We start from the raw sequence: 60,948 nt of genomic DNA on the forward strand, positions 1-60,948 counted from the left end.
CTACAGCTCAGCAGCAGACACCCACCACTGTGCTCTCAGCCACTGCCTCCACTGAGAAAAGATGTACTGCCTGGACCTCATTTCCCTCTCTGCCCCCCCCACCCCCCCTTCTCTCTCTCTTTCTCGCTCTCTCTCTCGATCTCTCAAACTGTCAAGTAGTGCTTGTGTTAACCTCCAGCCTGCCGAGACACAAAGGGCCGCTAAAGTGTTTAAGAATGCTTTATGGATGCATGACAGGGGGAGGCTGTCACTGCTGGGGGTCAGAAAGTATACAGGATGTGAATGAGATACATTTAGTTTTACTTTCAATTTTGAGCTGAGTCACACTTGATTTAAACTGTATGACGGACTTCAAAAGTCGACTGAAAGAACAATAACTTTAAATTGGCTGTAACAGGTACTTTGGTTAAGCCGGCGTGAGTGGGGCTTGCATGTGTATACTACTACCAGCTTTAGATTACATTCATGGATACAAATGTAACCTCATATGCTGTGATGTGTTTTTCCTCAATTAATGAAAAGTTTGTATTAATCGTCACAATAACTGTACACAGTAAATGCTGTACAAGTACTGAGACAACATACACACAGCGTGTTTATGTGGTACTTGCTGTGCTTACGACAAATATTGTGAATTTCACTTTACTGTATCATTCACAATCTAGTAAAGGAAGTACATTTGAGTACTGAACTCTTTGTTTTGACCAATTTTCAAGTACAATTAAGCAGTACACTAGAGCATAATCATAACTTTTTAGTTCTAAACTAAATCATTGGCGTTAAAGTTGCATGACCAAAACATCTCAGAGTATCATATATTTAAATAGGGTGTAAAATAACAAATGGGAGTACAAATGTCAAATTATAATACAAAAGGTTTAGCTTGTATCATTGTTATTTTCACTTTGGTGTCCTGTTTGACCTCTTGTATACTTTGATTGACTGTGATGAGACTGCCACCTGTAGGCCAAAACGTAACTTTAGTCACTGAAAAGAAAAAATGGAAAATAGGAAGATTTTATATAAATATTTACCAAAAAACAAGTGCAGTTCTGCCTATGAAATGAAAAAAGAGAAAATATTTTAGGTCAATTTAACTTTATTTGGGTGATAACTAAAACTGGTTGCTGTCTAATTACTGCTAGCCCTTTAAATACATCTAATGTCCTCCTGAAGCCATTGCAAGGAACATTTGCAGGGAGGACAGGAGAGACTAAACCCCGAAAGAACCTGGCTGCAGACAAAATGGCAGATGCCAACCACATGGTCATCCATACACAGGAAGTCGCGTGACATCAACAGCACGACGTGGTAGCTTTTTTTTGCTTTTAATAAAACTTTCAATAGCAGAATTTTAACATTTTTTCCCCCCATATTTGCAAAGTTTTTAAAAATAATTTGTTTAATAATAATAACATTAACTGAAGCCATGGTTTTTTTTCTGCCTTTCCTATCATAGGTTTGTTTTGTTATTTTTAACAATAAACGTTAGTTTTTTATTTATTTATTTGAATTTGTTTGAACTTGTCTCTTTTGTACCCACGTATTGTAACAGATGGAAGGTTTGCATAACCTGAGCCTTTTTTCTAACGACTTTGTTTAATGTTGGTGTGTAACATTGAGTTAATGTGTCATGAGAAAATCATCCACCATGTAACTAACATGACCTACAGTAAGACTGTTGTTTATCCGGATTGAAGCTCAACATACACTTCATGGCTCAAAGTATGTGGACACCTGAATTTCCAACTAATATTTGATAATTGAACATGTAAACCGTGCATGGGCTTTACCAAAAGTTGTTGTGATATGTTATGTTGTTAAAGTAGGCTACACTAAGTACAGTATGTTGACAGGAAAGTTAATTACTTTTAGCAATGTAGTTTAATGATACCATTAACAAACACCTTTGACATTATCGGCCACATAAAATGTTTGCTACATAGAAAATTCCTGTTACAGTAAGATATGTAACAAGCACAGTCTATGGTAACAAGCCGTTATAATACCTGCTCGATTTATCTGCGATCTTCTATCAATGCCTTAAACACCGCGATCGCTTCTCGCCACTAGCTTGGTCTCATTTAAGATGGCTGCCTAGTGCTCAGAAGAAACGAGGTTATTACATGTCAACATGTCACTTCTCAGAGTGTGTGCCTTTGCTAAATGTCTGAATCGTCGCAGTTTATTTGGAGAGTGTGCTGTTCGCGTGTCTCTTGCGGACCGCTGTCAGCTGTGTGCGTCGATAAGAGGCGGCGCAGTCAGACGTATTTCAGGTGAGCCGAAGCAGTCTGTCCCAGCTAGTACAGTTCTAGTTACAGTATGATGGACAAGTTGGTCCATTTTCGTCGAGGACTCTTGTGTTAAATGTCATTGTACATGTGAATCTAACCTGGGGTTTCCCGAATAGTTCTTGTAATGTAGGACGAGCACATAAACACATGTAACAGTTTAAAATGATGTGTTATTGAGTCCAGCCTGAGGATAATGGTTTGTGACCACGAGCTCAGTTAACAGTTAACGGTTTTAGCAAGGAGTGAGTACATTTCTTACAAGTGGTGTCTTCTGTAGTTTGTACATTTGTTAATTGAAAGAACTTCCGACGGTATAACTGTCACTGGTATCATTTGGGACTCTGGGAAAACGTGCTTGACTGAGGTCTGCCAAAAGGTTGATGGTTCGGTGCCCAGCTCCTTCTGGTCCTTGAGGGGGACTCTGAACCCCCAAATGCTCCCGTCTGTATGTGGAGGAAAAATGTAACAAAATGAATGCAATGCTAGTAGGGCTGGGCGGTATGGATAAAATCAAATATCAAAATATTTTTGACCAAATACCTCGATATCGATACCGCAACGAAATTGTAGTGTTGACTATTGGTGCTTTCACAAAATATTTACACCATGAGATTTTTTTTATAAATAATCATCAGTAATGTGGCTATAATGACTAAGTGGGTAAAGGCAAATAATAGAACAGTCTGGTAAGTTCAGAAAATGACATCAGTTTACTGTAATGCAGCCTTTAAAACCAGTAAAATACAACACTTATGCCATATTACGATATCCAAAATCTAAGACGATATCTAGTCTCCTATCACGATATCGATATAATATTGGTATATTGCCTAGCTCAAGCCCCAAGTGGTAGAAGTAGTTGTTTATTAACTGCAAGCAGTAAGCACAACTGCTTTTAGTGGTTGAATACTTGTCTTATTGGTTAGGAAGTGGAGGCATATATATCTATATTAATTATTATCTCAACTGTTTGTATTTCAACTTTTTTTCAGAGACACCATTGCTGTGTCAAAGAAGAAATGTTTCATTTGTAATCCCAAAGAGAGAAGATGCAAAGAAACGTGTACTGGAACAGTCTCAGTTGTTAGACGGTAGGTTGATTTACACAGCAGTTTGTCATGTTGCCACATCTCTAACCTCCACTACCACTAATTAACATGTTATTTAATAATTATTTAATTATCTAATAAATGTGATTTGATACCAAATACTGTTATATCAGAGTTCTCTGGCTGCTTTTTCCCCCTCTGTATGCTGCCAGTCCAAACTGCATTTGTTTACTGTTAAAGACTTGCCTGGCCTAATAAGTGATTGGAGCCTGTAGTTCTGTCTGCCTATTACTCTGAAACAAGCTGGTCGGTCATTTTGTTAACTCCCTTTTCTCTCTCTGTCAGTGCTTGAGGCCAGGATCCAGCAACTCCAATCCGACATCTTTTTAGATGTCCAGCATGCAAAGGTGCAATTTGTTAAAACCCCCTCTTCTGGAAGAGGGGTTTTACCTACTAAGAGTCCCAAAAGCACACCTAAGGAGAAAAGTAGCATTTCTAAATCAGGACAGACTGTTGCTAAAGGAGCTTCTGAATCTCAGCCCAGCCGCTGGATGGAAAAATTAACTCAGGAGAAGAACAACAAACTCACAAAACAGCAGCACCTCCATCAGAAAGTCCAGAAGAATGTGAAGGAGAAACCTACAGCCAAATCTAAAGGTAGCAAAAGCAGCTCAGTTCTCCCCGGTACATCACATAAAACCATATCTACCACAAAAAAAACGACTGTGCCCTTGATAAAGAACCGAAAAGGACGCATGAAATTGTCCGATGAGATCCGTGCTGCAGTTTCTTCACCAGTTGCCTCCGCTGCTTCTGCAGCAGCAGCAGGAACAGCAGCTATGGCACATAAAGTATCAAAAGGGAAACAGAAGGGCTCTAAAAATCAGGTTCCCGGTAAAGAGGGCCAAAAGCAGACTGTTGCAGATCCCCAGGGCAGGGTCAAAGAGCTGGCTGAGGTGGAGGAGCTGGAGAGGAGGCTCAGTCAACAAGTAAGCCAGTGGACATCTTCAAGTAACCCGGAGCGCCTACAGGAGTACAGTGAGGGAGCCGCATGTGGGGACATCCAGCTGAGCATCCGCTCTTACCTGGAGGCGTGTGTGTTTGCCGGGGACGTTGAGAGGGCGCACCGTTTCCTGCTCAGCCAGCACAGAGTTATGAGTCGACGTAAACATCTGAACACAGGCGTCTACAACATAATAATGAGGGTGTGGGCCAAGAAAGTGAGTTCAACAACCGAAGACGCTGTGTTTTAAACCTGAGACTATGCAGATTTGGCTGTGTAATTGTGTGTCCCATGAAAAAGAATTCAAAGTTTTTTTTTGTTTTTTTTTTTTAAATTGATTGAAACTAGCACTTGTTTAGGTACAGCTCTTTTCTCCTTTTTTTGTGTGTGGTGGTTAACCAATCCAAACATTAAGATATATGAGGCTGAAGAACTGATGGCAAACTTCCTCAGAATAGTGATATTTTTTTTTTTTCCTTGTGAATCCAATAATGTGCGAGTGTTTTCATTGTAAATACTTGCACATTCTCTGATTCTCCGGTAGCTGACAGTCTTTCTATTGCACTTTTATAAGTGGACAACGTAACTAAAATGAAGTGTCATCTTTAGTCAGTAATTTAATTGTCACATGTTTCCGTAGTGTCAATAAACATTTGTTTTGAGTAAACATTGGTATAAAATGTACGTGGAAGCAAAGTTTAATGGAGCTCCCATATGTCTCTCTGTCTGTTTGTAGGGCACATTAAATCAGATCGGCCGCATGTTTATTCTGTTAGAAGAGGCTGGTCTGAAGCCAAATCTGGGATCCTACTGTACTGCCCTGGAGTGTATGGGCCGCAATCCCAACTGCTCCCCAAAGGTCATCACAAGGTATGTATGTACACACACACACACACACACACACACACACACACACACACACACACACACACACACACACACACACACACGACTTCTAAACATCTGTGTTTGTGATAACACGCTTTTATAAGTTAACACATCTCTTTAGTCTTTCTTCCTCATTAGATATTTTACAAGAGGGGTATTTAGCGGGGTTTATGCTTCTGCGTCAGCTCTACGCAGAGCTTTCACAGTAGCCTAAGTAAGTGGCCTGAGGTCTATACTTGTGCGCTGGTGTCTGCGTCATTCTATCATATTTCTTTAAGAGAATAGCAGGGGCGACTTGTGTGTATGCTGGGTAGTGTGTGGTGGAGCGCGTGAGAGAGTGACAGGGATAGCTTCGGAGCGAGGACAGACTCTGGAGGCGTAGTGGGAGAAACAAAGTGTCTCCCCACTGCTTTTTTGACCACGGTCAGAGATCTGTAGCAGGAAAAGTGAACCCTCCCCTTGATTTAATGTTGTTTATGGAGAAGGAGAACCCGACATGAGTGGGGGGGAAATGCAACGCTACCAAGCCACGGCCAGGCGTACCAATCACAGTGGTTGCGACGTGTAGTTACATTTTTTTGAGAGGTGCACGTCAGGCTACGCCGTAGGGTCTGGCGTAGGGTCCGTATCTCCACGTGCCTACGTATGTACAAACAGTGTTGCTTGAACGCAGGACCATATGTTGGCCTTTACTGTGAAGCCAGGAGACAATGATTTGAGTTTTACACGAGAGCAGTGGTAATACAGAGCCTTACCAACAGGGGTCAGGCTGTGCTCATGGTTTACACTTCTGCACATCCTTTTCTGCTTTCTAGCATACTGGTATACTATTTGTTTATGATTGTAGTCATGATTGTCAGTATTTATGACAAATTTTTTACCTAAAAAAAATAATGGCGTCAGAGAAGTAGCAAAGTGTAGGAAATAACCCCAAAGTTGTTTATTTTCCTTTTCATTGCCTCATGTTTTTCATTGTTGGGTTATTGTTGATTTAGCTCAGGGTTGCAGGATAGCAGTGTTTTTACCACTTTTGTCATATTTTATAATAGTCAATTAAATCCGTTTGCTTTTGTTGCTGTAACAATATGATCTCAACTGGGATGGTCAAAGCTTCCCGTTGCCTTTAGGGTCCAGTTGTAAAAACCGAGTTGTGTATGAATTGTAAATTAAGGAATGCTTAATTTTGAGTGCCTGTCAGTGTTCGAGGTCTCCCCTGTATTAAGCTGACAGAATCAATGGTTTCTCATACTTTGCACCTATTTTGCTGTTCCTTTCCCTCATCACTAATGTTTCCATGGCAACCCAGCATCACACCTTTTTTTTTTTTTTATTTATTCTTTTTATTTTGTCGATTTGTGGAGGTTTCTGTAATAATTATTGTAGCTTTTCACGAGGCAAATTTAAATTGTTTTTGAAGCATGCTGACACAGTGTTTATAAGATTGGCTTAGAGTAATTAAATTGTTACAATACAGCAGAACTCTGCTGTCATACACTGTGGTGTATGTAATTGCTTTTTGCTCAGACAACCTGGCAAGTTATTACGTTTTTCATCAAGTACAACATTGACAGCCAGTAGCCCAGTTGTGGCCCAGCGGTGACTTGGTGATCCTGACAAATGAAGTTGTTACGTCACTGACTGCGTGTCAGCCGCTCACTTAGATTTATTACATGACATGTAGCACACATACACCTACTGGACACAGCTCACAGCTTCAGCAGAACACTACATGTGTCACAGTGTGTGTGTGTGTGTGTGTCTGTTTGATGACAGCCAATACAATCATCTGGCCAGCTGCCTGGGCAGTGGCAGGGCTCATATAGACCTTTTTTTTTTTTTTTTTTTTTTAGGGGCCCAACTTTAGTCTGGAGTTATTATAGCACGGAAAACCACACGGCAAAAGCAGTATTTGTTTAATTTAGCCTAATGCTTGTTGATACATTGATCCTATTGAATAATGCACTTTCATGCCCTCTTTGAAATGGGTTACCTAAGCCATGTCTCAGTTCAGGAGTCTCCTCCTTCACAGTCTGCATTTCAAGAATACATCATAACATGTTGGTAACTTTGAAGACAACTTCCTCTTGGTAGATTATTTTTTTGAAAGATGCTCTAAGCGATGTCACGCGTTTTTTTTTAGGCTACACATTTTTTTTGTCACATACAGCAAACATCTCCTCACTATCCGCAAGCTGCTTGTCCCCTGAACACACTGTTAAAAAAAAACCGCGGTCCCTGTAGACAGCCCAGGCTCCACAAACGCCAACAAAAACAAACCGTGCCAACCTGCACCACCAAACATAACAGTCTTCCAGCGTTCCAGCCAATAACCGCCAAGAAGGAGTTGGGGGGGTTAGTGCCCGGAAGGGAGGGGGAGGGGACGGCAGGAGGAGGAGGAGGAGGGAGGGGCGAGCTAGCCTCGTTTTGTTTGAAAATACTTAGAACCTCAACAAGAAGTGCCGTCACCCAACATCGCTTAGAGCACCTTTTTAAAAGAGTTTCTTGAATTTACATTTTGACTAGATGTGCCAGAATGTTCCATATGTTTTGGTCTTTCTGACATAAGACTCCCTCATTTGGAAAGGGAGTGCAGGTTCAGCCCGTTTATCGGTGTTTTAAGCCCCCAACGTCACTAGGATTAGGCAATGGTTACTCTTAGGGCAAAGAGTATAGAAGTACCAAGAGGCGAAACGCAATAGAATGTTGTGTTGCGTTCAGTCCAAGATGGCGGAGCTGCACTCTTTAGAACTTAACGCACCCATGACTGAGCTGCAGCTTGCAATGGAACGTTCTAAAGAGTGCAGCTCCGCCATCTTGCTTAAGGTTACGCCGCGTTCACACTGGCAGTTGAAATCAGCTCCGATACGGCTTCGAAACGACCGGAAGTCATTCATTTCCTATGGAGATTCGCAGACCGCATGCAAATGGGTCCGAACCGGGTCCGAACAAGTGCGGTGCGAAAACAATCGTGTCAGTTGGTCATTCGGATGCGTTAAAAAGATTGAACTCTTGCGAAAGGCTACGGACGGTTCCTATCCGACAGTTCCTATCCGACAGTTCCAGCATTCAGACACTTATCAGTCATTCTAGTTGTTCTGCCATTTTTGTGAGTTGCTTCTGAAGCTTTTCAACGGTGTAGTACGGCGTCCGCTGGGGGCGTATTGCGTATTACGTAGCTGATATCAACTGCCAGTGTGAAGGCGGCGTTAGGGTTAGGTGCCTTGAAGTCAACGGTCGCAGCGCTGCCTGGAAGGCAACGTCGGGGGCTTAAAACACCATCAAGCTCCCACAACCTTCGGTCTTCTCAAGGTGTTACCGTCAAAAGCTACTGTGTGTCCTTTTAAAGAAGGCACCTTGTGAACTGGTACTGTAGTTTCTGATCACACCATGCAAAGTAGCCCCCAACATTTGCATCGAAATGATGAAATATCATCACTCCGGCATGTCTCTGCTTGCTTGATTAGTTGTTTTGAGAGCTTTATTCTCAGTCACGTTGAGTGCTGTTGCACATACCACTCACAGAGGGACACGCATACTTTCCCCCTGGACCCGGGGGACATCACCCTATGTGGCATGGTCCAATAGCAGGACAGGTGGCAGGGCAGTAGGGTTGTGGGTAGGTATCTGGTTGGTCCATCGATCACTGTAAACTGATGCTTGTATGACATTGTTGTTCTGCAGTGGTGCACTCCTGCTCAGTCTCGGGCCAAACAGCCTCTCTTTTCTCTTAAAGTCCTCACCATCCTCCTTTTCTCTGTCACTCAATGTGTTTGTAGTCTGCCTGTTATTCCCCCTTTATTATGGCCACACTGCTGTACCCTCCTAATATCATTCTCTCCTCTGAAGTCTCCCCCGCAGAATCCTTGCCCTCAATGTACCAATCTGTTCCCCTCTGCCCTGTCTCTCTCTCACACACACACACACACACACACACACACACACACACACACACACACACACACACACACATACATATATAATATATATATATATATGTGTGTGTATGTATATATTATATATATATATATATATATATATATATATATATATATATATATATATATATATATATATATATATATATATATATATATATCTGTATGTATATATATATATATATATTTTATATACTTTATTTGATTCCACATTATATGCCAAATTTCATTAGGAATCAAATTTCCTGAATGATCCAACAGATTAAAACCGATTAGTTTAGATTAACAGTTCTAAGGGTGCAGGAAACATTGCCTTTTCCAAATAAACATGCTTCCTATAGTTGCTGAGATTGAACACTACTTTGCCAACTGTTTGGCCCCTGTTTTAGATAGCCCCCCATTGCAAAGTCCACGGATCGCCAGCCTATGTACATGACCTAGACTACCAAACACTAGCACAATGAGCTTGCATTTGTACCCAAGGTTCTCAGTGGTAGATAGCAATGACAATGACTGATATTTTAGAGTCTTAGAACAGTAAGAGTCCTCCATAAACAAGTCAAATGCACATGACACACACACACACACACACACACACACACACACACACACACACACACACACACAGTATCCCTTTAAGTTTTCCCTTTTGTAAGTGCTGTGTCCTCCAGAGTTCTTTGCTCCCTAGGGTGCAGCCGAGCAGTCACCAGGCTGATTATGCTCTATCTTTCAACCTCTCTGCTCTCTTTGTTCCCCTGGACCACAGTGCCAGCACTCAGACTAATCCTCTCTTTGTTCGAGCCTCTCAAATTTACTTGGACCAAAATTGCACATTGCATCACAAGAGACTGGGAGTACAAAATCCTAAAAAAAATTTGACCTCTTTGCCTTGCCTTAGAAATATAACACTTCATAACTTCAAACACCAGATGTATGACAGAATATTGTAATACAATTCATTCTTCATTGTATGCATTCAATGTGCAGAAACCTGCTCACTACTGATTAGATTAAGTAGGTGGAAGTTGCTGAGTCAAGGTTTCCTCCAGATGGTAATTGGCGTGCCATTATTTATAATTGTCTTGAGGAAAAAGGTGTGCAGGGTGAAGCAGAGCTCTCTCATCCTCTGGCACTTCTGTCTCTCTCTCGCTCAGTCCTGTAGTTCTGTTGTTAACCTCTAGGGAGCAGTGCAACCAAACATCTTCTGGCTCCTCAATCGTTGTTGGCCTGGGGCTTTATACCTCAAAGTGTGCATGGCACTAACAGTGTTTTAGCCCTGTAGACATACAACATCTATAATTAAACATACAAAAAAAAAATAGTGTACACTGTAGGTCATACAAATCGCATATGACACTTGGATGACATTCAGTCAATGTAATAAAATATTGCATTGGCCCAATTCATGGAATAGAAAAATCCATCAGTGTACAGCTTAATAACATTATATACCAACATCCATAAATCATTTATACAATCAAAATGTGTATCACTTCAGCCCATGAATCTCACTAATCACAGAAGAATAACGATCCACCATGCTGGCCATATTAATTCCCAGACCTTCTTAGGTAACAGATCAAATTAAGTTATGCAATAATTACGTTATTACAGCTCTCATTTGTATTCCAGGGACTGGTTGCACATTGGTATTATCTGCATTCTGCAGTCCGGTCATGGAGACTGTGCTCTCTCTAGGAGACCTCTAGGAGATTCTATTTAAATAAACATTTTGCTGATGTCGTCAGTGCCCATCTCGATCAAACTCATACTTTTGAGTCTGACCGAAAGGCCTGTGAATGCAAATACTTAAATTGATATTCTGCAACTGTCGATCAGATCAGGGTAGGCGTGACATATACGATGATCCCACATACAAAGGAGTTTTTAAGAACGCAGAATTAATCGTTAGCCCAGTAAGTTATGCGATTATCTTACTCCCATTCCCACATCAACAGCCAGGTCAGAAGGTTGTGAACTCTGAACTAGTGATCAGACTCCAAAGTCTGTTCCATCATAACAACCATAATCTCCCACATGAATGAAAATGTACTTCTTGTGTCATCTGATGGGCTGGTTCTCTGGCTAAATGCTAAATCTAAACTAACACTGAGCTAACCTGATGAAAGGAAAAGTATTGGAAGCATTTTCTGCAACAGAGTTGTACGGAGGTCATGTTTTCTTAATATGGTTATGTATGTATGTATGTATGTATGTCTCTTGTTTGCAAGATATTAAAAAAAAAAGACATTTGGTGGACTGATACCCTCGCACAGGTATTAGAGAATGATATTTTAATAGTTATTATATTCCAGTTGTTTAAGCCATAGTTATTACATTCCAGTTGTTTAAGCCATAGTTATTACATTCCAGTTGTTTAAGCCATAGTTATTACAAACTGTGCTGGTCAGACAGGCCAGTATCTGGGACTCCCAATTTGGCTGCTAAACAGTATTTGTAAGCTATTGTGTGGAAAAGAATGAACTTGAAAGGTGATCAAAAAACAAACAAAACCCCCAAATTTTATATATATATATATATATATCTATCTATCTCCTAATTGTTTATTATATGTGTCTGTATCCCTGTATATCCAGGTGCCTAAGCCAGATGGAGGAGGATGGCCTTTCTGTGGACGACCTGTTCAGCCAGTGTGTGTTCCGGCAAGATGAGAGGGACATGGTGCTAAAGGCCGTGCACGTTGTCCAGCCCGACTACCAGCCCAGCCTCAACACAAACGCAAACCAGTGCTCCTCATCGCTGGTTAAGGACTTCTACACACAGGTATCGCAGGCTAGCTTTGACCTGTACCACATGTTTGCTATTGTGATACACTATACACTGATATACTATTAGTTGACCTCAAGGCACTGACAGCCTTTTTTTTTCTCAATCACCTGCCGACTGTGAGTGATGGTCTCCTACGTGAACACACAGTTTTCTGTCCAAGTTTGAACAGTTAAGGTTATTTTACATTATTGTATTTGTGTTTTTTGCCCTTGCTTTTCCCACTGGCTGCTAGTGGGTTGGGGGTCGGTTACAAAAAAAGATGTATATGTATTTCTGTGCACCCATCACAGTTTAGCAATATTTATTTTTCAGTCAATGGGTTGCTCATTGATGCTGCTAGACCACTGTCAATCAAATCTGATCAAACCACTCCCACATAGCGGGTATGTGGCAGATTAGTTGTTGACTCTTAAACTTTTAATAAATAAAAAGAATTATGTAATAAATGTTGCTCATTTAGTCATGAATAATTTATGTTAAATACTTTAGGTTCAAATTCAAGTATTTAGGGGCTTTAATATATATTGCGTATCATCAGTGTAAATTGGAATAAAAATGTGGGATGTATGATTAGCAGATAAATATCAATGGGCCTGGCAGTGAGCATCGGTTTTTCCAAAGTTAACTTCAAGTTGAGCATTCAGAGATGCATGGGCTTTAGCATGCATCATTATATAGACAACCCACTTACCAGGTGCTTGACTAAATAGAGACGGTTGAATCACTAAAGTCATCATAACCAGTGTAATGTACATCTAAGTGTTGGCTGCTGGTCTTCATGCTTCAGTGGATGTAAAATTGACTATTACATGCTAATCTTGGGATGGCAGGTGGTTGTCGTAATCTTCAATTTTATACCCCAGTTTGTGTTACTTTAAAAAGATGAGATGTAGAATTAGCATCTATGCCATGACATGCATTTCACAAAGAATGGCTTTTCAATGTAAAAGCATTAAAGAAATGAGTTAAATGTATTTAGAAACCGCATGGGGCTTCATGTTAAAACGTGATAATGTATGGCTATAAATACAGATCAGAAGTTATTTTTTCAGTAGCACCAGAGAGCTGGGAAAGCTGTCAGAAGGCTCCAACGTGACTACGAAAGATTTTATCGTCACCCCTTCACAACCAGACAGGCCCTGGCCTATTTATAGTGAGCCAACTCTGCTTTCTAATGACTCCGCTGCTTTTCTGGCCTCTCGTCCTCTCACCTCTCCCTTCCCCTCCTGATTCTCACTTGATTCATTAACAGCTCTTTGTTCAATAGCAGTATTTTTAGCCTTAATACTTTCGCCACATTTGTCTTCTTTCTGAGTGACATTTATATACTTTTGGTCTACTTAATCTCATTGTGCGTGTATGTATGTGTGCAATCAGCAAGTCATGTATATTTATGTTAAGAGTATATGTGCAACTATGCCACTTTGTGAAATGTGAAATAGGCCAAATGTGAGTGCTCCATTACTGTTGCCTCTGATTGCATTTGTAAGGCTGGTTATCCGACTGTGATTCTATGGCAGGTTGATTTAATGACTGAAAGGCTGTCCAAATAACTGGTCCACAAGATAACAGAGAAGCACACTGGATGGTCTCCGGGGGGATTTTGAATCAGTTTTAGCAGCAGACACACAATCTAATTAGAATATTGTTTTTTTTAGTAGTGAGATGGAATTTTGATTAAGCTGATGCTCGTACAACATGCAGTTTGATCTAGTTTCAACTTGTCATCAGAGATTGTGTGGTTTTCTTTCATTTGATTCTTATTTTCATCTGGAAACTGGTATGTGTGCCTATTTTATCCTCCTCAGTCTCCTGGTCAAATCGTGTCAATCCATCCAGTGAATTCATTGTGGGTTTGACACAGTAGGGACAAGGAAAAACATTATAAGTTTGGAAATTTGAGTTCATTCCGTTTTACAAAGTATTCAAATACAATCGCACAGCTGTACTTTAACAATACTGCAGCACGGTCCTTTCTGTAGACCTTGCTTTTCTTTGTACACCAGAGGCTTCAAGTTTGTACTTTTAAAACTATCGTGTCATCCAGCACATTTTAGCCTGGTCAACTGATAATGTGGTGTTAGCTTCTTAGCTCATTTCTGAAGTTGTAATATTGTACAAGAGCTGTCTGGTGAGTAATTCATGTGGTACGCTACCTTAGGCTTTGCTCTGGCTGCTGTCCATGCTTCATCTCTCTGTGGCCTGATTTACAGTCTATCTTGTCGGCTGTCTACGAGCTAATAAATGTTGTTACTGCAGTACTTGATCTCCTGCCTTGACAAGGTCACAAACAATAATTGACTTTTTCAACTTTTTGATTTCTTCAAGTAAGAAATTTGGCAGTGTCGTACAAGTCTGTCGCTTAGTTGGTAACCTTGTCGGTGCAAACCACTTTGATCTGGCGAGATGTTAGTAGCAGCGGGTTAGAGGTCTGTTAGCAAGGCGTTTTGATTTACCCAGCGATTAGGTTCTGGAGCTGCGCGTCTGCCAACCTGCCATCGAATGTTCAAGTCGAATCTTGAAAATAATGAACAGAGTAAAGAACTCTTTGTTTGCTCTCTTGCAATACTGAACCAAACCTTGTGAGATTGAAACTGGGTTGTATGCAGACTGAGATGTCTTTTTTTTTTTATGACTTGGCCTTTGCTCGCTGGCCCGAAAAGGCTCTCTTTACGGTACTACTGCCCTGAATTGATCCTCTCAGGGAAAGCTTATTCTCAGGTAGGGCTGCACGATATGAGGAAAATCTCTAATTGCCATTATTTTGACTGATATTGCGATTGCGATATGATTCACTGTATTGGAGGCAATGATCATTTTTGTATCATTATTTCTATTTACATTGAAAAGTATAAAAAAATATATTTTTTTAAATGATTATAGTGTGATTTTTGTGAGGATCTGTACCAAACAATTTTGTTTTTCTCTTAGTCTTCTTGTGTGTGTGTGTGTGTGTGTGTGTGTGTGTGTGTGTGTGTGTGTGTGTGTGTGTGTGTGTGTGTGTGTGTGTGTGTGTGTGTGTGTGTGTGTGTGTGTGTGTGTGTGTGTGTGGATTGCGACCCATGCATTACAGTAGGATCCCAGATTTGGCTTCAGACCAGCTTCTTCTTCTTCTTCTAACAGAATAAACATGCGGGCGATCTGATTTAATGTGCCCTACAAACAGACCGAGAGACATATGGGCGCTCCATTAAACTTTGCTTTCACGTACACTTTATACCAATGTTACTTAAGAAATGTTTATTGACACCATGGAAACATGTGACCATTAAATCACTCTTTGTGGGCATGTTTTTTAGAGGTCAGACCACCAGTACCCCAAACTGGACTTCACTCAGGAGGATCTCCAGGAGCGTTTCAAACGTCAGCTCCGCATTGAACAGGCCTGCACTATCACCATCGACTCTGTGGAGGCTGCCAAGCCCCTCACTGAAAACATGGCCAAAATGGTAAACAAACCCACCTGTTGCATCTCTTCATCATCACACTCTCAATACACTAAACTAGTAGAAATGTGGATTTATTGTTGTGATGCTGAACATCTGCAAATACTGTCAAAAATGGTGTATTATTGATAATAGGTGGTTAGGTTTTAAAAATCTTTACCCAACCTAAAATCCTAAAACATACTAGAGGTACAACTTATGGAATTTCAAAATCTTATTGTCAGATTAAGTGTGACAGACTGGTTGAAATAATTGGTAACCTGTATCTACAATAGTGTTGTTGCTGTAATATGTTTTATTTATTTTTTTAAAGGGATAGTTCGGATCTTTTTAAATATGTGTTGCCGCTGCCCCCGTCCACAGCAGTACGTTGCTTAGCTTCCGTGTCGGTACTCCTGCCTGCTTCTCCAAACTGGGGGCGTGCCGACCACCATCTACTATACACTGACCATAGATAAGTACCTCATACAACCCCACCTAAAACCAATCAAAACTGTCACTTTTAAACTGCAAACAATCCCGTAGATTTCCTGCAAAACCCAACACTAGCTCACAATACAGACAGTTGGCAGTTGTCTTTTCGATTATACAAATATAACCCCATTAACGTAGTGATGATGTGTTCACATTTATTTAAATGTATTTAAATTTGTATTGTTTCCTGTGAGTGAAGTTTCTATTTTTCTCTGGTATAAACTTTTAAATTATATGCATTTAGGACGGACAGGTTAGAGGAAAAAACATATTCCTGTGGTGTGCCTTCTTTCCAACTCTGGCATTTACAGTGCAGTCTGGCTCGTCTGCCTCTGCAGATGGGCTACGTGGGAAGCGGGCAGGCTGAGAGTCCCTGGTGGTCAGGAAGCATTTACAGACGGGCAGGGCAGAATAATAATGTATTGTAATGGAAGCCTCTGGAGAGAATGCAGAGTCACCTCTCCAGACTGTGCCTCTGCTTCAGTCAGACTGGGTAAAAACTCTTCACCTTAAGAGTGTACACATACACACACACAGTTGTGCACAGAGCATACGTATAACCACAATACCTCCACAGGCTCATGTACATGCATGAACAAACCTGCTTACCCATCTTCAGAATTCCATTTTCCATTGTTCAGTCAATCGTTTCATGTCAATCATAAAATTCAAGAAGGTAGAAATGTGATTATAGTGCACCGGATAAATGCAAGTAAAGTGCTTGTTCTGGCCACAGGCTTAAATAACAGGATTTCTCCCACATTTAAAACACATTAGATCATATTTAACCCAATGTGAGAGCTCAGAACAGTGTTGGTTTAAATGGATGTCTAATTTAAAATGAAAAAGAAAGATAATTAACACAAATTAAAGATATTAAGGTCTCTTCCTTCTGACTGTTTTTTCTTTGTGAAGGAAATTAAGACCATACTATATATGTCTACCAAATGATGTAGTCTGTCTTTGTGAAATAAAATATAATAAAATGCAAATGTAATTGCCACAGTACAGAAAAATCATCATATCAAATCTTCAGCCACATCATATTTTTTATGCTATTAGCAAAGCTAAAAGACCCAAATTTAAGGTTCCTAATTTTGTTGTTAAGGAATAAGTTGGCATTTTTGGAAATGCACTTTCTTGCCAAGAGTTAGATTAGAAAGTCAAGACCAAAATTGTCTGTGTGCTAAATATGAAGCTAAAGCCAGCAGGCGATATGCTTAGCATAGAATATGGAAGCAGCTTTGTCTACGTAAATATCCGTAAAACCACAGCTTGTCTTTTTTTACATTTTGTTTTTGTACCCATGACGCAAACAAGAGAGAACATGTTAAATAGTGAGCATAAGATGGGCTGGTCGGCAGATTCTCCTTTTTACCTTTGGAGCGAGACTAGCTGTTTGCCCTTGTTTCCAGTCTTTGTGCTAAGCTAACCGCATAATGGCTCTATCTTCATACTTGAGTGGCGTCGCTCTTCTCATCTAACACTTGGCAAGAAATTGAATATTAAGCGTACAGTATTTCCCAAATTGTCAAACTATTCCTATAAATGAAATCTGCTGGAATGTGAATGACGATTGATGATTTATCATTGATAAATTGTAGTTCTAATAGCCAGTTTTAGTCTTAGATGAATCCGTCTGTGGCCCAGTTGTATTCCTCTCTGAAGGATCGTCTTCTTCTTTTTTTTTTTTTTTTTTTTTTTGTCCAAGTCATCTGGAGGTTTCTGGGCCAAACAAGCCTAACCATCAAATAGAATGCTTCACAATACCTTGTGTGGCCATCAAGAGGCGGTCCATCTACTGCTTCACAACGTATAATGATTTGGTTCATGCAGTATGTGATAAAAGAGCATTGGTGCAGGATTGTTCATTTTATTTGACACATTCGTTCAGGGTTTCCCGGGCGGCCCCCGCGCGGAAAAAAAAGAACCACCAAATATGCCCTCCTCTCAGAAAACGGGCGGCAAACGCATTTTCGCGGTGAGAAAGGGGGGGGGGGGGGGCACAGTGGCAGAAGATCCTCCTCCATGCCCTGAGGGAGAGTAAGATGATCCTGGCCAACACCAACACCAAGGACTACAGGCTTAACCTTTATCCCTACCTCTGTGTGCTGGAGGATAGGGAGTATGTTGACATCATGATACAGGTAATACAAAACCACCTAACCCAGTCTACCGCTCGATGAAATGCCTTGAAGTCTGGGATTGTTGAGTCTTGGATTGAGCAAAGACTTGTCAGCGTTTGAGTCAGAGAGATTTGATTGACGACGACTTTACTACAACATTATAAAAACAAGATTTGTAGTGATGTCACACCACAAAACACAAATCAAGTGGCTGACAGTGACACCAGCTGCAAACGCAAACGCGTTAGGCTTTATCTTTGGCAGCAAAGGAGAGCATGCTTTGATCAGATACATTTTGCTTCCAACACAGGCAAACACACATGATGTGATTTTAATTCTGAAAAGACCATTTTCACTTTGATTTCCCCCTCTAACTGAAGGAGTCCTTTTTCATTAAAAGTGAATCCGATCTGGCAAAAAGATGTGCTTTTTGGGACAGATTTTTCATGAATTGTTTTCTTCTGTTTGACGTTCTGAACTGTGTCCTCCTCCTTTCAGAGTGTTGCCAGCCTGCCTCCCAGTGGAGAGTCACTGAAGATTTTAGCCAGTGATCTGGGCAACAGGGTCTACACAAAGTACTCCGTGCGGCAGAAGCACCAGAATCAGATGGTGGAAAAGCTGGGCAACATTTACAAAGGTTACACAGAGCTGCTGGCCAAAGATACAAAGGTAGAGAAACCATCATGCTCCACATGTCTTCTCGTATATGGACTTCTTCTTATGGGTGTTAGTTTTTGCAAAGAGAATGTAGCTCCTGTTAGTTTATCGGAGCAAGATTTCTTTTGCATGCACTATGGTGCAACACAGTAGAAATCTTTCTTTATTTGGGTGTATGTCATACATAATCAAATAGTTATGTTTTTAAATTATAAAAAATAAAAACAAAGCACATAAACAAATGATTTGAATGTAGTTGTCAATCCGGACTGAGATTTTTTTGATGCCACAATGAAAGATATAGACTATAATATATCTACTGTACTGCAAAGCCTACAAAGGTGCCAACTGAAGGACGTTGCCGTTCATTGCTTCAGCTCGAGTTATATGTGATAACACAACGCATGGCTCTCCAATCTGATTAGCAAAATAAAATAAATCACAACTTGTTTTGTTTAAAATCTGTTGTGATGAGATGATATCTTCTGGTTTTCTTTAATTGCAAAGCGCTGCTTTTGTTTTCTGTACTAGGAAGCATACTGAATGACTCGATTGTTTCTTTTTGAGGTCTCCGAAATTATGCTTTTCTAAAGTTCCATGTTGCCGTGTATTGAAAATGAAATTTACATTCATTTGTCCTTAGAGCTGGAACAATTCCAAACTTTGCTCTACAATTTATTGTCTCAGAAATAATGCGATTAACAATTATTTTTATATATATATATATATATATATATATATATATATATATATATATATATATATATATATAATATATATATATATATATATATATATATATATATATATATATATATATACACACACACACACACACACACATTTAAAAATATTTATTCATTTATTACTTTTTTCAAATCAAACTTTTGTATGAATTCCAGGATACATAGTTATTTTGGTTATATCACTGTTGTGTGACGCAGATAATGTAATGACACAAATACATAGCCTATAGCCCCTTTCCGACCGGAGGGATTTTTGCAGTTCCTAGAACCCTTTTTTTTTCTCCTGTTCCGACTGGACCAATTTGGGGATTATTAAGTTCCTCTGACCGCAGTTCCTGTAACTCTTTCAGCTCCTACTTCAGGGCAGGGTCTTTTCCCTTTTCCACATAGGAACCCTTAGTGACCTAGCAACGTCTGAAACACAAACAGTACATATTCTTCTCTGTCTGTTGCAATTCACCTACGTATGCTAACTCGTAAGACAAACCTCACGCATTCAACCAGCTAATTATAAATGCCAGTGAAACTTACCCATTGTTTCATTTGCCTGTGGTGCTCTGCTCTTCTATCTCCTTCCATCATATTAATTAGGATCATATTACGCTGGAGCCTTCGTCTTCTGTTTTCTCTGCTAAGTACTCCAGCCTAGTCTTTAAACACCGCCGTTCAAACTCTGTTTATTCTTTATTGTAGCGCTAAAGTCAAGTGACGATGCCATGACCGTACTCCCTTACCCCTCCTACCAGTCCCTATGGCCACTTGGCCAGTGTGAATGCAAATGGGAAAACCGGTTTTGGGGGAGAGTAGTTAGTAGAACAGTTTAGAAGTGAACTGTTTTTAGAACTACGTTCCTGTAACTACTTCGGTCGGAAAGCGGCTTATGAAGTAAACCACGCCTCTTTATCACTAACTGTATCCCCCCTTTTCGTTTTTGTTGCCGTGAACGTGTATAGGGTCAAGTGCCTAACCATTGAAATAATAATACAAATATATAGTCCATCCAATAATCACTTATAATTACAATTTGGCATATCTAAACAAAATTTAACAATTACCAGTCATAAGCCTTAAGACCTTAGCTAATGTTAGCAATTAATTGCGGTTAAACAAAGAAACCGCAATTATGTAAAAGAATTGACAATTAGACAATTATGTAATAGTTGTTACAGGCCTAGTTGTCATGCACTCTTTATTTAGTGCTTTGTAGAAACGTTTTGGGGTCACAACACCACAGCCGGTATCGCTGACTCCACCAGTGTTTTGATGATTCTGGTACATTGGGGAAAAAGACTGTAGACTGTAATGAGCAACAGCTCATTACACTCCAGTAGGTAGGTACACTAGAAGTTAGTTAAGGTGTTTGTTTACATGCAGCCTTTGTAGTTAAAAGTATGCCTTTTTATTGTTTTTTGGTTGTTGTTGTTGTTATGACATAAAACATGAATCCAACTTCTTACTCATTTGAGGACCAAATCATCTTTTTATTCTTTTGGATCATTTCCTTTCTTGAAGGCTCCCTAGCTGGGGGTTCTTGTTTTTGGTTGACATTTAGTTTTTTAATACATCAAGCTTTCACAGAATTTATCACATTTTCTTAAAACATGAAAGCTATCTTTTGATTAGATCGCAAAAACAACAGTGCCTGTTTTGACAAAATCTTTTTAGATCTGAATATCCAAACTGAGATCTTTGGTTCTCTCACGCATGTCAACATGCCTTCTAAACACTGTAGCTCATTGTGATGAGTGACAACTCCCATCATCCCTAAATGAAAACAACCCACTTCCATTCTTCTCTCCCACCAGGAGTATGACATCCTTCCCAGGGAGCATTGGTGTAAGCTGGAGACGGACCAGAGTACGGGGCCCACGCTGCAGGGAGGAGAGACCCACTGGCCATACATAGTAACCCTGGAGCTGGGCACCTACATGGTGGATATGATGGTCAAGAACCTCAAAATTAACAGCGACATCCTGAACCCGGCTTTCGACAGGAAGCTCATCCCTATCCTCTACCACATGTACACCTTTCGTAGCACGCGGCAGGTACAGTGGATGTGCAGGCCTTTCTCACAGGGGGTGTCAAAGGAGTCCGCTAACCTGGAGTTGGTAGCGATTGTACTAAAGTGGTCTTGCCAAATAGAAAGGGCTTCGGTAACCTGGTAACAGGATCCCTGAGCATTAGACCAGACCAAAAAGAAAATCCTTTCATCTGAGATTTATGTGGAAAAATGGTCAAGGATTATACTTAAAGGGATTTCCTGGGAAATTACCATTGAGCAAAATATTCAAAAGATTTAAAAATAAAACCCAATGAGCCGTTCATCACGAGCACATTCCATCAGTCGAATCAAATTATCATATTCATTGTGACTTTCTGAAAACGACACACAATTAGTCAGATTAAAAGATTTTCCAGGCACCGTTATAGTAAAGTTAACATTTTCATTCATATGGAAAGAACCACAGTGGAGCCGAAACGGAGGAAATACCTGAAAACACTTGACCTTCACTTTGGACAAGAAGACCATCTGTCACTCGGAAGCCTATTGCCTCGTGCTGCCTACCCAGTGTGAAGCTCCAAAGAGTGTGAATTATAAGACCATTCCCCCCTTGTGTAAATTGGCAGGAGGAACAGTCGAGTTAGATGAATAGGTTCCGGGCTAATCCCTTTTTTAGTGTCCCCTTAATTGGCTTGCTGATTTACTGCTGAGAGAGAGAGAGGGAGAGGGAGAGGGAGAGAGAGAGAGGCACTTTGACTGTTGCAGAAGTTTGTTGTGTGGGTTTGTCCCCCCTATCTCTCTCTTTCTCCCTCTTCTTACTTTTCTCTTATTCTCCCCCCTCCCCTCCCTAGCCCATCAGGGGAACATCCTAACGATTTTTACAGCACAGCATGACAGTCTGACTCCTGCAGGCAAGGCGGAGGTGTATTATTTTTCTGTCAGGTTACTGCATCTTTTTCTCATGATTGTATTCATGTCCAGTCCTACATGTAAGTTAGAACTAGGTCACAATATCAAAATGTCACCTCAAAGCCATGGCCACCCTGACTTCCTGTCAGGGGTTTCATATAATTAAATAAAAGAAAAGAGGGAGGTTTAGGGAGCTACAGTTTCTTATCATCATATATTCTTTTGTGAATGTCAGTGATCTGATCAGTTTTTAGCCTGGTTGTTTGAGTTTCATTACTCAGTGAAGAGTTTTTTTTGAAAGAGAATATGTATCTCATCCACTGGAATTTCTTTACTAAATTACATTCAAATACATGTTTGTGTCTGCTCACTTCTGCTTCTGATTGGATTTCCTCTGACGTTTCACCCTTCAGGTCGGCTTTATCAAACCCCACCCCATCCTGACTCAGATGCAGCAGGAGGCCATGGAGACCAAGTTGACCTTTGACTCCTATGTGATGCCAATGCAGTGCCCTCCTGTGCCCTGGACGTCCGTCAAGTTTGGAGCCTACCTGTTGACACCGACCAAGCTGATGCGCACAGTGGAAGGGGCCACACAACACGATGTGTTGTTGGAGAAATGCCAGGACCTCCATGCTGTCCTGGACTCTCTCAACCAGCTGGGCAACTGTGCTTGGAGAATCAACAAACCCTTGTTGGATATTATTATCTCTATCTTCAATGATCGGGGTAGTGATAAGCTAGACATCCCTCCTCCTCTGTCAGAGGCCCCCAAAATACCTCACTTCAACGCCCAAGATCCCACTTATACCGCTTCTGAGAAAGCCCACATGAAGCGGGAGGTGATTAATGCCAAAAAGAAATGCAGTGAGATGCACAGCCTGCGTATGGACGCTCTGTATAAACTCTCCATCGCCAACCACATGCGGGATGAGATCTTCTGGTTCCCTCACAACATGGACTTCCGGGGACGTACCTACCCCTGTCCTCCGTACTTTAATCACCTAGGAAGTGATGTCACACGGGCTGTGCTTGTGTTTGCAGAGGGGAAGCCCCTCGGTCCGAAGGGACTAGACTGGCTAAAGATCCACTTAGTCAATCTGACAGGACTGAAGAAGAGGAGCTCACTAGACGGACGGCTGGAGTACGCCAACACTATCATGGAGGACGTACTGGACTCTGCGGACAACCCTCTCAATGTCAGTTGGTCTTTAATGCTCTTTGCTGTTCATTGATACCTTAGTCAAACCATACATTCAAAGTTCCACAAAGCATTTATTGTTAGAACTTCTCACACTTTTACATTTAGCAGAAATACAAAAACTGCTATTTTAAAATTTCTGAAATATGCAGATTATAGCCTATCCCCTTTCTGTTTTACTGGGGGGAATGGTCAGTTTAAGCAGTGACACAATCTGATATGTATCTGTCCAAACAAAAAGTGAAAATGCTTTTCCCAAAGTGTTTATGTATGCAAGATAATGGTTTGTCTTTCTCAGGGTAAGAAGTGGTGGATGAATGCAGATGAGCCTTGGCAGGCTCTGTCCTGCTGCATGGAGCTAGCCAACGCTGTGAGATCTCCCGATCCAACACAGTTCATCTCTCACTTTCCTGTTCACCAGGTACCGCGAAACAACACAATTATTTATCTGTTTACAGAGTTGCATAGCGATTTGAAACACACGCTCAATCTCCTACAAATGTAAGATATGATAAAACTTTGCAATACAAAGTTGGAAAAGTGCAAATCTAAAAGTCTAAGATAACAACAATAGAGGGAGAGAGAAACAGAACAAACCAGAAGTGAAATGAAGGCTGGAACCTCGTGTCTCTACTGCCCATTTCGACATAAGGGAGATGAGTTGTAGAGCGTGATAGCCGCGCAGGAAGAGAGATTTCTTGTGGCCTTCTGTGGTGCATCGTTGTAGTATCGGTCTACTGCTCTTTGATAGGACAAAAATGTAAAGGTAAATTCACTCGGGTGAAACAAAGATGAAACCTATAAAATGATTAGAATAGATTATACTGAGCCTTTACTCATCTGACAATCACTTTAGGACTAAAAATAAGGTGTGTCATTCAGTCATGCTTTATAATGCTGTTTTAGAGGGCACATTAAAGTTAACAAGGCAAGACCTCCCCAGCCATCTGGGGCCATTTTATGTTCTCTGTCATAAATCTGTAACCCTAATCTTACCAACCAGACCACAGCTATTCAGTACTGGGATACAAACCAAGGCAACAGACAGATCCTCTAGAATAGTGCCAGTGTTGGATGTTTATTTACTACACTATGAAGCCCGCTAACTGCACAGCCTTATGTCCAGTGGTGGAAGAAGTATTCAGATCCTATACATAAGTAAAAGTACTAATGCCACACTGTTAAAATAGTAAATGTCCTGCATTGAAAATGTTTGCGGTGTGGCCTTGACCAACTGCCACTTTGCTCGTTTGAAAGCCATCTCTCTCATGGGTGGGCCAAATTCTCTGGGCGGGCAAAGCAGAGAAAGGGGAGGTAACCTTGCTCCTTATGACCTCATAAGGAGCAAGATTTCAGATCGGCCCATCTGAGCTTTCATTTTCTCAAAGGCAGAGCAGGATACCCAGGGCTCGGTTTACACCTATAGCCATTTCTAGCCACTGGGGGACCATAGGCAGGCTGGGGGAATGCATATTAATGTTAAAAAACCTCATAAAGTGAAATTTTCATGCCATGGGACCTTTACTTAATGCAGAAAAAACTTTACATTTTAGAAACTGAAAACCATCCAAACTGTTCTGTTTTTAATGGTCTAATAATTTCAGCTGGATTTGTAGGCCGTTATATTGTTGGGTAGTTTAATTTTTAATAAAACATCATATTTTCTAAACTACACATGTAGATTAATGTAGTGGAGTAAAATGTACAATATTTCCCTCTGAAATGTAGTGAAGTAGAAAGTGGCATGAAAAAGTAAAGTACAAGTATCTTAAATTTGTACTTAAGTACAGTACTTGAGTAAATGTACTTAATTACATTCCACCACTGCTTATGTCAGTGATTTGTGATCTGAGGCTTTTATAATGTTTCAGAGTTATACAACACTGTCTGCTCCTCAGGCCTTTGTTAATAGCCTTGTTATAATGAAGCTTTTATTTTGCACTTAAGAAAATCTCTCATTTATGTTGCTTTTAGGAATGCACATTTTATACACTGTAATTGATTTATAAAATATACAATAGAAATTATTGAAAATAGTCATGGCAAATTCAATTAAAGCACACCGATAAAAATGCAAGTGGCAATAATTTTCCTGACTCTGGGCATTACACATATTTAAAAGAATAAGACGAGAAAATAATTAGAACAGAATATATACATAAAATGCAGTGTAATCAGTATGGCCAAAAGTATTTAGCACTTCCTCCTCCTTGCAGCTGTTTTGAAAGGACAATGGCTCCAAGGTTTTCACTCTGTGCAGCTTTGATGTCTGTCACACTTACATCAAATTGATGTTAATGAATGTGTACTCACAATAATGAATAAATAAATAAAGGAAAGGATCTAAATAGCCAAAAGGAGAAACTTAATTTTTGAAGTTACAGAACTTGATTGTCACTTCTGCACACTGACAGCCTGCTGCTCCTCCACACAACACACATGCCACAACTACAGCATGAACATAAGGCTCATATAGGCAAGGCAGCTTTATTTGTATAGCACATTTCAACAACAGGGCAATTCAAAGTGCTTTACATAAAACATTAAAGAACAGTTAAAAAAACGATTAAAATACGAGAATAAAATTTACAGTGCAGTATAAGATATTAACAATTATTTAAAGAAAGGCAACATCAAAAAGAAAGGTCTTCATCCTTGATTTAAAAGAACTGAGAGTTGCGTCGGACCTGCAGTTTTCTTGGAGCTTGTTCCAGATATGAGGAGCATAAAAACTGAACGCTGCTTCCCCCCGTTTAGTTCTGACCCTGGGGACAGCAAGCAGACCTGTCCCAGACGACCTAAGAGGTCTGGGTGGTTCATAGTGTAGTAGCAGATCAGAAACTTATTTTGGCCCTAAACTGTCTAGTGATTTATAAACCAGCAAAAGTATTTTGAAATCAGTTCTTTGAGTCACAGGAAGCCAGTGTAAAGACTTCAGAACTGGAGTGATGCGATCCACTTTCTTGGTCTTAGTGAGGACTCGAGCAGCAGCGTTCTGAATCAGCTGCAGCCGTCTGATTTGATTTTTTTAGGGAGACCTGTAAAGACACCATTATATTAGTCAAGTCTAGTGAAGATAAAAGCATGAACAAGTTTTTTCAAATCCTACTGAGACACAAGTCCCTTAACCCTTGATATATTCTTAAGGTGATAATAGCCTGACTTTGTAACTGTCTTAATGTGGCTGTTGAAATTCCAGTCTGAGTCCATGACTACACCAAGATTTCTGGCTTTGTCTGTTGTTTTTAACATTGTCGTTTGAAGCTGAGCGCTGGCTTTTAATCATTCCTCTTTTGCTCCAAAAACAACCACCTCAGTTTTTTCTTTTTAATTAATTTAATTTAAGAAAGTTCTGGCACATCCAGTCGTTAATTTGTTCAATGCACTTAGTCAGTTTTTGTATTGGACTATAGTCCCCTGGCGATAAGGTTATGTAAATTGTGTGTGTCGTCCGCATAACTATGGTAACTTATTTTGTTGTTTTCCATAATCTGAGCTAGTGGAAGCATGTAGATGTTAAACAGAAGAGGCCCCAGAACGGAGCCTTGGGGAACTCCGCACGTCATATTTGTATGCTTCGATGCATAATTACCTATAGACACAAAGTAGTCCCTATTCTTTAAGTAGGATTCAAATCAGATTAGTACTGAGCCAGAAAGGCCAACCCAGTATTCCAATCGGTCTAGTAATATGTCATGGTCGAACGTGTCAAATTCAGCACTGAGATCAAGTAATACTAAGACTGAAGTTTTGCCACTATCTGTGTTTAAGTGGATGTCATTAAAGACTTTAACAAGAGCTGTCTCAGTGCTGTGGTGTGGTTGAAAACCCGGCTGGAAGGCATCAAAACTGTATAGACGCAGTAGAAAGATATTCAGGTCAGAGGCCACATTTTGATGAAAAGGAAAAAAGATCAATTTGACAGCTGGCAGGAACGTGGCCAACTTCACTGCACTATTTTTATTAGGCTTTTTTTTTTTTTAGAGCTGAACATGGGGACGTTGCCGGTACCGAGATACAGCTAATCTCATTTTAACAACCCAGTCTGGTGGACAGCTTAAAGCATTTCACTTTTAACTGAGGCACTGTTAAATAAAATTGAATAAAAAAGAAAGTTTGAATGAAGAATAATTGATCATCAGTTAATTGTGTACACCCCTCGTGACTTTCCTCGGTCTAATGCCAAATCCAGTCCAGATGTTGCTTTGAATGATGCACGTAATTAAATATGCTAATAGATGGTTTGATAGCCTTGCATTAAGTGCAAACTTCACTTTGTGGCTTTGCGCTGCGGGACATGGAAATATGTTGCTATAAACTGCCTCAACCAAATCTTTTTTCTCATCTCTTGAGCCGATGCTCATGTGTTTCATATTGCCATTTCTCCCTTGTTTCCTCTCTTCAGATTCTTTGTTCTTTCACAATGTTGAAATCATCTGTTTGTTTCGTTCACCTGTAACCTCTCCCCATCTGTGCCGATCCCTGTAATTTCTTCTCTGTCTGGGTTCTCTCCTCCACCTCCACATTGCTGCTTTAATCTTTCCTCTGCTTTTCTCCACATCTTCTCTAGGACGGCTCCTGTAATGGTCTCCAGCACTACGCTGCTCTAGGCAGAGATGTGATTGGTGCCACATCAGTCAACCTCATGCCCTGTGACGTGCCCCAGGATGTGTACAGCGGAGTAGCACAGCAGGTCAGCACCACAGGGCTGCTTTTTGGTTTGCATTGTTTTTGTTCCTTTCACTGAACTGCATTGGCTCGGATTTGCACAACATAACTGAGCTGCGGTTGATTTCAATTGCAAGGCACAGTGCATTTGCTCAGCTGTTAATATTCAGATGATTCACGAAATCCCACAGTGAGTGACAGAATAGCCATTGAGAATATACTTTGTTTCTTGCTTTCAGTCTTGCATTTTAAAAGTACTAAGTCTCTAATGCCTAGCTAGCATTAAAGTGCAGTGAGAATCAACTCCCATATCCAAAGGCTCAAAGGGCAAGTGTGCATACAATGCTATTAAAGAACCCAGCTCGTTTTGAACCTGCGTATTTTTAAGCAGAAACCATTTGAAGCTAATTGTTGTACTGACATTTCAGTACAGGAGGAATCAGTGTGCTGAGAAAGTCTGTCCCAGGTCGTATCAGGGGCTGTAATTGTAAAAGTACATGGTGGAGTTATGGACCTTTTTCATGGCAGACATTTTAACTTGTCATAGTAGGAAAAGCACAGCTGAAATTGATAACCTTAACGATGGCTCAATTCCATTAAGTGTCCCAGTAAGCTAGTTCAGTGAGTCAGCATGCACAATACCAGGGCCTCTCCTAAGTGGAATGCAGCCATCACTAATGGTTTTGAATACACCTGTGCTTTTCCTACTATGGCATGTCAACATGTCTGCCGTGAAGAAGGTCTATTAGTGAGCCGCTGACTGAAAGTGGAGTGCAGCTCACTGCAGGACACTATCTAAAAAATCTAACTCGCAAAGATAAGCTGTGCATTAAAGCGTAACTCTCGCCAAAATGCAACCTAGGGTGTTTTTGTGAATGTACCAGAGTCAAACTTTAGGTTAAAAGCATATTTAGGACGGAAGCGCCACTCTTAAGATGTACCGTATTTTCGTTTTTCGGTCAAATGGCCTTTTGAATGGGAGTAATAGGGGCACTTTTATGCTAGCCTCAAAATAGCTATTTTTAAAACACTAAGAAGGCTCGACACAACATGATACTTTGCCTGAAGTATCACCAGGGGCTCTAAACCTTAAAGGGGTGATAGAATGATTATATAGGGTATTTCACATGGTCTCCTAATGGGGTATGTAACATTGGTTGGGCTGAAAATGGCCTGGTTGATATTTTATTGGCCCTTATGCATCCCTGTGTTTTGGCCCTATTTGTAACAAGAGCTTTTCTTCCAAATATGGTATGCTCATGAATATTTAGATGAGCTGCTCGCTGATTGGTTGAGCAAATCCCCATACACACACATTAGAGACGCAAGCTGATTGGTTGAGTGAATCCCCATACACACACATTAGAGACGCGCGCTGATTGGTTGAGCGGATCCCCATACACACACATTAGAGACGCGACAGAATCTCATATTCCAGACACTGCAATGTTTCGTTACCAAATTCACTTCTGAGACTTTTTTATGCGAGAAATCAACTATATAAAGCTCAAATATGGGCCGTTTTACAAAAATTGATGGGTAATTGCAAATATGGTAAGACGTGTCGGACTTTAGGAGCTCCACACAGTCTGAGGAGAAAGCGGCAGCCTGCTGGGCTCCATACCCAGGGCGAAGTCACCCTTTGTGGATTACTGCACTACGGGGCTCCGCGGCCGGCTGCCGGCATACTATATTTACAGTTTGAATTTCGTCACGGCACTTCTATCACAGCTACCCCAAGGTCTTACAAAGCTAACCGTTGTATCCGATTTGAATTTAAGGTATTTTTATGAACTGAGGGGTCTTGTTAGGAGGAGCAGCTAGCTAGCTATATGTCCCATTGAATACAATGGGGAAATATCGCAGCTAGCTAGCTACACTTTCGGCATAACTATAATATATTTACAGTTTGAAATTCGTCACGGCACTTATATCACAGCTACCCCAAGGTCTTAGAAAGCTAACGTTGTGTCCGTTTTCAATGTAAGGCATTTTTATGAACGTCAGGCGTTTTGTTAGGAGGAGCAGCTAGCTAGCTATATGTCCCATTCAATACAATGGGAAAAGATCGCTGCTTGATAGCTACACTTTCGGCATAACTATAGTAGCTATATTTACAGTTTGAATTTCGTCACGGCACTTATATCACAGCTATCCCAAGGTCTTACAAAGCTAACCATGGTGTCAGATTTCAATTTAATGAATTTTTGTGAACACTAGCTAGGGGTTTCGTTAGCTGCGGCTGTCCCTTCAATCCTATGTGTACAGATTGCGCCTAGTTAGCTTCATTTTCGGCATAATTAGAGTATATTTACAGTTTGAATTTCGTCGATTTCAATTTTATAAATTTTTGTGAATTTCAGAGGAATTCTAAGAGGAGGCTAGCTAGCTCTCCTTGATAGAGCTACATCCAGCCGCAGACTCTATCAATGAGACTCGCGGACAAGAGGCGTTACCTAGATTCAGAAGACTAACTGATTTCAGGTCTGTTGTGTAGCCTATGCAAATGTTGGGGCGTGACAAAGAGAGAGACTAGAGCTAAATGAGGAGGAGCCGCCGAGTTGACGTCAACTAGGCAGCTCGTTGAGATTTGCCCGTTTTCAGAGGCAGTTTCAAATTGTGAGATTTGCATAGGGAAGTGGTGTCAATGGGATTTGGAGGTTCTATGTATGTCTAAACTGTCATTATTCAACTATGACAAGGTAAAATCGGTTTTGCATTCTATCACCCCTTTAACTACACCGGTGCACAAGGGATATACTAAATCTGTGGCTACTTGTTTTGATATCGACTCGTTTTGACTGCCGAGGTGGTAGCGGCCAGAAACAACAAGAGCTACGGTGAGTTGTTCAAAACCTCTTTTTTTAGTAAACTCTGGGTACACAAACAATGTTGTCAACGCTTGAGTTCATGTGTAGAGCCCCTGGTGATATTTGGAGCAAAGTATCATGTTGTGTTGAGCCTTCTAGTGTTTTAAAAATAGCTATTTTGAGGCTAGCATAAAACTGCCCCTATTACTCCCATTCAAAAGGCCATTTGACCGAAAACGAAAATGCGGTAAATCTTAAAAGTGGCGCTTCCGTCCTAAATATGCTTTTAAACGAAAGTTTGACTCGGGTACATTCACAAAAAGACCCTAGGTTGCATTTTGACGAGAGTTACGCTTTAAGTAACAGTGGCAACAGTCATTTTATTGTGGACTAACTCTAGTAGAGCTGAAACTGTTAGTTGATTACTGGTTACTGGTGATCAACTTAGTTGATCACCAGAAATGAAATTTGTCAACTGTTTGTTGGGTCATTTTTTATGTTTATGTTGGTGTTTCGGACTGTCGGTCACTCAAAAATAGACATTTGATTGGGCTTGAGGAAACTGTGATGGTCGTTTTTCATCACTTCTACTCTGATTATATGTATGTGGTTTTGTGGATAAGCATTCAAATATTCTCCAAAAGACACCTTTTTGAACAGAGACTGTTTTGACATTTGCATGCGTGTAATTTATACATCTTTGTGGGAACCTTGGACATGTCCATGTGTTTCAGGTGGAGGAGTTCCGAGTGCGGGATGCAAAGAGCGGTTTGAAGATTGCCCAGGTCCTGGAGGGCTTCATCAGCAGGAAGGTGGTCAAACAGACCGTAATGACTGTGGTGTACGGGGTCACACGCTACGGGGGACGCCTCCAGATAGAGAAAAGACTGAAGGAGATTGAGGAGTTCCCCAAGGTACAGTCATGGCAGTGGATGGGTGCTTCTCCCACACTGCATATGCTGTTTTATTTTTGAGTGTTGCATCAGCAGGGTATGATAGAGTGGCCTTTTAGCATAGGATCTCCTCTTTATGGGGCTCCCCTTATGTCTTCCTTTCAGGCTATACATTCTTACACACATATTGAGCCCAGACTGAGGACCATCCTCCTTGGATATTGTTGCTCTATTGTCTCCTGCATGTGCATGAAGGCATTTATCACACAGTGGACAGAGACTGCATATCATTTCAGCATATTTGCTTGTACACCCAAAGGGATTTCAGTTGCTTTGACATTCAGAGTCCCACCTCCCACTGTATCCAAGTGAGCTGCATGGAGCAAGAACATGAGCTTTAAAACTTTCTTTTAGTCAAGTTTATTTATGTATTATCTTATTGCGGCGGAAAACAATATTGCATGGTTGTATAAGGGAGGTCAGGTGTGTAATACAACAGTGGGTATATTTGATATGCTGTGCACAGTCATTACAAATCTATTTTTAGCTTAGAACCACTGCACTTCGATTCCGTTGAACATAAATGGTTCTTTGATGGGCACACCCATGAAAACGACACCATGGCAGGAGAATGGAAGCATTTAATCTTCTTACTGCTCTATAGTGCTTATTTGTCAAATAGCTATAAGGTTCCTTACAATAGTTTGAGTTAATCTCATTGTCTGTATAGATGGGATCGGCATGATCCTGCTGTCAGTGTATCTACCATCTCACAGCCTGAGGACTGTGCTAAATGACTTCTGCATAATGTCCCTAATTGTTTAAACAGGGAATTAGGGGAAGTGTAATAGTGAGTGATTACAGGAGGAAGGATGGGGGGGATGAGGCAGTTTCAACCGAGGAGGAGATCATATCAGTGTTATAATATAAGAAATATAACACGCTCATTCAGTGCTGCAAATTGTATTGCTTATATGAATTTAATCCCTAGATAAGTGGACAAAACAATATTTAGTTTGTTTTATTGAGAAATGCAATGGAGCAAAAAGATAATGTGTGAAAAAATACTCCAGTGTAATCATGTGTTGTATTTCCAGGAACATGTATGGGATGCATCTCATTACCTGGTGCGTATGGTGTTCAGTGGCTTAAAGGAGATGTTCACAGGGACCAGAGAGATCCAGGTGGGTTCATTGCACCAACATGAAGTCAAATGCATACCATTTTCTCATCCAACAAATTACCTACAATATAAACTCACACTGGCGTGTTACTAATTGCATAACATTGCTGACATTCAGTAAACATATTGTCCTAAAATACAGTTGTTGCTCCTCCTATTTTTACCTGAATCTACGCCCACGCATGCAGTTAACAGGGGAAATTAGAGCCAATGGTCAACTAGCACTCATTCCAATTAATTGAGAGTGTAACCTATTTATTGCACAGCAGGTCAGCACAACATGCTAAATGTGTCTACAGACAAACGCAGTTGCCAATAATTAATTAATATTAAATTGGGTTTACATGGAACAGTTTGAAGAAATGTGTCATAAACTGAACCGCTTTGTATAAACCCAACATAACTAACTAACTCTTAGTAAGATAACTTGAATAACAGAACTTCAGAGTCACTATTGTCTCTGTAATAAAAAAAAAAATTACATTGTTTTTTTTCTGAATATCATCTTAACAAAGACCTGAAAAATCAAAATGTTATTCCAATATCTGACTACTGACCTACACCATACAGGGATGATATTTAATTTTTTATGAATGACTAGTTTACTTCACAATTACCCTGGCAACGGCGCCCATTCATCACATAGACTCCATTTATAGATTTAGGACTTGCACCTGGTGGGGGATTGTTTATTATTTCCACAGGCAGAGAGGAGTCTGGCGAGCAAATAGAAACACCACCCACTGCTGGTGTGTGTGTCCTTTGGGGAATGTGTGGGGATGGCCCAGTCTGAGGTGTGCTTGTGCGCGCATTCGTGCGTGCACCTGCTGCTTTTAAATAGGTCACATCCTCTTGTATTTCGCAGCAGTGAGTTGAAGTATGAGAGAGGTAGCTGATTAATACGGGGGGCTGTCATCCATGACCTCGCCTACGTTCTCTGTACATTTCCAATTTATTCGGTCAACACTGCTACTCATTCTCTTCAAACTGTGCTCCCACTGTCTGTCCACCCTTCACTCCACCTCTGCCTCTTATCAATCTATTGATTTATCAGTCAATCTCTCCTGATCAGCTAATCTCTCACTCCCGTTTCTTTGCTGTAATGCTTCTTCTTCATTTCATTGTACCTGGGCATATAAGAAGGGAGGTGATGATGAATGGAGCAGCTTTGGGCCAGACTGCTACCTCGACTTGCTACGACATATATATCTTTCCTAAAGCTCTCTGTGTGCCTGCACATGTGAGGAAGCACCTGTGGGACATTGTTTGGGCTTCTATTCTTAGAGGTAAACTGTGCCAGACACAGCCTAATTTAGAGTTAATCAACAACTTCTCAAGTGATCCTCGGCGAGTTTGCAGCAACTGTTTGCCGCTTCAGGAAGTAGAACAGCAGACCTAAATGCATAGATCATTTGTCGACGCTGTGGAGAGAAAGTGCCTATTTTCTGTTTGTTGTTCCAAATTCTTTATATTTGTATCCTGATTTATTAAATCCCCCACCCAACTGTCTAAACTTACTGATTTGAACTTGATTGCTCTTTTGTCCACGTACACACACGTACAAGCACAACAAATACGCAGACTCACACTCTTGATTGGTGAAGGGCTTTGAATATTTTCCGAGTATGCTCCTCAATACAGTGTGTCGCCCTCAATTTACGTCTGCTGGCATCCATGTGTTGCAGGATTGGCTGACAGAGAGCGCCAGGCTCATCTCCAAGTCTGGCCACACTGTGGAGTGGGTGACACCCCTGGGTTTACCCATCATTCAGCCCTACCACCGCACACGCAACCAAGTGGTAAGTCTTATACTAAGGCATGTTTGGGGGTTCTCTACTAGTCTCTCTTAGTGAAGTTGTAATAAATTGTATCACACATCACACACATCTGCGCTACTTTAGAGTTCCATACACTGTATGATACACAGCTCGGTTTGTCGGTTTGTATGTCTGTCAGCAGGCTAACGGGAAAACTACCGGCCCAATTTTCATAAAACTTGGTTGAAGGGTTTAGCATGGGATAAGAAAGAACCCTATAAGTCTTGGAGGAGATCCAAATCACTGGGTGGATACACACATAATTTTTCACTTTCGTTAACATAGCGAGGTAGGGCATTTGAGCTGCGTTGTTGTGGTGTTGGAATAATCGGACAAATTAGTTCCCGCCTGGGAAAATTCACACTGCATTAACATTGTGAGATTGGGCAAGCCTTGGCGGAGGTCTGCGCTCTCCGGGTGCCATTCTTGTTTCTATGGATTTTCAACCCATTCTGAAGTTCTCCTCTCAGCCGTTTGCCTTGCTCTTCTTCACTCTACGACCCTGTTCACACTTGGTTTTAAAATGGGTCTTGGGTGATCAGATTACAAGTGGACAGTGCAAAAAAACAAAAACAAAGACGCATTGTGATCAGATCACCACTTGCTGATGTGGTCTGGGACGTATTTGACCACATACATTTGTTAGTGTAAATGCTAATGCGTCCTGATGCGTCCCAGACAAGGACGTCACCGGAAAATACGTGCAGGGTGTCGTGGTTGTTTTTGTGACAGCGCACCAACGCTCTATAGCTTGCCCATTCTACGACTAGTTAAAGTAAGTGTTGCCTGACCTTCCATTGTTTTGCATGATAGAAGGTGTGTTGGATTCTACTCACTTTGATTTCTCCAGCTGTGCCAACACAACGGCTAACGTGACTGGCGAGATTGTGGACGTGATAACGCTAAGCCCATTCACCTTCTAGCGGACGTGATGTAGGCAGTAACAAAATCCGAACACAAGTGGTCAGCTGGAGACCTGTGTCTCGGCTGTCCACTTGTGTCTTGCGGAATGTGTAAACAGGGCCTAATTCTCACCTTTCACACAATTCACAATACTCCCACCACTGATCTTCTCATAGCACACACTGCACACACTTTTTTGACATAAGTACAAGTATATACAGTTTTCATTTATCTCTCTGTTGACTGATCAAATTTAAAAAATCAAAACCCCTGCGTGTAACAGCTTAGTGCTGTTATATTGTAATATATTAGATTTGACCCATCGTTGTCTTTTTTGTTCTAATATTTCCATGAGGTAGTGAGATGATTTGGATCATCCCTTTTTCTATAATCATAATTCACAGTGTAATTTCCACTCATTATTTTTCATCTGACTTTGATGGAATTTCTGATGAAGCTGATAATATATCAAGGTGGCCAGTTCCATGTGAATCGGTTGGTTGGTTTTAAGTCAGAGATATACAGGAGGCTGACACACACATATGAATCCAACACAAATAAAATAACACTATAAGAGCAGCATTTCTCCTAATAGCTTATAAAAAGCTATACATCTTTTTAAAATTCAGTATTTTATCAACTAAGAGCAAGCTATCATCCTCACACAGCCTGCCCACAAATGTTGCTTCACTCATTGTGGTCTGGCAAGGTTCAATAAGCATTTGCTTGAAGAAGGGGCGCTGCCAATGTGTGTAGGCCAAAACTACTTTGCATGCAATTTGATCAGCCTTTTTTTTATTTATTTTTTTAACAGAGAGGCAATTGACAAGGGACTGTAAGCACTCAACACTCCCTGGGCTGTCCAAGTTTTCAAAAAGGCTTCAGGAGTTTTATCTGAAAAATAAAATGATGACTCTTATTCTGGTTGTAGCTCTGTAACAGACATGTGACCTGTCAGTGACCTGGAATTTATTTTTCAGACTAATATCCCAAAATAAAAAGTGAGATTGTGAGATCTACTGCAGTCTGGCTTTGGGTTTGGGGTGTTGTGTTCACAACTCTTTATTCTCCTCCCTCAGTCTTCCACCCTACTAAAATAATTATTGTTTCAGTCTCCTATCATGAAGCTTTAAGTACTGGATGCTTTGCGGGTTCAATGTCCCAGCTGGGCTTTCCACCACTGATGGTGTATTGTGATTGCTGTGAGTGGCCCCACATTAATGGAGCTTAACAACATCACTAGAGTTGTCCGTCACTTTGGAGATCTTGACAGCGGCAGGTCTTAGAGATAACATGTCTGTGTGCCAGCAGATAACATGCTGTTTGTGTACGTGTACGTGTACGTGTACGTGTACGTGTGTGTGTGTGTGTGTGTGTGTGTGTGTGTGTGTGTGTGTGTGTGTGTGTGTGTGTGTGTGTGTGTGTGTGTGTGTGTGTGTGTGTGTGTGTGTGTGTGTGTGTGTGTGTGTGTGTGTGTGTACATGAAAAGATATATGTGTGTGTGTGATTATATAAAATCCATTTTGACCTCAATATCCTTAAGCTTATTAATTAAGTGAAAGGAGACAGACCTATAGCGTATGCCAAGCGCAGGCAGACTGCTAGCTCCTGGGCTGGCCCGGCCTGCTCTTTTAGTACGACATCAAGCAGAAGGTTGGCTTAGAGGGGGAGTGACACCTCATAAGAAGGTGCAAGAGAGCGAGGGTGACAGATGGCGGGTCCCCGGAGGGTGCATCGCTCTCTGTCGATGTAGTAGGGCACATTCCCTTGATTTGATCTGCTTCTTTTAGTGTCCAGCAGGGACAAGGAAGCTGATTGGCCTCTGTGCTTTTTTTTTTCGAAGGCCTAAAGATGAGTAAGTGATTGAAGGGATGACTTCATGGATGAATGAGGTTTTAGCTTAAATTTCACAGATAACTTTTGTTCATCCCCTGCAATAATTCCCTAATCCAGTTGCATCATTGGGCAACAAAAATGAAACTTGCAGAAAGGTCACCTTTTCCCTTCGTGGCTGGATTAAATTCAATCACCCAGTCAGCTCTCTGCCTCTTAAATCCAAGGCCACAGTGATTCTAGGGGTCATTAGTAATTAGACTCTAGATAGAACGGGAAGATGAAGTGTGATGCACAGAAAGGACACCAATAAGCGGAGAGAAAGTAGCTACAGTAGCATCACGTAATCAGAAAGGAGTGTGCGTGCATGTCTGTGTATCTTTGCGTTTGTGTTGTGTGGGTACTTTTCAGTGTGCATACAGAGATTAGTGCAAATGCCGACCAGTGTAGTCGAGTATTTTCCATGGCTGATGGGAGGTGAGGAAATAAGAGTAGGATGGAGTAGCTGAATGCAGCATGAACACAGATCAGGGAGGCTGCTTAACAGGATTGGGAGATACTAATCGGATCAGAGGTCACTCTGGCTCAGATTCCTTGTTTATTTTTCATTCTCCCCCTCCCAGGCAAGGTTACAGTGAAATCCCACTCCCAGGGGATGTGACACAAGGGAGTCGTCAACTGGATTGGTTAGATATGTGAGTTTATAGCATGACTAAAAGCTGAGTGATCTAATGTCCTCTGTGTGGAAAGATTCAGTTTTTGGTGGTAATTGGTGATTTTCCTGGACAGTCACTTTAGTACAGGATAACAATACAAATACAAGTCAACTCTCAACATGAATAGTTTATTATGATGTCATATAGGCCGTGAGAAAAATAAAAGTAAAAAAAAATAAATAAATTGTCTTCCTAATCATGGACGGATTATGAGACAATGGGCCCCCTGGGTAAAGACACGTCCCAGCCCCCCACCCCTCATACATAGGAGCAAGACACCTGCATCCAAAGAGGCATCATCACATCTCTTTGTGGCTGTTAATCATTTTTGTATCTCTTACGTGATCATATTGTATCTGGTTATGGTTGCCATGTGGTCAAATTGAGCTCTTCATCTCTTTATTGGTTTTTTTGTGTCTCTTTGTGATCATTTTGCATATCTTTATGGTCAGTTTGAGTCTCCTTGTTGTCGTTTTGCCTCTCTCTGTTAAACAGATGATGTTTTTGGTTTCTGTCTGGTCTGATTTTCCTTTTTTGTATCGAAGCAGGACTTATCGATTGCAGGCTCGGAAAAATTATCGGGGCCTGTACAATCAGAATTAGTCAGCTTTTCTAATTTTGGGTTACTACAGATCTCTAAATGTCAGCGTGATGCCCTCCATGCCCTCCTTTTTTCCTTGGAAGAGAAGCGAGCCGTTCCCGGGGGTAGCATGGTGTTTCGTTGATCCTGCAGAATCTTGTGACATTTTGGGGTGAAATAATGGATGCAGTGTGAGTTTCAAGGACACCGCCAAGTGCAAGAGAAAGAAAGTTTGGTAGAGAGAAGGTCTGGAAAAGGTCAGTGGAAGAGTATGGAGACTTAGGGGTATATGTGTGACGATGAGTCTGCAGCCGTCTTCAGGGGGAGAGGGCGAGGACGAGGACCAGGTGACCCAGAAACAGCACAGAAAGGGGGTGTAATGCGGGGACCGCTTCCACTTGAATCGATAAGACGTGTGTTATTAACCACTACAGTATGTGATGAATGGGGATTCCCCACTTGGCAGCATGGCTTATATATGGTTAGTGATGGCTGCTGTATCCATGACCATCTGTGCTGCCACTCTCATGTGATTTAGACTACAGGAGCCTATTCCCCACAGACACACAGAGTAGGGTTAGCCAAGGTCTCGTTCATCACAGCCTCAGGGTTTGAGTCCGGTCTTGTACACAAATCATGCACGTATGCAGCGTAATGAACAGGGGCTCAGTGTAGGGTAGTGACCTCATTTACAATGTGGCAGTCCATTACTCACATCAAAGGTAACCTCCATCTCTTTCACCCGCATCTTTTTGCTCAGCTTCTCCTTTCCCTTCCTCTAATCCGTCCGTTGGCACACAAAGAGGGGATGTGAGGAGGGGAATGATGGACACATTCCCCCACAAGTCCTCCTAGAGCAATGATGGATGAGATGGCAGAAACGGATGGGCTTTTACCACGCTACGCTTCTATTTTAAAACCACTTCTTGATAATTGTGTGATTCTGACATTCATCACACAGCGACCTTCAAGCATTCGACTGGAATCCCCAAACCGAGCTCCTTGAAGCTAGCTTCTACTTCCTACCATGTCCACACCTGTCACTTTAATAGATATTGAATGGTGAAATAAGCTATTGTTATTACATTTCAAATAAATCATTCAAATTTGACCATACGGTCTTAGCAATGAACAAGCCGTTCTAAATTAATGACGCCGACTGCCGTTTTGTTCTCTTTTTCTAAAGTATTGGTTCCAGGGTTGAACAATAAGGGTTTCCCAATGGCCCAGGGCAAGTAAAACGCCACGACGGGCAAGTGAATATAACAACAACTTTTTTTTGTTGACATTTTTTTAATGTATTTTTTATGGGTTTTTTTCTACCCAATTTTATTTTGTTTTTTTATGTTTTTTTGACTAATGTTGTGCAATGAGTGCTCTCTCAATTTGTCAGTGGACCAATTTCAAAAAGTGTAAATGCCGTTTTTTTCAGCTCAGCATTTTTGTCGATTTTGACTAAAAAAAATTTTTTTCTCCCTTTTAAATGTGAAAACCGGTCCCCATCAGGGCCCACAAGATATTGCACTCCTCTTAAAACCTTTACAGCACTACATACAGAAATGTATCCAGCTTTTCAGGAGGTCATTATGGATTCGGAAAGAGCACGATGCAGAATGGGGAATAGTTCAAATTGTGGAGGGATGTGCATTTCAAAGGGCCTGTGTGTCCTCAGTGTTCATTCTACAGATAGGCAAGCAAGATCAAATAAAAGAGCTGTACATTAGCACCTAACACACAGTTATTAAAGGCTCTTAAGGGTGTCAGAACGGCAGTGGTAATGCTGTGGTCTGCTGCCATCATGTTCAGAGGAGTGTTTTTTAAGGATTTAAAGACCCCATTCATCAACGAATTTGGAAAATGTGTTCATTTACAGTCAGTCAATGGTAGTAAAAAGCAAACAAACAACAGATATTAGTTGATCCATCAATTTTCTTTCCACCTTTCCTACCCCACACAAACGCGGGACATGAACATATTTTCTATTCATTCATAGTATTTTGGGTAAATCTTGAAAACCGAAACTAACGGTACTGATGTCTAATGACTTTTCACAATAAAAGAACTTTGGTTATTCAGAGTACAGATAGCTCCAAGTATTTGCAGCGCTCTGAATATCATTGAATTGAAAACAGCAAAATCTTTCCGCGTTAAGAGCGGCTTTCCGTCAGTTAAAAAACAAAATGTGTTCCAGCAGAGCAATAGACAAACCGACACTAAGATACATTAGTGTAGGCTGAATGCAAAGTAAACGGGCTAATGTTGAGAGCTGTTGGCGACCTGTTGCCAGTCATATCTCGTTCCTGATAGTAGCCCATCGTTCCTACCCAGGCATGGTTCCAAGGGTCAGGGAAAGACTGCCCTGCCACAGATGCCTTGGCACGGCTGCCTGGATGGGTCCGCAAAGTTAGGGAGATCACAGCGCTAAGTCTTCCCTCCTCTAGGAAGTTAAGGCTTTGGTCTTGGAGTGTGTAAAAAAAAAAAAAAAAAAAAGATAAAATGAAGAAAACAGCAGAGATCAAAAAAGAGGTATTTGCCGGATGCCTTCTCAGTGTGCATAGACTGGCATATTTCTTGCTGTGCTTAATTTGTCATTAGGGTTGTAATAATACTAGTCCTCTACCAGGATACTATACTTTGATTTACCACCAATTTTTGCTAAGGTGTAATTTTGTGGCATACTCTTGTAACTTCAGCAAAACCTTAAATATGTTGTTCGATGCCCCTGCTTGGAAGTTTCCTATTCTTGATTTCCCCTCTTCTCTAGCTTTTTCCACTATCTGCCTCTCATTTCCATTTCTTTCCTGTATGTGGTGAAAGTGTGTCACCATGAACTAACTTTAACTCCCTATTGGAGTAGGGATGCATAGGTGTGTGTGCACAAAGATGCCATATGCAGATGTGCCAGAGTGTGTGAGAGGAAGGTGAGAACAGGTGATACTCTTAAGTAGCCGCTTCATGTCCCCAAGGTAAAGTATCTTTACTTCCTTAATGTAACGTAATTTCTCTTGAAACAAGATGTCAGGGTGAGGGATCATTTAAAACTGTAAACCAATGACATTATTTAAGCAGAAATAGGAAGGGTGGGATATTTAAAAAAAACAGTGATGACCTTAATGGTTGGGGTTTTGTTTACACTTACTTGTGCACAATGAGGTCTCCATTAAAGATTGACTGGTTTCCAGGTGACAGTTTTCCAGGAAATGAAGTAAGAAACTAAGTGATGCAGGTATGCCAGACATGATGAGGTCACTGTGGAGTGCTTCACTCCAAAAGCTTTTCTTACTTAGCAGACTCTTTACCCTCAGACTAGCAATACTAAAGGAATATGCAAACATGGGATGATGTTAAATAGCTCTTAATAAAATTGTTGTTGTGAAATACAGCAGAGCAGATAAAATCCCCATTGGAAAATATTTGTCTGATACTGGGTTTAATTCACCAATAAAGGCCTACACCTGCCATTACAAAGATGACTACAACAGTGAATTTTAATTAGTAAATCAGAAGCTTTGAACCACAGTCACAGCCTTTAGGGGTCAAGTAGCCAGCGTTAAGTCTCCGTGGTGTCATGTTGCCACTTAGTACCACCCTGACCTACATATGCAGCTGATGGATGGATGGATGGATGGATGGATGGATGGATGGATGGATGGATGGATGGATGGATGGATGGATGGGTAGTTACAGTTCTACGTCTATACTGTATGTGTTTTCAAGCATGATTTAATAGCAAATGGATTTACTTTCACTCTGGATTCTGGTCAGGTGGGCTGAGAAGCTGTGTTAACCAATTATAGGTCAACCACATGAAATAAAATTGGATTTAACTTTGGTTTTGATCACTTTTTTTGGAAATGTCCATGAGGTGAAGTGACTCAGCAATGGTTTTGTGTTGATTTTGTAGTTTGCAAAATGTAAAGGGGCTCTCAAGTAATAAACTGGGCAACTTTCTTCTGCATTGCAATTTAATGCCTCATGTGGAAACTGACTGATTAAGCTATAGCACACTTAACAACACCCAACTTCAAATATGCAGTGCTTTTTTTATTCAGTGTTTGCAAGACGTCGAAACATACCATACCTACAGCCTAAAATTATCAATTTAAAACTATATATATATATATATATATATATATATATATATATATATATATATATATATATATATATATAATGTTTAGCTCATGAAATTGGATATTTTCTTGTCATGCATTCCCGTTTTCATCCTCCCAGCTTTATTTGTTTTGTAGCTTAAGCTCTTGATATCTGATTTCCAAACATTTATTGGTTCCAGCTTCTCCAATGTGATTTACGGCTTTTCTTTGTCGTATGTGATAGTAAAGTTAATATGTTGTGCTTCTACAATTTTGGTCGGAGTCATTTGACATTTAAAGACCTTGAGGTTTTAGAAACATTTTATGTACTTTTTTCTTTTTTTTTTTTTTACATTTTTCTTTTTTTTCTCATATTTTAAGACCAAGAATAGAATGAATTAATTGTCCCATTAGTCAATAATGAAAGTAATTGTTAGTTTCAGCCCTAATATTGTATGTCCTTGTTCCAAGACTTTAGTGAAGCTGTATCATGCTAATAAGGAGTAAAATATAAAACCTTGATATACCCTTTTTAAATGGCTCCATTGCAGAATATCTCTACAGAATGTCTTGCTTGTTGTCCTTCAACCTGACATATTTGTTCTTTTAAAACCTTTGTGATCTTGAGTAGAATCTGAAAGTTCAGTGTAAAGCGTTAAAACTTTTTATTTTTATTATAAACGCTCTCATTTCTCTGTCTTTGTTTTGCCTCTCCAGCTGAAGAGTACCATGCAACATATCAACCTCCAGATCAGCCATGACACCAAAGAGTAAGTCTTTCTGCAACTAACACCTCTTTCTGTCTGTTTCCGCACCTCTCATAGTGTTATAGCAGTGACCTGGAACAAAGACAGAGGATAGCTGTGGAGAGAAATTGTGTTGACAGCACGTTGTTTTGTTTTTTTTGTCTTTTTTGTCTTTGGAGTGATTTTGCAGTCACAAGTGTTCAGAATGTAGCTTCGGAGCGCTTGGCAACTCTTTGTTTAGCATTTAGAGGTGAATGGAAGTAGAAAGTAAAGCTCTCTGTAGGCAATTAGCTTACATTTTCAACAACTTCAGCTGCACAAAAGCTCAGTCTCCAGTGGATATTTCCACTAATTGCCTACTCAAACTCCGATGTAACTTTGCACTTGTCATACAGGCTCTGCAGTTTTGTTGAAGTCACGGCAATGCCGATAAAGTGGTTGCAAGTGTGGTTACAGTTTTTAAAAACTTCATGCAGACAGCGTTTTCTGCAATATGATATTAATGGCAAGTAGACCTGTTCGAGTCGTGATTCACTCGGATCTTTAACCCGAGTCTTTAAATTGACTCACGAATCACGAGTCTCTAGCATCATTAACCCGGTTCAGTTGAGTCCTACTACAATTCAATCTAAAATGATAACAGCGGCACACAAAAACCTCTTGCAACATTAGCTTCTACTATTCCTAGCCATCTTAGTTGCAAAAAGCATTATAACTTACAATTTCGTAGTAAACAGCAACTCCACAAGTCAAGTCAAGCGCCTGAGTGAGCAGAGAGACAGTCCCGACCCGCAGACTCAGAGCCGGAAGCTCGCAGACCGTGGGATTCACTCGAGAACTCACGAGCCCTCGATGACTCGTGAGTTGTTGGTGATTCATGAGTTGTCGATGACTCGTGAGCTCGCGGGAGTCAGTAAATCCCGCGAATCAACTGAATCAGCCGGCTACGTTGTCATGAGTGGATCTGATTCAGACGAGCGAGCAGCGAGCGAAAAGTACGCTTCTCCTCGAGCTCAGGGTAAAGCAAATCAACAACAAAAGCCATTCTTTCACTTCTGAAATAACATACAATGTTCTGCACGTAGCCTAGCTAGGCCTACTGTAGGTTTGGTGTATAAATGTAGTATGTTAAATGCAATCAGGTTAAGCAGACAGTCCGAAACATTACAAGCTCGGCTTGGCTCGGGTCGCAGACAACTCATGAGTTGTCGACAACTTACGAGCCCTCGATGACTCATGAGTTGTTGATGACTCGTGAGCTCTCGCGGGAGTCAGTAAATCCCGCGAATCAACTGAATCAGCCGGCTACGTTGTCATGAGTGGATCTGATTCAGACAAGCGAGCATGGGGAGCGAGTGAGGTCTCTCCTGGAACTCAGAGTAAAGCAAATCAACAACAAAAGCCATTCTTCCACTTCTGAAATAACATTCAATATTCTGCACGTAGCCTAGCTAGGCCTACTGTAGGTTTGGTGTATAAATGTAGTATATTAAAATGCAATTAGGTCGAGCAGACAGTCATTGTAAGCTCGCCTCGCCGACAACTCATGTTTTTTTTTTTTTCACTTCACAAAACTATTATTCAAGTACAGATGCACATACACATTGAAAACATTAAATTTAGTATAATAAAATACATGAAAAAGGGGCGAATGGAATTTACATTAAAGAGGTTGTAAGTCATTTTAAATGTTCAGAGTCCAGATGGCTTTCTTATTTGTCAGTCCTATTAAAGTTACAAAATGTAATTTTTAAAAGAATATTCAGTTTTCTTTCAGACCATTTACATTTATGGATACGTTTTCCAAATAAAATTAAAAGATTCTAAATGAAAACATGGCATTTTATCCAAATCAAAAGCTCGCCTTTGATGTAGCATACAATACTGACTCAAGTGAATCGCACAACCCGGATCAGTTTGGTGAATGACTCAGAATAACCTGAATCCTAAAAAGGAATCGAGTTTGCCAGGCCTAATGGCGAGCCGAAAGCGGTCGCGGTGCTTTTGATGTTACACTTCCTGTGAGACAAGCAGCAGGCACAGTGGTTTCTATGCCCTGGTGACTGACTGACAGGCTGAGGTTTGAAGGCAAGGCAACTTTATTTCTACAGCACCTTTCAGCAACAAGGCAATTCAAAGTGCTTTACATAAAACATTAAAGAGCAGTTAGAAACGGTCATGATGAAAATAAAACTAGAAGAAAGAATAATATACAAATACAAGTTACAGTGAGTAAGAAATGAATAATTATTCAATTTAATAGGTTGTAGGATTTTTATTTTTGTTTAATTTCTTTAGAGTGTAACATATTCTAATAATATAATGTTCTAAGTACATAGGATAAATAGGTTTGGAATTATTTTTACAACTGAAATAATTGTTTTGTAATTACAGAGGGAAAGTACCGAAAACAGAATTTCAGCTATCGGTACCGATATTTGTTCAGATGCGAAAGGTACCCAATCCTAAGGGTAATAGCCTAAACAATGCATGTTTAATTTTAAGTTGAATTCATTGTAATTGTAGACTAGAGCTGGTATATTTTTTTTATATTTTGTGTACTGTCATGACAGCAATGGTGCCTTCTATGTTGCATCTTCAAAAGTGACACTGAATTTGAAACAGCACATTGTAATTTCTGCATCTGTTATCAAAGTATTTATTAGTAATACAGTGGAAATTAGTAGAAATGTGAATATTTGGTTAGCATGTTGATTTACGGTGTGTGCCCCTAAAGTTTCTGGTTGCGCCCCTAAAATTTTCAGTTGGGGGCCACTGTGCTCATAGTGAAAAAAAGGAGCCCTGTTTTTTTTTTTTTACAAAAAGTATGTGGTAGTATTTAACATAACAAAAAAACAATGGGCTAAATTACAGTTATATAGTGGTAGTTTAACTAAATTCAGAGTAATAGTAAAAACACTTGCCAGCATGAGAAAATCCACATATCATCATGTCCATGTGTAGATGGAACGCCAGAGAAGCTTCATTCTTTTGATGCCAATAGGTTGATCAGAGAAGATTTAACATGTGAATATGCTTAAGTAGGGCTGGGCGATATATCGATATCGTGATATGAGACCAGATATCGTCTTAGATTTTGGATATAGTAATATCCTAATATGGTAAGTGTTGTCATTTCCTGGTTTTAAGGGCTGCATTACAGTAAAGTGATGTCATTTTCTTAACTTACCAGACTGTTCTAGCTGTTCTAGGCCTTTACCCACTTAGTATTTATATCCACATTACTGATGATTATTTATCTAATTTTATTTTAATTCTTTTATCTAATATTTTGTAAAAGCACCAATTGCCAACCCTACAATATCGTCGCAATATCGACATCGAGGTATTTGGTCAAGAATATCGTGATATCTGATTTTCTCCATATCGCCCAGCACTATGCTCAAGGCATTTCACATTATATTATTACACCGGCTACTTTAGCACCTGTGATTTACAGAGTGGCAGTCCACTTCAATAGATTATATTTGGCCTTTTAGGATAAAGAAGGCCATGATTGATGAGGTATTCTCAGAGTAAGTGCTAGTTTGGGATGTGTGAATGACTGCTATGGCGGGGGAGGTGTGAGAAAAACGTGTAGATAGAGTTTTAAGAGAGGCGACAGAGGAGCAGTGACAGAGGTGAGCAGAGGACAAAAAGAGATGGCAACGGAGAGTCGAGGGGAGACGGGAAGGAGAGCACTGAAGACAGAGATGAGAAAGACTGACAGCCATCCTCAATCTGACATCTGCAGTGCTCTACAGATCCAGCAGTGTGGAGGGAGCTGAGGTTGAGAGGGAGGAGAGAGAGAGAGAGAGAGAGGGAACAGGATGCCACTCAAAAAGGCCGTCTCCCCTGAAACTTGAAATCTGCTGTCAAGAGAAAGCATCAGTGTTTCACAGGCTGACATTCTGAGCCAAACTGGACACAATCGCCATGACTGATTTCCCCCGGCGTTTTCTTCGACATACACACCAACGGGAGCGCACACAACTGCGCTTGCTGTAATTAAAGACCCTAAAAAGGCTCGTCCAGCGTCTAAATATATTATTAGAATCACAGACAGAGTCGTGACGGCCTTCAAGCGCTCGCTTTTTCTTGCTTTTTCCTCCGTCCCTGTCGTCTTTAGAGGAGGGCTGATTATCTAAGCCTCTAACTGCAGTGGCGAGAAAAAAAACAAACATGAAATGCTAAACCCGGTGTCAATGCTCACCATCTCTTGAGACGTGAACAGCTCTATAGGGAGAACAGACACACAGCTGTGGTTGCTAACCCTTACATAGTACTGACTGTGCACCGTTCCTGTCTGTCAGGCCTATGGGAGTTTAAGGGGAAATGTTTGTTTTGTGTGCGTGAATGTAGGTGTGAGACAAAGGGAAAAGAGGAAGACAGTGTTCTGCCGAGTGCACTTGCAAATAAATCTCCAGGAATCTTGTTTTTTGTTCAGCTCGAGCCCAAAGCAGCAGCAGCAGAACAAGTAAAAGCGCTCTGTTAAAAGTCTAACATTTCCAAGCCAAAAATAAAATGGACAGAAGGTAAACAAGACAGACAGACAGGCATCCTTTGTGCCTGTGTGAGTGTGTGTGTGTGTGTGTTTTAGCTTTGGGTTTGGCCCAAGCTCTCTCTGCTCGGTCTCCATTCCTATTAGAAGAGTGTTCTGGTCTGTGGCAGCCCAGAGGATTTGAATGGCACAGGCTCAGGGTAATGGAGGATTATTTATTTTTTTACTGCTAGTTCCATCATCAGTAGTAGCAGCAGCACTGCATTTATTCAATTTTATTTATAGTATCAAATCATAACAAGAGTTATCTGAAGACACTTTACAGATGGAGTAGGTCTAGACCACACTCTATAATATACAAAGACCCAACAATTCCATTTATATCACCTTGTTCCATTTCTTTTATATCACTTTTATATTTGTATGCTCTCATATTTGCTCTCATATTTTGTTTACAAAGGACAGAGCCACAGAGTCCCCTGGGAGTCACGTGGCAGAAAATAAATATTAATGTTGAAATCCATGCACAGCAGACTTTGACTTGTCATAGCAGGAAAAGCACAGGCGTGATTGATAATATGAATGATGCAGCCACTAATCATGTTATTAATTACATCTGTGCTTTTCCACAAACAAAAAAAAGAAGTCTCTTAGTAAGATGTGTCCCGTGCCGTCGTCAGTCTGGGGGGCTGTCGGCGTTTATTTTGGCCGACCTGACATGTTCAGTCGGCGGCAGGGCAGTCGGGACTCACCCAGAAATGGCGAGCGGAATGAGGTGACTACAGTCTCTCAAAATCTGACGAAAATCTTTTAATCTGACCTTTGTTAAGCTGAAATGAAGACAGATTCAGCAACTGCACGGCCTATTTCTCACTTAAAATGTTTTCAGAAACATGTTTCAGTGAACTATTTTAGTACAATATGAGATCGTATTCTGAACGGCCGCCATGACAGTCTGGCTTTGAATTTCCAGAGAAAACAAACCCATGTGACGCATTCGTCCAATCAGCTGCCGGTTTTCATTTCTTGGGTATTACGTTTCTCAAGTCGGTGTCTCCTCAGTGTGTCCCGAGGCAGTTTTTTGGACCTCGGGGACGCGACTGATCATTTCCACTGGCTTTTCTGCCGAGGATCGGCCGTCTGTTTGGTGTGTAACCACTTTTAAAGCTCACTTAATTAGCATGTTCATCTCTGTATTCGCTAAAGCCACGGCCGATTTTGAAGGATCCAGTCACTTGAAAGGATTTGATTCTTAGTAATTCCCCATAATTTGTGTATGAATTATCACTTTTTAGCAGTATGTGTAGATACCACAAATATTAATGAACAGCACTCAGTAAAACTGTGTTTTAAAATGTGCTATATTGTACGAATTGTACAATTCCATTGTCATTGTTTATTCACAGATTATATGCTTAAACACTCCTTACTTTATGGACAAATTTACTGCATTATCAGACTTAAAAAAACATCCTCAAGGGTACAATGGTTTTAATGCAATGGTTACTGTCTTCCCAGTAGTGAAGAAAACTTAAAAAGGAAATCAAAATATAGGATTGCTAACTGCCTCCGTGGGAATTATCTGCATGGCTCATAACGAGGCCACTGCAGACTTGCGAGATAAATTGGCTGAAACGTCCTGTTTGATATTAGAAAGCATCAAAGTACAGAAGCGTTTGTTATATGTCTATGCTTGGCTTTGTGTCCCTTCTCAGGAGGCCGGACACAGTTAAACAGAAGAACGCCTTCCCGCCAAACTTCATCCACTCTCTGGACTCCACACACATGATGCTGACTGCTCTCCACTGCTATAGGTAGCATTCAACATACTGTAGAGCATGGATACCTGAGAGAAAAAGAAAAAAAAAGTCATTTTTCTAAAGGCAGTCTGTATTATGCTTCTGACATCGACTCTCCATGAATGCATGACCTAAAATGGCTTTGAGAATGTACCCTGTCATCTTCAATGCAATTATCACCTCAGATAAGAACATCCACCAGGGTATCGTCGCTGTAATACACCCTTTTTTTTTTTTACACCCTCTCTTCTCTTTCGGTTATGTTCTTCCTCTGATTTCCGTCCCTGCACGTGGACGCTCTTCACCCCTTCTTCATTCCCTCTCTTCTCCCTTTAGTGCCGGCCTGACGTTCGTCTCCGTTCACGACTGTTTCTGGACCCACGCCCTCACTGTGGACACCATGAACAAGGTATCATATAACTGTACAACCTTGCCTTTCCTTTTTTTTACTCCCACCTGTCCAGATTATTTTACCATTCCTCATCCCCATCATCCTTTCAGGGCAGTTTTCATCCTGTCTGCTCATGTATCATCAGGGTTTAAAATGCTCCCTTTTTTGCTGATTAATTAAAGTGTCACATGTGACTCAAGTCTCCTGGCTCGCTCTTTACACCTTTTACATCCACTTCATTTTTGTGCAGCATCTGCTAAAGTAGAAGCATCAGCATTGTGAAAGCCAGTAAAACGAGCTCGCAGTTTCATACATTTCGAGGCTGCTGGCTGCAGGTAGCAGCACCAGACAGAGCCTGCTGTGCTGAATAAATGACGGTCAGCCCCTGCCTGCTGAAACCAGTTTGTGAACAGGCCCAGACAGAGACACAGCTTTGCATAAAATAGATCAAATTACCATAAAGTCCCAGTTCTGTGTAGATGTAGATTCAGAGCACAGTCACAGTTTTATGTCTTCATTCAATCTCAGAGGAGTTGCAACCAATGAAGCACTCAGTACATTTATTCTCAGTCATATTCTCTTGATGGGTGAGTGTACACCTTCTTCATTACACAGGTAATTGAACACAGTGGCAGAGGAGGGGCGAGAGCTTTTGGTCTCAGTCAGTTTCTTTTCATAATCATGTGTGACTGATAAATAATACTTATTAAATCCTCTGTTGAAGTAAAGTGTCTTTTCAGCCACCTGTTTTTTATACACATTTTAAATTTGCACATAAACCCCCACAACACACACACACACACACACACACACACACAAAAACCTGAATGGAAACGCCAGACATTTGGAGAAAAAGTCCAACTGTTGTTAAAAAGGTCTTGCACCCTCTTTTTGTATGCCGTGGTTGAATGGCACCAACTGAAGAATCAACACCACCAACTGTTTATCTCGATGTGCCCAACATGTAATGTTCCCATACCATAGTGGATGGAAACGCACATTAATACGCATTTTGTTTTGCTGATTTTCTGGAAATTTGGTTAAAATTTGCACTGAATTTGGATGTAAACTAGTACTACAGTAGTTTCCTTTGAGCGAAGTATTGCCTGTGTACACTGCAAACATCTGAGGTTCTGCACTCATACATACAATAACATGCTATAAGACTTCTGGTATATATTTAATGGTTGAACAGCAGAAAGTTCACACATGTTAACATGTTTTTATGCTAATGCCACTTAGGGGCTTCTGTTCTCTTAACCCTTTTTTTCGACGTTTTTGCCGCCTTTTTTTCACAGTTTGTTTTTGCTTTTTCCAACGTTTTAAATTGTTAAATTTTTCTTCTACACATTTTCAGCGCTTATTTCTACTTCCCATATTTTCTGATATAAAACACTAATTGAAAACGGGTCAATGTGACCCGAAGTCAACACAAGGGTTAACCCCTGCTGCCTGTTGATGGTGCAACAGTTTGTTTCTCACTACCTGTTGGGCTAACTTTGTGTAGTCTACTATACATTAGCATTAGTCTCACTGCTAATAGCTGCTGTTTCTCACTAGAGTTCCAATGCGTCATGTTCGCTAGCCAGAGCTGCCAGATATGCTGCATTCTAATCTACCTTTTCAAAGAAAATTATTTTACTGTTTCTTTTAGCAGGTTTTTGTATTTGTGAATACTCAAAATGTCCATATATAAGCTATTATTACATTGTGGCAACATGTTTTCTAACCCTGCTGAGCTTGCCTCCTGAGAAACCCATCTATACCATACGGATGATTCTGATAACCTGAAACCAGCACAGAAATGGATAGCACTTCTTTCTCCCAGGTGTTATTGCTATTGTCGTGTGTCAGCTGTGATTTCAAACAAATCCACTCTATACCCTCCATTGTACATTCTACCTTTTTTTTTTCTTCTTTGCAGTACATCGATTCACATTTGACAAAGAATAGTATATAAAAGTACACCGTATAGTTCAAGCATGAACGAAGAAGACCTACAGCAAAAGGCAGAGTTGCTGTGGGAGATGATCCATTTGCCAGATTTGCTGATAGACAGATGTTAGTTCTCGTGGTTTTTTGCTCTCCTCTTCATTCCTTTTTTTTTTTCCTCTCCATCTTTTACCTGGTCAACAGGCAGGAAAGTCTGGGTAGCTTGTTTGGGCAAGTGTTTGGGCCAGAGTAACTCAAAGTTCACTTCTCTCTGCCTCTTCCTCCTCCTGTCAGGTCTGTCGGGAACAGTTTGTCGCCCTACACAGCCAGCCAATCCTTCAAGAGCTGTCCAACTTCCTGCTACTGAAATACTGCGCCGGGCTCCCGTGAGTTTTCCCACCTGCTAAGTCTCAGAGAATCAGGTTTATGATGATAAAAACACGTGTGGCCCTATTTCTTTTCATAGCATTTCCTATTCAGGTAGCAATAATTGTTGCACAGTATCTACATATAAAGAAAACATATACAATATGTACATACAATATAATAGTCACAAGGTCATATTACTACACCGCCATCTGCAATCTGTGCCACTTTTTCTGTTTAAATTGTCCTTGGACAGCCATCAGTCTCTGTCTCTGTGTTTATGCAGGATCTTTATGAACTTTGATGTTATAGACAAAAGCCATCATACAGTGAATATGCATCTCCCACATTATGCATTATAAGAGTCCAAACAGAAGGTGAACACATAAAAGATTATAAGATTGTAAAAGTCAGATTAGCGTGCCAGTTTTCCCTCAACTTGTCTGACATTAGATACAAAATCTCTCTCTCTCTCTCTCTCTCTCTCTCTCTCTCTCTCTCCCTCTCTCTCTCTCTCTCTCTCCAGATATCTGTGTTGCTGGCCTCAGGCTGGGTTATGCTCATCATCTGATGGTGTTCTTTACTCTCTTTGGGATAATTGGACATTTTGTCCACAGCCTTTTCCTCCACAGCAGCCCTCGTCCTCTTTGTCTTTCTCTCTCCCTTCTCGCACAGAAACAACACTGTTCCCTAAGCCTTGCAAACGCATTATTCGTTCGTGTAGGCACCAGAGTGAAAGATTTGATACTTTTTGGATTACTTCACTTGTCGCAGTGTGTAACTTAAAGATTTTTTACCCACCCTACAGTTTAGGCCAGAATTTGTTAACAATTGTGATAATTTAACCCCCTGCCTTAAATTGATTATTTTTGCTGATTAGACCCTTACAATATATTTAGCTTCTTTTTCTTCTTTTTTTAAGTATTTTATTTTTACAGTCGGACTGCTTTCCCGCCTATTTTTAGGGAAGATAATGTCTGTAAGTCAGTCCGCCACCTTGGTCCAGACTGAAATATTTCACCAATCTCTAGGTGGATTGCCATTTATGTTTTGTTCAGACATTCATGGTCCCCACAGGATGAATCTCTCTGACTTTGGTGACCCCTGACCTTTTCTCTAATGCTTCTATGAGCTTGACATTTGTAGTTTAGAGTGATATGTCTCTACTAGGGATGGGCATGATTACTCGACGATCAATAATTGATTATTAAGAATTTCGTCGATCACGTTAATTTGTTATCGATTAAACTAACGCTGGTTGCGTTGCATAGTGTGAGTCTTGAAGCAGTGAAATTAATTTCACAGTGTGGCAGCAATTAAACACTTTACCACCCGGGGGCAATATTAGGGATCTTCAACAGGGGGTCCGGGCCCCTAGGGGGTCCTCAGAGTCAATGCAGGGGGGCCTCCAAATTAGTTAATTTTGAAAGTTTAAAAAAAAAAAATGTAAAAGTCTTAACATGAATCCAACATATTATTAGCAAATATAAATCCCCACTGAAGACAGGTTTACTAGTCTATTGGTAAGGTAGTGACTAAGGTAGCCATCCACTGATACAGTTAATCCTAAGGATTTACTGTGCCACACTACGGATGTTTTAAAATTAAAACATGATTTATAAAATCATGCCAACAATTGTAAGGCTATTTTAAAACCTTAGCATTCTATGCAAATAAGGTATGTATAAAGGCTTTAGGCCGCCCTACACGTTATTGTAGGCCCAGTTTAATATGCAACTTAATTTTATACAATATATGTAGTAGGGGGTCCCTGCTCCGTCTCTCTTTCAGTTAAGGGGTCCTTGGCTTAAACAACATTGAAGACCCCTGCACTAGAGTAAGACAGTGAGCATGGTAACAGTAGCAGTATGTTTGCATTGCATTCACTGGACTGGCTCTTTGTTCTCAGAAACAACTCCCATGTAACCTCAACAACTCAGATGTGACATCCAGATGTGACCAACCTGCATCAGTCAGCAGAACCGATGAGAACACGTGAATGAGGGCTGAAACTTCCCTGAGACAACTCCGAAAGTGCAGTTGTCTTTAACTTCTATAGACACACACACACATGTTCTCCTCAGACTTACTAAACTTTTTTATTTTTTTTTTATCCTTTGTTTGTGGCAGGACTGAGGCCAAGAACAAGAAGTACCAGGAGTACAGGAGGCTGTTGCTGCTGCTGGCCAAAGTGCCCAAGACAGGTCAGTTTGAATCCAAAACACCTGGCCTCACCAAAGCTGGGGTATTCTTTTGGGAGGGCCAAGATACAGGGTGCTGTTTTTTGTTCCTAATTGGATTGAAGAGGACTTGTATGTCCTGAAGCTCTGTCTGAGGTTAGCAGGAATGACAGGAATGTTAATAAATTGGATTCTTGCACAATCCTGTATTTTCTATCCTGGTTTATAATTGCTAATTGTTGTAGCCTATTGTTTTTGGTAGTCATCCCATTGCCTGTATTTTGGCGTCTAGCTGTCTGTGTTGCCCAGATATGCTATTCGGTTTGCTCATTCAAAACATTGAATTTGGCTTTAACTCAATTTTCAGCTTTTGTCATTAATGGTGTAATCATGGCTGCCTGCACGGCCACTAGCAGATCCAGATTCCCCTGTTCTTTCTTTGCAAGTCTGTCTATTGTTGTCCAGAGTGGAGGTACAGAGGCAGCGTCTCTCTGTCAGTCAGGTGGATGGAGGATTTGCTGTTATGTAAGCCCTCGCTCCATCTCCATCTGTACACTTACTGTCTGCTTGGCACTGACAGCTGGGTTGTATAAATTGATTACTGTTAATTGTGTCCCTCCTCTGAATAATCAGCTTATGTGGCTGAGACCAGCCAGGTGTGTGAGTGTGAGTGTGAGTGTGAGTGTGAGTGTGAGTGTGAGTGTGAGTGTGAGTGTGAGTGTGAGTGTGAGTGTGAGTGTGTGCGCCTGAATGGCCACTGTGCTCAATTTTCATATTAAGACTCAATGGATCTGGACTAAAATCCACTATAATCTTCACTATGAAGGATCCTGAACTTATTGATGAATCTGGTTTCACAGCGTGTAATCCAGCAGGAGGTCCGATAAATCAGGTGCTGAAGGGAACAAAGAGTGGAGAGCACACTGAATCACTTGGAGCCATTACTGTGTTTCAACAGTCTACCTTTAATGACAACAGTATTTGTCCCAGTGGCGGTTCTACATTGAATTACATCCTGGGCGAGAGCCCCTTGGAGTGCCCCAAACAAACCGTTATATTTTATTATAACCCCATAAGTGAAAGAGAAAATTATATTTCTCAATTGCACAAATCCTTCATTAGAACATTTGATAAACACGCTTATGAGAATCCAGTTAACTATTGCAGTTGCAACAGGAAACACACTTTTAAAGGTGCACAATCTCCACCTCCAACATTGGCAAAAGACAATGAGCACAAACATAAATGCGCCAAAAATATATACAATCGGATATATAAAAAAATTTAACAAGAGCAGAGAGCAACAATAATATAAAATATTAAGACTAATATACAAATAAATAAAATAAAATATAAATAAATATTCTAAATAGCACAAATCCTGTACCTGATGGCTTTGACCTTTTCCTGTCCATCTCTGTGTTTATTTGGCACTCGACAATCAACAGATTTCCCATCCACCCCCAACACTGTCACTCAGGACCAGAAGTCAAGACTAAACCAATTCACCTTCATGACCACATAATCGTTTTGTATTACCTATTAGCCATTTCACACAATTCAGAAAAACAAAAATGTGCAGGAACTATAGGCCTGTATTTATAATATCATGAATGAAATGTGCATTATTTGGAAGTAAGTCAAGGTGTGACTGACCCTAGCCCACTAATTCCATTAGAGTACAGTGTTTCCTTTTTAGGATTTTTTTTTAGCAGTGGGGGCAGGTCCAGACCCCCCACCCCCATGAAATGGAACTGACACTTCGCTGCAACACAAACTAATATATTTATTCACCTCTATTCACACACATAATGAGGGTAATTTTCTGTTGTGATTGAACTGTATTTTTTGAGTTACTATATAGGCCAACTTTGATCTTGACATATAGGCTAAGCATTCTGTAGCAAATAACAATAAACCCACTATTAATTCCATTATCTTAATGCAGTGTAACTACTTCAGCATGTAAATAATGCACCTAAAATACAAACGTGAGCAAGGGCGTTGAGCATTCGCTATCGAATCAACAGCTACGTGCAATTTAGCTAGCAGGTGAAGAATACAAACGAAAATCACCAGTTAACTTAAAGACAACATAGAGGAAACACTGCTGAGTGTTGCTCTATACAGTGGATCCCCCGTCCCCCATTGTCCGTTCCATTTGGGAGACCCAGAGGTGAACTGTCCCCCGCGCCCCCCTATTCCTTTCCCCTTCTCACACAGCTTCTGTGCACGACACCTTCTCAGCAAGCAGGTGCACCTGCAGCTGCAGGGGGCACCAATTTGCCAATTCCCCACGGCACAGAGGATTTTTTTTTTTTTTTAAGTGCCCCATGTGTCATGAAAAAATGCCGCCCCAGGCAGCTGCCCGCTTCACCCATGCCAAAAAACGCTACTGATTTGTCCGTTAGGATAGTAAATGCTTTAAGTTCTTCACTGCACTTATGTCTTTTCCTTTTCAAACACTGGCATTTTTACTTTGGTGTCATTTGGTTTGATTTTTCATTTAGGCTGCAAGTTTGTAAGACCCAAGGTAAGGGGTTGTCAAGAAAAGCATCTCTTTATTTTTAGGTGCCTTCACTTTGGTACATAATGCAGTACTTTATCTTAAGTGTCTGCGTAACCATGATTACACAATATGCTTACACAATACACGGTAACTTAAAAAAAAATACAATAGAAAGTTAACTACAAAAAGATTTGGAGCACATTAATGTTTTAAGACAGAGTTTATATCAGTTCCTCCCACGTGTTGTTTTGATAGGTACCTAAACATTTATGTTGGTACATTATCTAAAGTGTTCATGTCAACATAATTTTCTAGCTTTACTAAGGTTTTTTCTTTGCATTTTTAAACTTTTTATGGCCTTTCTTCAATAATTCAGTCTGCAGCTCCAGCAGACGTCAGAGAGGCGAAGAGCACACAGAGTGCAGGACAGGGCTTCATCCAGAGCTAAAATTAGTATTCAAGTGGTGTATTAAAGTTCATAGAAATGTTACTGGTGCCCAGTAAAATAAAAAGTTGTAGCTAATTTAAAAATTAAAGTTCCTGAGTTTGACCCACTTCAAAATAAACTTCTCCCTCTAATAAAGATTGTAACTCAGTCCTTTCACTGGACTCAGAATACCTCAGAACAAGCTACATCCTACAGTTCTTAGCCGTTTCCTTAATTGATCTTTAACCACATCAATAAATAAATAAAAATAAGATGTGCAAATTGTTACATTTTGTATTCAGTACCAGGATAAATACACATTGAGATGTACCATTTCATTTTCAAGGGTCCCAGAATTAAAAGCTTACAAAATACAATGGATGGCAATGGTCAGTCTGTCCACCACTTTTGTCCAGATTGAAATATCTTAACGACTTTTGGATGGTGTCATGACATTTTTGTACAGTTATTCATAGTGCCCAGAGGATGAATATTTTACTGAAATATAATATTTTGAAAAATATTGGGTGGATTGCTGTGCAATTTTTCACAATCGTGTTGCTCCCAGGATGAATTGTTATATCTTTGGTAATCCTCTGACTTTTCATCTAATGTGCTTTGTGTTTTGTGCTAATTAGCAAATGTCGGCATGCTAAAACACTAATCTAAGAACATAGTGAACTGAAACATCGGCATCTTAACATTGTCTTTCTGAGCCTGTTAGCATTTGTTGATGCGGGTTTGTGCCAAATAGTCGTGTTAGCGTACCGGTATTTATCTTGTAATAGCATGTAATTTAAAGTTTGTTTATAGTTAAATCTGCAGTACACGTCATTTGTTTTCTGTAACTACTGTCCACAGACTTAAACCTGCTCTGACACCTCGCCTCTTGCCTCTCTAGGTGATTTTGATCTCCAGCGGGTGAAAGAATCCACTTATTTCTTCAGCTGAGAGACTCATGAGGGCGATCCAGCGGAGGAAGATGAGTGAAATTGACAGAGTGCGGCAGGGAGGCTGCAGGCCCTTGGGTCCCGACTGGCTTTGTCTCCCTCAGACATCAGGACATTGATCCAGCAGCGCCCTGCCTGCCTCCTGGTATTCAGGCTGGCTAGAGCTGCTGGAGGCATTAACACACAGCGAACCTGCCTGATTAACTGACTAGTAGGCTGATGAAACGGAGTGTGGGATACTCATCCAGGCGAAATGACGAGAGAATCAGCACCAGATGGGAATGTTAAGACTTCATTTGATGAGAAGTACTGTGTGTGTGTGTGTGTGTGTGTGTGTGTGTGTGTGTGTGTGTGTGTGTGTGTGTGTGTGTGTGTGTGTGTGTGTGTGTGTGTGTGTGTGTGTGTGTGTGTGTGTGTGTGTGTGTGTGTGTGTGTGATACTGACTTCATCACTCAGGAACACTTCCACTGCTTCACCTACAAACTGTAATTGCTAGTGATTGGTGTGTGTGTGTGTGCGCGCGCGCATTTTCATGCTGTGAAGACCGCCACAGGGCGCTGACTTGCCTATCCCACCTAATCATCGATCCCATCACTTACTGGATGACAGGATGCTCTCCGATATGATATTTAAACACTTTCTGAAGAAGAGACGTTTCAGAGGAAATGAAAGATGTACAGAAATGGGGATACAAGAAAGAGAAATGTGAAGGGATAAGTCAAGGAGATCTTAGATAGCAATATGTCCCATTGTACTCTTGAATCTTACCTTGGAGTGACTGAGCACTTGACAATTGCACTGAAATAAATGTGTTTCTTAAAATGTCTCCTTATTCAGTCAGTGGTTCAAAAAAATAGCTGGTATTCTTAGTGTGCTTAAATAGGACGAATAAGAGCCTGTTATTAAGTTATATCTGTATATTTCAATTCTATTGTGTATCATGAGATGAAGGCCTCCTTTTTAGATTCACAACAAAGGACTTGCGGGCTTGACTAATCAACTCAGATCTTATTTTTTTTGGGCCAGTGCCGCATCTAGAAGTAAAAATAGCAGAAGTGCTATCTGAAAATCGCTGGAAACATTACAGCAGTTTCAGACAAAAGGTGCCGTTGATGTTCAAAGGCAAATGTAGACTCAGCCAAACAAAGCTGGCTGAGGGACAATGTAATGAAATGGAAATAATCTTCGAGGAGGCATACATAGTGTGCTGATTAGACTGTAGATATTCAGATGATTTGCATAGCGAACTCCACATGGAGATGCTCCTCATATTTTATGACGTGTATATGACTTGACTTGCATTCAGTTATTTTATTATTTTAGTAAAAATGACCAATCACCTTATGACTTGATTTTACAGTGAACTATTATTTAAAGTGTGTTTTTCATGCTCTTCTGTGAGGACCTGCCATTAATATTGCCAAATAGTTTTCTAGTTTTGTATATTAAAAGAATATTTAACAGTATGGGAAATACACGTTTTAGCTTTCTTGCTGAGCGTTCGATGAGAAGTTACAACTCTTCTGTATGCTAAATAGGAAGCTAGTAGCCACTTAGCTTAGCATAAACAGTCAGCAGAAGGAAATATGCTCGACTGGCTTTGTCCCAAGGCAACTAAATCCACCTATCGCTAATTGACATTTTATATTTCGTTTGTATTTCTGTATAAACGAGGCCAGCTGGTTCACCCCGTTTCCAGCTGTCACACCACAAAGTGACATTAGCTTGGTTACCGGTGCAAATTACACCTCAAAGTTCACCACAGTTTGACTTTACGCTAATTTATTTTGCCTCCTTGAGCAGACCTCTGATCGTGGCGATTGATGGCTATGCTATTTTAAATACTGGTGTGTGCAGGCCAGTAATGCCAAACTAAGCTAACCTACTGCTTGCAGTGTAGACATGAGAGCAATACTGATCTTCTCATGTAACTCGGGAAGAAAGCAAATAAGCATATTTCACGTCCCACTTATAAACAGTACATTTCCATTCTTATTTAACCTTCCTTTTCTCAACTCCGCTGATAAAGTGAATCAGTTGAAGTGTCCTTCACACTAAACCTACCACCATCTAAATGCAAAGTCAACCCTAAGCCAAGGTGGCCTTCCAGCAAGCGTCGGCCCAGCACGT

At 40.6% G+C, this 60,948-nt stretch overlaps 1 protein-coding gene across 1 annotated transcript; it reads left to right on the top strand.

The window, feature by feature from the left end:
- The first annotated feature begins 2,068 nt into the window (after window positions 1–2,068).
- On the top strand, window positions 2,069–59,644 carry polrmt (polymerase (RNA) mitochondrial (DNA directed)). The gene is given in 22 exon segments (XM_039811361.1): window positions 2,069–2,276; window positions 3,287–3,385; window positions 3,689–4,563; window positions 5,083–5,216; window positions 11,767–11,953; window positions 15,259–15,408; window positions 17,266–17,276; window positions 17,870–18,026; window positions 18,504–18,674; window positions 21,214–21,453; window positions 22,733–23,518; window positions 23,819–23,941; window positions 28,091–28,213; window positions 31,733–31,912; window positions 32,989–33,075; window positions 34,760–34,873; window positions 43,735–43,787; window positions 49,980–50,078; window positions 50,400–50,472; window positions 52,681–52,772; window positions 54,883–54,956; window positions 58,770–59,644. Coding segments are annotated over 22 exon segments (4,020 nt in total). The 5' UTR covers window positions 2,069–2,134; the 3' UTR covers window positions 58,820–59,644.
- Window positions 59,645–60,948: the final 1,304 nt, after the last annotated feature.

Source organism: Perca fluviatilis, chromosome 9 (genome assembly GCF_010015445.1).
Source record: "Perca fluviatilis chromosome 9, GENO_Pfluv_1.0, whole genome shotgun sequence".
Classification (NCBI taxonomy): Eukaryota; Metazoa; Chordata; class Actinopteri; order Perciformes; family Percidae; genus Perca; species Perca fluviatilis.